Source organism: Phyllobates terribilis, unplaced genomic scaffold, assembly GCF_046119375.1.
Source record: "Phyllobates terribilis strain yellow unplaced genomic scaffold, ASM4611937v1 Scaffold_5__5_contigs__length_657084704, whole genome shotgun sequence".
NCBI classification, from domain to species: Eukaryota; Metazoa; Chordata; class Amphibia; order Anura; family Dendrobatidae; genus Phyllobates; species Phyllobates terribilis.
This window is the reverse complement of record NW_027362765.1, coordinates 522,017,068-522,089,156: the sequence shown is the minus strand read 5'-3', so window position 1 is coordinate 522,089,156 and position 72,089 is coordinate 522,017,068. Positions and strand designations below refer to the sequence as shown.

Genomic DNA, 72,089 nt, shown 5'->3' with positions numbered 1-72,089 from the left:
CGCTCTATTAGCTGCTACGCTCTATCAGTTGCTGCGCCTCTATCAGCTGCTGCGCTCTATTAGCTGCTACGCTCTATCAGTTGCTGCGCCTCTATCAGTTGCTGCACCTCTATTAGCTGCTGCGCTCTATCAGTTGCTGCGCTCTATCAGTTGCTGCGCCTCTATCAGTTGCTGCGCTCTATCAGTTGCTGCGCTCTATCAGCTGCTGCGCTCTATCAGTTGCTGCGCCTCTATCAGCTGCTGCGCTCTATCAGTTGCTGCGCTCTATCAGTTGCTGCGCCTCTATTAGCTGCTGCGCTCTATTAGCTGCTGCACTCTATCAGTTGCTGCGCCTCTATCAGCTGCTGAGCTCTATTAGCTGCTGCGCTCTATCAGTTGCTGCGCCTCTATCAGTTGCTGCACCTCTATCAGTTGCTGCGCCTCTATCAGCTGCTGCGCTCTATCAGTTGCTGCGCCTCTATCAGCTGCTGCGTTATATTAGCTGCTGCGCCTCTATCAGCTGCTGCGCTCTATCAGCTGCTGCGCTCTATCAGTTGCTGCGCCTCTATCAGCTGCTGCGCTCTATCAGTTGCTGCGCCTCTATCAGCTGCTGCGCTTTATCAGTTGCTGCGCCTCTATCAGCTGCTGCGCTCTATTAGCTGCTGCGCTCTATCAGCTGCTGCGCCTCTATCAGCTGCTGCGCCTCTATCAGATGCTGCGCTCTATCAGCTGCTGCGCTCTATCAGTTGCTGCGCCTCTATCAGCTGCTGCGCCTCTATCAGCTGCTGCGCTCTATCAGTTGCTGCTCCTCTATCAGTTGCTGCGCCTCTATCAGCTGCTGCGCTCTATTAGCTGCTGCGCTCTATTAGCTGCTGCGCTCTATCAGCTGCTGCGCCTCTATCAGCTGCTGCGCTCTATCAGTTGCTGCGCCTCTATCAGCTGCTGCGCTCTATCAGTTGCTGCGCCTCTATCAGCTGCTGCGCTCTATCAGTTGTTGCGCCTCTATCAGCTGCTGCGCTCTATCAGTTGCTGCGCCTCTATCAGCTGCTGCGCTCTATTAGCTGCTGCGCTCTATCAGCTGCTGCGCCTCTATCAGCTGCTGCGCTCTATCAGCTGCTGCGCTCTATCAGTTGCTGCGCCTCTATCAGCTGCTGCGCCTCTATCAGCTGCTGCGCTCTATCAGTTGCTGCGCCTCTATCAGTTGCTGCGCCTCTATCAGCTGCTGCGCTCTATCAGCTGCTGCGCTCTATCAGCTGCTGCGCCTCTATCAGTTGCTGTGCCTCTATCAGCTGCTGCGCTCTATCAGTTGCTGCGCCTCTATTAGCTGCTGCGCTCTATTAGCTGCTGCACTCTATCAGTTGCTGCGCCTCTATCAGCTGCTGAGCTCTATTAGCTGCTGCGCTCTATCAGTTGCTGCGCCTCTATCAGTTGCTGCACCTCTATCAGTTGCTGCGCCTCTATCAGCTGCTGCGCTCTATCAGTTGCTGCGCCTCTATCAGCTGCTGCGTTATATTAGCTGCTGCGCCTCTATCAGCTGCTGCGCTCTATCAGCTGCTGCGCTCTATCAGTTGCTGCGCCTCTATCAGCTGCTGCGCTCTATCAGTTGCTGCGCCTCTATCAGCTGCTGAGCTCTATTAGCTGCTGCGCTCTATCAGTTGCTGCGCTCTATCAGTTGCTGCGCCTCTATCAGCTGCTGCGCTCTATCAGTTGCTGCGCCTCTATCAGCTGCTGCGCTCTATCAGTTGCTGCGCCTCTATCAGCTGCTGCGCTCTATTAGCTGCTGCGCTCTATCAGCTGCTGCGCTCTATCAGTTGCCGCGCCTCTATCAGCTGCTGCGCTCTATCAGTTGCTGCACCTCTATCAGCTGCTGCGCTCTATCAGTTGCTGCACCTCTATCAGCTGCTGCGCTCTATCAGCTGCTGCGCTCTATCAGTTGCTGCACCTCTATCAGTTGCTGCGCCTCTATCAGCTGCTGCGCTCTATCAGTTGCTGCGCCTCTATCAGCTGCTGCGCTCTATCAGTTGCTGCGCCTCTATCAGCTGCTGCGCTTCTATCAGCTGCTGCGCTCTATCAGTTGCTGCGCCTCTATCAGCTGCTGCGCCTCTATCAGCTGCTGCGCTCTATCAGTTGCTGCGCCTCTATCAGCTGCTGCGCTCTATCAGTTGCTGCGCCTCTATCAGCTGCTGCGCTCTATTAGCTGCTGCGCTCTATCAGCTGCTGCGCCTCTATCAGCTGCTGCGCCTCTATCAGCTGCTGCGCTCTATCAGCTGCTGCGCTCTATCAGTTGCTGCGCCTCTATCAGCTGCTGCGCCTCTATCAGCTGCTGCGCTCTATCAGTTGCTGCTCCTCTATCAGTTGCTGCGCCTCTATCAGCTGCTGCGCTCTATCAGTTGTTGCGCCTCTATCAGCTGCTGCGCTCTATCAGTTGCTGCGCCTCTATCAGCTGCTGCGCTCTATCAGCTGCTGCGCTCTATCAGTTGCTGCGCCTCTATCAGCTGCTGCGCCTCTATCAGCTGCTGCGCTCTATCAGTTGCTGCGCCTCTATCAGCTGCTGCGCTCTATCAGCTGCTGCGCTCTATCAGCTGCTGCGCCTCTATCAGTTGCTGTGCCTCTATCAGTTGCTGCGCCTCTATCAGCTGCTGCGCCTCTATCAGTTGCTGTGCCTCTATCAGCTGCTGCGCTCTATTAGCTGCTACGCTTTATCAGTTGCTGCGCCTCTATCAGCTGCTGCGCTCTATTAGCTGCTACGCTCTATCAGTTGCTGCGCCTCTATCAGTTGCTGCACCTCTATTAGCTGCTGCGCTCTATCAGTTGCTGCGCTCTATCAGTTGCTGCGCCTCTATCAGTTGCTGCGCTCTATCAGTTGCTGCGCTCTATCAGCTGCTGCGCTCTATCAGTTGCTGCGCCTCTATCAGCTGCTGCGCTCTATCAGTTGCTGCGCTCTATCAGTTGCTGCGCCTCTATTAGCTGCTGCGCTCTATTAGCTGCTGCACTCTATCAGTTGCTGCGCCTCTATCAGCTGCTGAGCTCTATTAGCTGCTGCGCTCAATCAGTTGCTGCGCCTCTATCAGTTGCTGCACCTCTATCAGTTGCTGCGCCTCTATCAGCTGCTGCGCTCTATCAGTTGCTGCGCCTCTATCAGCTGCTGCGTTATATTAGCTGCTGCGCTCTATCAGTTGCTGCGCTCTATCAGTTGCTGCGCCTCTATCAGCTGCTGCGCTCTATCAGTTGCTGCGCCTCTATCAGCTGCTGCGCTCTATCAGTTGCTGCGCCTCTATCAGCTGCTGCGCTCTATTAGCTGCTGCGCTCTATCAGCTGCTGCGCTCTATCAGTTGCCGCGCCTCTATCAGCTGCTGCGCTCTATCAGTTGCTGCACCTCTATCAGCTGCTGCGCTCTATCAGTTGCTGCACCTCTATCAGCTGCTGCGCTCTATCAGCTGCTGCGCTTTATCAGTTGCTGTGCCTCTATCAGTTGCTGCGCCTCTATCAGCTGCTGCGCTCTATCAGTTGCTGCGCCTCTATCAGCTGCTGCGCTCTATCAGTTGCTGCGCCTCTATCAGCTGCTGCGCTCTATTAGCTGCTGCGCTCTATCAGCTGCTGCCCCTCTATCAGCTGCTGCGCTCTATTAGCTGCTGCGCTCTATCAGCTGCTGCGCCTCTATCAGCTGCTGCGCTCCATCAGTTGCTGCGCCTCTATCAGCTGCTGCGCCTCTATCAGCTGCTGCGCTCTATCAGTTGCTGCGCCTCTATCAGTTGCTGCGCCTCTATCAGCTGCTGCGCTCTATCAGCTGCTGCGCCTCTATCAGTTGCTGCGCCTCTATCAGCTGCTGCGCTCTATCAGTTGCTGCGCCTCTATCAGCTGCTGCGTTATATTAGCTGCTGCGCCTCTATCTGCTGCTGCGCTCTATCAGCTGCTGCGCTCTATCAGTTGCTGCGCCTCTATCAGCTGCTGCGCTCTATCAGTTGCTGCGCCTCTATCAGCTGCTGAGCTCTATTAGCTGCTGCGCTCTATCAGTTGCTGCGCTCTATCAGTTGCTGCGCCTCTATCAGCTGCTGCGCTCTATCAGTTGCTGCGCCTCTATCAGCTGCTGCGCTCTATCAGTTGCTGCGCCTCTATCAGCTGCTGCGCTCTATTAGCTGCTGCGCTCTATCAGTTGCTGCGCTCTATCAGTTGCCGCGCCTCTATCAGCTGCTGCGCTCTATCAGTTGCTGCACCTCTATCAGCTGCTGCGCTCTATCAGTTGCTGCACCTCTATCAGCTGCTGCGCTCTATCAGTTGCCGCGCCTCTATCAGCTGCTGCGCTCTATCAGTTGCTGCACCTCTATCAGCTGCTGCGCTCTATCAGTTGCTGCACCTCTATCAGCTGCTGCGCTCTATCAGCTGCTGCGCTCTATCAGTTGCTGCGCCTCTATCAGCTGCTGCGCTCTATCAGCTGCTGCGCCTCTATCAGTTGCTGCGCCTCTATCAGCTGCTGCGCTCTATCAGTTGCTGCGCCTCTATCAGCTGCTGCGCTCTATCAGTTGCTGCGCCTCTATCAGCTGCTGCGCTCTATTAGCTGCTGCGCTCTATCAGCTGCTGCGCCTCTATCAGCTGCTGCGCTCTATTAGCTGCTGCGCTCTATCAGCTGCTGCGCCTCTATCAGCTGCTGCGCTCTATCAGCTGCTGCGCTCTATCAGCTGCTGCGCCTCTATCAGTTGCTGCGCTCTATCAGCTGCTGCGCTCTATCAGCTGCTGCGCCTCTATCAGTTGCTGCGCCTCTATCAGCTGCTGCGCTCTATTAGCTGCTGCGCCTCTATCAGTTGCTGTGCCTCTATCAGTTGCTGCGCCTCTATCAGCTGCTGCGCTCTATCAGCTGCTGCGCCTCTATCAGTTGCTGTGCCTCTATCAGTTGCTGCGCCTCTATCAGCTGCTGCGCTCTATCAGCTGCTGCGCCTCTATCAGTTGCTGTGCCTCTATCAGCTGCTGCGCTCTATTAGCTGCTGCGCTCAGTGAGGATTTTGTGTTTTCTAAACTACTAATACACATTAACCAGGATGTATATTTTGTAGTAGCGTAAAACACAAAAGAAATATTTAATATAACTGGTAAAAAACATCTGTCTTTTTGTCAACAGATTCTGACAATTTTAATGGGATGCGCCAAAAATTGGACAGTCCACAGCCCTCTACCTTTCCGGACACGAGGATCTGGCACGTTGGATTTGTCTCCTCCAGCTTTCAGGCTCTTCTGTTTAGTTTGCTACAAGACTTTTACTGTGTTCTCTTTTGTTGGTTTCTTCCTGCAGTCATTTGTTGAATAGTGAAAATCTTATAGCATACATTAAAGTGGTATTCCCATCTCAAATATCCTATCGCAATACGTAGTAAGTGTAATAATAATAGCATTAGCAAATACCTCCAATTAGAAATGTAGTGTAGTTCTTCTAATTCGCTCTGTCCCTTACCCCGTGTGCAGGGCATTGCAGTAGCTTATGTATTCATGATTATGACCACTCATATAGTGACAGTTAGTTGCTCATGGTTGTAACCGTGGATACCTAAGCTACTGCAATGCCCTGCACATGGAGTGAGTGACATACCTAATCAGAAGAACTACACTACATTTCCAATACCCCTTTAATAATTTGATATTTGGAATATTATTTTTATAGCTACTTTTTAGGTGGATGGTTTTATGGCAGTTTAAATGCTGATTACACCATTAAATGCTGATTACACCAGAAAGCATTACACCATGACTATCACCTGAATGTTTTTAGCATTGGAATATGTATTAATGAGATAGTCAAAGAAATATTTTGAATATAACCTGATTAAAGGTACAAAAATATGGGGAATACAAAGAGTTAAAGAGAGTTGGCAATTATATTAAGCAAATGTCACAAGTAGAGAGCCAATGGATCTTTGAATTAGACACGCTGCCACCTAAGGGACTAAACAGCGAGATCGAACTGTTCGCATTTCAGTAATCAGCCTACTGTGCACAGTGATGTCCGCTATTAGCGCTATAAAAGGGCTAAACGTATAAACGTACCTATCGGGACCATCCCTGAGAAAGGAAACCCACATTTCCGAAACGCGTTTGGTCTGTCCTACAATCCATACTAGTAACGTGACGTCACACTACATTATGCTCCAACAGTGAGGACATTCACCGCTGCTAATTCATCAGCTCCCTCTGTGCATGAATCTGTGTACATACAATAGATCAATTGGCAACACTGTGCATGCCCATATAGACGGCTTAGGAGGGCTGATCCTACTGACACATTCCCTTCAATATGACAGTATGAGATAATCCATTTAATTAAAACTGAGTGCATAAAAAATCCTATATTAGGACCTCGCCACCATCGCTCAGCTAGAACGCTCCTTGGCTGGGTGGTTTGGGTGTGAACAGCAATGTCCAGTGCCCTTAATCTCCAGCCACAAACAGGTCTGTTACCATCCAAAGAAGAGGAAACATGCCCTGCAGTTAATGCTCCCGTGTAAGCCATGCCAAGCTCTGTTCATCCACTTTGTGTCTCCCAGTAATGAGACAGGACTGATAACAGGGAACAGTCACGGTTCACCGCTCTGTCTTGTTTAATTGGGCAGCCAAATTTTGGAACCCTATTTCAGCATTAATGTATTTATATGGCAGTCGGCATCAAACACTGACACTGGATGGTTCTACAGACAATAGTATACAGCCCGAAACATGATGAATATTGCAGTTTTATACTTCTCTGTAAGGAAATGTTGTCCGGAGTGGATCACCAGTGTTCACAGTATGTGCCCCTTACATTTGTAGGATGCCCATATATTCTGCATCTTACTATAGAGATGGGTTTGTACACGAAGGCTCACAATTTAGTTTACCTGCTCCACAAACTCATATAACGGATGGGATATACACTGCTCAAAAAAATAAAGGGAACACTTAAACAACAGAATATAACTCCAAGTAAATCAAACTTCTGTGACATCAACCTGTCCACTTAGGAAGCAACACTGATTGACAATCAATTGCACATGCTGTTGTGCAAATGGAATAGACAATAGATGGAAATTATTGGCAATTATCAAGACACCCTCAATAAAGGAGTGGTTCTGCAGGTGGGGACCACAGACCACATCTCAGTACCAATGCTTTCTGGCTGATGTTTTGGTCACTTTTGAATGTTGGTTGTGCTTTCACACTCGTGGTAGCATGAGACGGACTCTACAACCCACAGAAGTTGCTCAGGTAGTGCAGCTCATCCAGGGTGGCACATCAATGCGAGCTGTGGCAAGAAGGTTTGCTGTGTTGTCAGCGTAGTGTCCAGAGGCTGGAGGCGCTACCAGGAGACAGACCAGTACACCAGGAGACGCGGAGGGGGCCGTAGGAGGGCAACAACCCCACAGCAAGACAGCTACCACCGCCTTTGTGCAAGGAGGAACAGGAGGAGCACTGCCAGAGCCCTGCAAAATGACCTCCAGCAGGCCACAAATGTGCATGTGTCTGCTCAAACGGTTAGAAACCGACTCCGTGAGAGTGGTATGAGGGCCCGACAACCACAGATGGGGGTTGTGCTCACAGCCCAACACCGTGCAGGACGCTTGGCATTTGCCACAGAACACCAGGATTGGCAAAGTCGCCATTGGCGCCCTGTGCTCTTCACAGATGAAAGCAGGTTCACACTGAGCACATGTGACAGACGTGACAGAGTCCTGAGACGCCATGGAGAACGATCTGCTGCCTGCAACATCCTTCAGCATGACCGGTTTGGCAGTGGGTCAGTAATGGTGTGGGGTGACATTTCTTTGGAGGGCTACACATCCCAGAGGTAGCCTGACTGCCATTAGGTACCTTGTGAGACCATATGCTGGTGCGGTTGGCCCTGGGTTCCTCCTAATGCAGGACAATGCCAGACCTCATGTGGCTGGAGTGTGTCAGCAGTTCCTGCAAGATGAAGGCATTGAAGCTATGGACTGGCCCGCCCGTTCCCCAGACATGAATCCGATTGAGCACATCTGGGACATCATGTCTCGCTCCATCCACCAACGTCACATTGCACCACAGACTGTCCAGGAGTTGGCGGATGCTTTAGTCCAGGTCTGGGCGGAGATCCCACAGGAGACCATCCGCAACCTCATCAGGATCATGCCCAGGCATTGTAGGGAGGTCATACAAGCACGTGGAGGCCACACACAATACTGAGCCTCATTTTGACTTGTTTTAAGGACATTACATCAAAGTTGGATCAGCCTGTAGTGTTTTTCCACTTTAATTTTGGGGGTGACTCCAAATCCAGGCCTCCATTGGTTAATAAATTTGATTTCCATTGATGATTTTTGTGTGATTTTGTTGTCAGCACATTCAACTTTGTACAGAACAAAGTATTCAATGAGAATATTTCATTCATTCAGATCTAGGATGGGTTATTTGAGTGTTTCCTTTATTTTTTTGAGCAGTGTATTATGAGCGAAAGGAGTCTTACCAGGTGGTCAGCTATCCACGGGATCACTGGAGATCCCACAGATCCTGAGAAAGTGTCTGCTTGAATGGAGCACTGGTCAAGTATACACCACTACTCCATTCATTGTCTATGAGACAACCTCTTTGGGGCTCGCTCCCACTCCCACTTGTGATTAAATCGGACAAATGCAATCTGCTATAAAATCGGATTGGATTGGGTCCAATATTAATCTATGTTGGTGTGCTCATAGGTGGTTTTTTTTCAGCTCTGATTGGATTGAGATCAGACTAAAAAAAAACACAGTATGCTGCGATTGCATGCTGAATAGACTTATATGGGTGCATGTGAAACATTGCACTGCACTCGGATATCACCCGAGTGCAGTGCGATTCCCGCCGACGCCGGCAATGGAGGAGATCGAGAAATTAATTTCTCCATCTTCTCCACAGCTGTGCTGCGATCCTCTCATGTCAGTGCCTGTACTTGGTTTGAACAGTCATTCTCTGCTGACAGAGTCCCTTTAAGGGGAGTCGATTAGCACAAAATAACTGTTCAAACCAAGCACAGCACTGTGTCTTATTCCTTGATTGACAGCTCTGGCTTTAAAAGACCTAAAGATGGGGCGATATAGATGGAAAACAAGTAGGTTGACAGATGCTCTGAACTGATTGGCTAACTCAATAGACCCCCAGTGTGCAGCTCAACAGACAGGAGCATACACACAGAGCAGGGGATGGGTTTAATAAAAAATAATAGACTTTACAGCCTATGTTTTCCATTGAATCAGTACTCTGCGTTGTGTGTGCATCCAGACAGGAGTCTTCCACTGTTCAGAGGTCTATTAAGTGATCACTAAGGGGCTCAGGACCTGGACCCCCAAACAAGCTGCCAGCAATGAAAGTGCCTGCTAAACAGGGAAAAAAAACTGCAAAAAAGCCTAGTTACTCTTTAATCATTGTATAATGAATAGTTACAGTTTTCTAAACTTTTAAATTGCTGAAATCAGTGAATGAAAACTTGTCCTGATGACGCTGCTTGTTTCAAGAGATCGTCGATACGGTGAGGCAATGTTCACACTAAACAAACCTGCTATGTCTTTTATCTTCAGATAATTCACTAAAGCTAAAATTGTAATTTCTGCTGCGGATGTGCCAGCAGATCCGTGTCAATGGAGCTACTCTGCGACTGTGGATGGTAAAATCTGCAGCACATTCATTATGTCCTGTGTATTTTCTGGAGCACGTTGTACATCATCCACTTACATGACAGGCGGAAAGTCTGCGGATTCTATCAGGATTTGGGAACAGAATCCTAAACGTGTGAACATGGCCCAATGACGCATTAGTCGCACAGGTTAGATTTCTGACTCAATCTGTCCTTTAAGCAAAAGAGGTGCCGGACATCTATCTTTCTTCTCTACGACATTGTTTTAGTAAAATAAGTGAAGCCCCCCATACACATTATGTTGACGGTCCAAGGCCTCATTCAGACGTTATTTTTCTTGTACGCAAAATACATCAGTTCTTTGGACCCAATTCTCATCAGTGTTTGGGCAGTGTCAGTTTTTACTGATGGAAACATCCGCACCCCCCACCCCAAAACAAACAAACGGCAACGCTTCTCCCATCCGTCATTTTCACTGACCCATAGAATTCTATGGGTGATTGTGATCCGTGGCTCTGATCAAATATGGACATGTCTCAGCCCCATACACTATAATGGGAGCGTGTACTATCCGTGAAAACGCTGACAGAACACGTATGTGACTCACAGAAGCCAGAATGAAGCCTAACGTGTATGGTGCCCCCAACAAATTAATATGGGGGGGGGGGGGCATAAGGTGGAGTATTTCCAATTTCGGACTGTCAATCCTTTTATTCCTCGGGGAATAAGCTGCCACTGTCAGACGTCTGGCAGGAACTTACTCATGGAGAACATGGGCAGAGGGATATAGCTGCTGGCCGAACCATCCAACCACCATTGGTCAAACAGTATGGGGGCTTAAATAATAATAATCTTTATTTTTAGATGGCGCTAACATATATCATCATCACTGTCCCCATTGGGATTAAAGTGGGTGCCTTGAGAACCCAGCCTAAGGCAGTGCTTTCTATCTGAGGATTTGGAGGTCTGTGCTTCAAACCTGACGGACAAGTATTTAGGAGATCCCATTATTTATGCTCACACCAAACTGGTATAGGAAAGCTGCTAATATCTGGATGTAAACCTCAGAGTAGTAATCTTGCTTGTTTAGACCCAGGGCTTAGTACAGTGTAATCTATGTGCTCCGTCATTTGCACTTGACTTGCACTATTGTTTAGGCATCTGGCTGGAACATCTTCCATAAAGCAGCTCTGGGGACGCTCTAATGCCTGGCAGATGTCTGTGTACTCAGTAATTAGCTTTACACAAACTCTATCATGCTTGTGTCAGACCAAATCTACAGTATCAACTCCAGTCCCCTCTGGGAAAACTCCACATTTCAAGGGCAGGAAATACCTATTGATTAAATTAGGTTTTTGTGTTAAATTACAAACTTTTTTAAAAAAATACATGTTTTTTACTCATCATAATCTGTATTAAAAATAAAAAATAGAAATCTTCCAATTGTCACACTGGCCACTGAGGGGTTTTTTTTAGACTAACTTCCTTTTGTTTCAGGAAACAACACATGTACATAGTTATAATGATCAGATCACAACCATATGTTTTGTATTGGACAAAATGTACAATTGAGGGAGGAAGGTTGAACTTGATGGACCTAGGTCTTTATTCAACCTACGTTACTGTGTATTAAAGGGTCTAATGAACTTGTGCTAAGGTGATTGTGAACGAAGGGGGAGCAGGGTGAGCTGTGACATTGCCTAGTGTGATTGGTGGATCTTGTCTTGTCATTGTACAAGAGATGAGCAGGGTAAGCTAAGAAGATTGATATGTAGTTTTCTGAGAAAATATTAAAGAAATTCTACAACTTATTCATTGTACCAAGAAGGGAAAATTGAAAATAAAATTTGAATGATGTATTACTTACCTGATATGTCCGGTGCCTCCTGCTGGTCTATCCTGAGATACCATTCCTGACCAACTACATGACCACTGTTGCCAATCTGTCGTGAGCCGTGCACCTCTGTATCATAGGAGTGGGTGTAGAGATAGCCATAAGTTAACTGATTGACAAAGCAAGGTCCTCCTCTTGTGCACTATTTTGATTCCACTTTTCTTTTTGTAGTATATTTTATTATTCGGCATATAGGATAGATATTGCAGCCTTGATAATTGAACATGATTAGTTTGATCCGGTGGCTCACTGTGAGGTAGGCCTTCTATGTACCCATGTGATTCATCCGACCTCAGGGAAACCCCACATGGCATGTGGCTGCTTCTATTTTTGGGCCATCGGGCTCTCGGATGAAGTTATGAGTCCAGACAATGCATTCCTCATAATGATCAACAATTTACTATTCTGACATCTTGGCAATGTGCTCAGGATCTGATGAATGTAGGACATGCAGTGCGGACAGCTGTCAACTAACCAGAAATAGAGGTCAACTATGATGAGATATTTAAACGTGTCTTTACAGGACTACTCAAGAAACAATATAGTAAGTGCGAATTAAGCCTGGAAAAATCCTTTAGTGTGATGACCCTAAAGATCCCCTTTAATGACTTGATAGAGTTCATTACTGAACAGGCAGCAATTAAGACATTGGTGTTGCACTAAGGCCACCGTCACACATGCAGTATTTTACATCAGTATTTGTAAGCCAAAACCAGCAGTGGGTGATAAATACAGAAGTGGTGACGTGTTTCTATTATACGGTTCCTCTGACTGTTGCTCGCCTGTGTGAACGTGGCCCAAGAGGGAGCTAAGGAAGAATCGATGCTCTGACCATGAATCATTCACTTACAGCCTCAATTAGATAAGACAGGTGATTTTCTCAGTGATGGTATAGCCACTTGCGGACAGGTTGTCCTTTTGTTTTTACTACCTTATCCAGCAATGTAATTAATTTGTTGACCCCAACACTCCTGACAGGTTCACTTTATAGAAGTGTGAGAAGACCGAGTGACCGCTCATGGAAAGAGGTGCAGTATATTGGTCGTCTCTTTCTAGCAGCAGATAATTATAGCTACAGGTGATTTTTTTTCAATCCTCTTTCAAATGAAAGTTGGCTGATCGCCATAAGTTTAGGTTAAATGGGGCCAGCCACATAAATATATCCATGTAATTAATGCATGGCTGGGTCTGCCCGAGTGGGACCTGCTTCTAGTTAGTGGTTCTCCAATCTGGCTCATATAGGTTCCCCTCCTCTAAGACAGTGTTTCCCAAACCCCAGTCTTCACGGCCCCAAACATGTCATGTTTTCAGGATTTCCTTAGTATTGCACATGTGATGGAATTATTAAGGCATCAGAAACCGCCACAGGTTCTCTCACCTGTGAAATACTAAGGAAATCCTGATCTGTTGGGGGGCCGAGAGGACGGGGTTTGGGAAACCCTGATCTAAGATGTCCATATAGACATTGGACATCTTTGTGAGACAACTCCTATATAACTTTTCAGTTGCGACAAAACTGGTGCGACGTTAAATGCTGAATTACGTGTTCTTACCATCTAAGTAAGACCGCATTCACACATCACGGTGTGAGCACAGACCATGACTCAGGGGCAGGCCGCAGGTCTTCCAACCTGAACCTGACAGCTTCATTAGATACCCATGAGCCTGTCAAGTTTGGGTCAGAAGATCTGCAGCCAATCCATGAGTCATGGTCCGTATTTGGATTGTGACACTCAGATGTGGGAATGCGGCCTAAGCGTTCGGTTAGGGCTACACCGTGACATTTGTCACATGAAACTTAAACCGCAATGTTTGATTGCAATACCGCATCTATTGATTTCTGAGACACAGAATCATTTCCAACTGTGTTTGGATTTTCTATTGCTGATTGCAGATCACTGGCCATAGATTTCAATGCAAGTCACACATGACATCAACTTGGGTGCAACTTATCTGCTATTTGGCAAATCACAGCTCTAAAATGGTTGTACAACAGTAAGACGCACACAAGCTGCTCAGATGGTTTTGGTTGCATGACTTGTCTGAGAATTGATCTTGCCATGTAGCCATAATGACAGAGTCTGAAGGTGTCAGAAGCACTGTCACCTCATCATTTCCACACTTCAGGCTTTCTGCTATGTCATGATGGGTGACTGCAATCTTTTCAGGAGGATCAACAAAGTAAATCGCGCATTGGTGGAGTTATTGCTACTAGTGGAGGTGAACCCTTACCTGCCGACAAGGGAAACATGTTCTGTTTTACACAAATAGATGAGTTTAGTTACACATGTCACTTCATGATTGGATTTAACTATGCAGCTTTATTTCAGGTATATGTATTATTTGCCGAGTGTCATTCTGAAGGCTTGTACCGACTAGTGCACCAGTGGCCTGAAACCACACAAGATAACACCGCAAAGCTTTATGATGTTTTATTTAATACAATGTAAAGCTTTAAGAAAAAAAAAAAGTCTTGGTTGCCTGACATTTAAAAACTAAGTTTACATATTTTTAAAATTTTGACTTGTACAAAGATGGTTGAGGACTGTTAATATTAATCTTTAATAGAACTACACTATTTTGCATAATGATAGTTTATGATAGAGTCAAATGGTGGGGTGACCACGTGGTCGAAAGTCTGCCCAACCATAGAGGGCCGATGGCCGCACAATTGTGAAACAGATGGTGCAGCAATGAGCCATCCCAGCGGATGGAAATTCAGCAGCATGCACATTCTGGCCCTACCCTTAGGGCTCGCTCACACCAGCATATAAATGGGACGAGTGCAATCAGATTAAAAATCTGACTGCACTCGGCCCAATGTTATACTATGAGGCAGTGGAAATCTGCGATTGTTTTCTCATTCCGAATCGCAGCATGCATCAGAGAATCGGATCACACTCACCCATTCAAGTCTATAGGTGCGTGCAAAATATAGGACTGCACTCAGATGTCATCCCAGTGCAGTCAGATATATGCAGAGACAAACAATGTAGAAGATGAAGAGATTAATCTCTCCTTCTCACCTGTGATTTGATTCTCGCATGTGAGAGGATTGGATCACAATAAAATGATACTCAGCTCAGAGTTTGAGCAGCGTGTTATTAGCATCTCGCATTGGATGCTATACGCTAATGTGACCCCAGCCTTAGTGAAAAGACGGTATGAAAAAAACTATTAAAAAGGGAGTATTTCAGACAAATACAAATCAGGTGGAAAATGCTACATTAGTAGGGTTAATTACTAGGACCCAAATAATTGCCAGAATGGGAATCCCAGCTGTATGATTATGGCAAAGGGGAATTAGAATAGAGAAGTGGTCGATGCGCTCCATTCAAACTCAAGGGAAAGAATGAAAATCGCTGAGCCAAAAAACCAAAACAAAACACTAAAACACGCTGTTTTCTTAAAACATTGAAGGTTGAGTATTTTAAGCAGCTCAGGTTATGTTCACATTACAATCTTATTGATTCAGCCTGTGGGTCTATTTTTTTGCACTATGGATTAGTGCAGTACTGTAGACTATGCCACTTCATGTAAAAGAAAAACAAAAGAAAAACTTTTTTTTGACAATTTGAGCCCATTAGTGAAGCATTTTACTGTCCACTGTATGTGGTGTACACAGCAACCTTCCATCAGAGGTATACATCAGCAGATCCTCGGTCTACATCTCCAATGTCGTCTCTAAACGTGACAAGTGCCATACTGGACTGTGGTAATGGTCCATTACTGATGGCTAGAAGAACAGCGCATTGCAGACGGAGATATGACAAAGCTGCTCATACACTGAGATATCACATGAAATTTCCACTGTTTCGGTAACAAGCCATGTACATAATCCAGGATATGACGCAGCACTACTTGTTCTAGTGCATCAGAAAGTATTTCATGCAGTTTCCCAGAAGCAAACCTTGTAAGAAAGTACACCTTCAAATTGTCTCTAAATTTATTAAATATATTTCAGTCAGATGCAATTATTTTAAATATGAAAGACTCAGCTTTTGGCCAATGCCAACACAAGATTCACACAACGGTTTAAATAGAGGAGCAGAAACTGGCTAAACGGCTTCATCCAAAATCTGCAGAATTAATTCTCTTGAAAAGTACAACATATATACAGCTATAAATTAATTCTAAATAGATTTTCAGGTTTCATCTCTTTGTTCTAAAAGTCTTCAGATTGCGGGATGGTTAGTTGTGATAATTAGGCCACAGTCTTGGGGGGGAGGTGGAGGGGATCTCGCTAATTGGTGCACAGAAGGCGAGTTTCTTCCCAGCTGCTGCAGCGCTTAGCATATCCTAGAAGATAGGGTAAAGTCTATGGGCATCATAGTGAGGACTGGGGGAAGAAGCCGAGAGGAGGTTCAGTCCTTCTTCAATATCGACCAGTGCCGAGAAATGTCAAGAGGATTGTGCATTGACATTTCTAATCACATTGAAGTTGAAGAGTCGGTAACGCACTAGGAGACAATGCGCTGCAGGCCCCCCAGCAGGAAACGAGGCCACGTCTCTCCTGGAACAAGGTGTATTGCCAATGATTTCCAGCTACTTTGAATATCTGCAAAGAACAAACAAGCTAAATCAGGTTTCAAAAATGGTCCACAGCGCCCGCCCCACTTTCGAGAATTTACTTATGAAAATTGTGACAACATTGTTTCTCCGTGGTGTTTTTCAATTGTTTTTTCCATAGAACTTGGAAAAACACAATTTAAAGAGGTTGTCTGCACAAAAATAAAAAGTTCCACAGGAGCTTGGAGCTGTAAAATAAATAAACTAAGTGATATTCACCTACCAGCACCTACCCAGATCTAGCACAGGCCACTCCATGGTCTACTGACACAGGAAGAAGAAACATCATTATTCCACCATCAGGTCTGCTGCCACATGTGATTGGCTGCAGTGGTAAGATGCCTTGCTCAATGGGTCATCAGAAAAACAACCTCTTCCTGAGTCAGGGTAGACAAGTAGGAGAGTATCGCTAAAATTACATTTACAGGTGCATCTCACTAAATTGGAATATCAAAAAGTTTATTTATTTCAGTTCTTCAATGCAAAAAGTGAAACTCCTATATTATACAGAGTCATTACAAACAGAGTTATCTATTCCAAGTGTTTATTTCTGTTAATGATGATGATTATGGATTACAGCCAATGAAAACACAAAAGTCATTATCATCAATATTAACAGAAATAAACACTTGAAATACATCACTCTGTTTGTAATGACTCTATATAATATATGAGTTTCACTTTTTGTATTGAAGAACTGAAATAAATTAACTTTTTGATGATATTCTAATTTAGTGAGATGCACCTGTATGAAGTTCAGGTCTGGAGATCTGGCGGTTGGCCTGGGTCTTCAGATAAGAGAACGGTCTGGATTTCACAGATGTGTGTAATTGGCCTCTGTTTTGTTATTTTTTACCGCTCCAATCTCCTGGGGAACTCTTCCTTTCACCTAGACAACCCCTTTAATGTTTTCCAGGCAGTATAATACTATAGTTTAAGGCTTCGCTCACACTGGCATATAAATAAAATCGGTCCTATTCTCATCCAGGACAGTGGGACAATCTTTTTCTCACTTGTCATCCATATGCAATCCGTTTTTTTACCTTATCATTTACAGAACCATTTACAGTTTCCTATGCTACAGAATTGTAATGTATCCGTAAAATCTGGATGCTGTACTGATGGTCCGTATGGCATGTGATTTTTTTTTTCTCGCATTGTACCGATTTCGGAGTCAAATTGCAGGATGCTTTGATTTTTTTTCTCATGCTGAATACAGCTTAGAAAATATATGCAGATCTGCACTGCCTCACTGAATAATATTGATCCGAGTGCAATCCGATTTTTTACCGGATTGCACCCGTCCGATTTATACACAAGTGTGAGCAAACCCTAATAGGAGTAGATAAAGAAATATAAAGCTAATCAGGACCAGCTTGTCTTGACTGATGCTACAGCAGCATGATGTGGGAAATATCTCATCTGTCAATCAGGACAAGCAGGGAGGGTTTGGCTCCAAGACCACAGGACATTTTGGCGATCAGGGGTGCAGTATAGTCATCTATATCTCATTGATGATCTACAGGGCACTGTTGGGGTCCTAAAACTATTGCCAGGTTCCCCTAAAGTAGGATCCAGGATTGTGGTGTGGATCCTATGCCTAAATCCTGATAGAATCTGGCAACATTTTATTTTATACCATTCACATGGAGTAGAAAATCAGCGCAGAGTAATGAACAGACTACGGATTGCAAAATCCACAGTGTTTTCATTATTATGCAGATTCCACACCAGAAGGACGAGGATCTGCAACATTGAAGGACTGTACACATACTGATCCACTGCAGAAAGTCTGCTCTGTGTGTACCTGTGCTTACTCCATTGTGCTAAGCAAAGACTAGCCATGCATTGAGGCCTGGACTTCGGTCAGTCTGTTACAACTCGGGGTGCCCATCTTTTGTGCTCTCTGATACAGCTCAGCATCTCCAAAGTAACGAGCTCTGTATAGTAATCCTTCCTCTGAAAAGACATAAAAAAGAGATAGTGAATTAATCTACACATCGAGCAGCAATCATCATCATCATCTTCTATGAGAAGTTAGTGTGTCACCATTATGTTGGCCTTCTGTGCATTGGGACCCGTCATTTTCCAACAATATGGACTGTTCCCCCATTAGGAGGACTAATTTCCCAGTGACTGCAATCAATTCTTGCTCAAATTCATCAGCGCTTCCTCCAGGTCCTGATCTCTGTGACCTTACATGCACAGATGAGCAACAGTGGATGTGACAGGTCAAAACCCTGCCTTAAAGGGGTTGTCCAGGACTTTGATACTGATGGTCTATCCTTAGAAAAGGTGATAAATATAGCAGTGGAGGTCATTATCCTCATGCAATTGCTATTGGGTCAAGCAGCTGCTGAAAGAACACACAGCCCGGAGCCGGGCACCATGCTCAGGTAGTGCAGATCAGCCCCTATTGAAGTGAATGGGAGCGGAGCTGCAGTACCTGAGAACAGCCACTATGCAGTGTTGGATCTGTGCTGTCCTGGCTGTGTAACCTGTGTACATCCAGCCTCAGCTGTGGAATGACTTGTTTACAACTGATTGGCAGGGGTGCCAAGTATAAGACCCCCTAACACCTTTACAGGCAAGTCTGCTAGCTAATATCACTCCCAAATATGATAAATATGTCTCAACTGGACACTAAGAAAGGTAGATTGTATTTACCCAACTGTCCCATGATAAAATATGATAATAAGATTGAATGTAAAGAATATGATGTCAGTCTCTGACCTGTTAGATACGTGTGCTCGTATGAAAGTCTGTATTCTGTAACATCAGTAGCTTCGGTATGAAGGGTATCCTGACCGCACACAACAGTCCTGCTAGCCTACAGCCAATGTACCATTTTTACTTGTAATAGTCAGGACATCCCACCTGCGCTCTAGACTGGAGCACTAATGGTGACCTGCTGTACTACTATGGCTAAAAAATAAAAACCTTTTATGCTCCACTTTTCAGCATGTTAATTAGAACGCTTCCTTTCATTTGCAATGTTCCGCTTTCTAGTTATAGATCTAAAATGGTTGGGTACTAACACAGGCACATCTTTGTCCCCCATCCCAATTCCTTACCTAGGCTCTTCAGGTTATGACGGCTGCACTCATGTGATTTACCCGAGTGACCTGTTCCCCAGCTGCACCCACTACTGTGCAGGCGCTGAATGTACGCAGTGTGTGCAGAGACAGGCAGCAGGATCTCTGATGGACACATACATACTGCTCAGCACCAGCACAGAAAGGGGAAATCACTACATAATGCTGCTAAGCATTCACCATGCCCATACACATAGTATCAGTACTAGTAGCCAGAGAAGTGTCAGGTCACTTTTCCATTGACCTAGAAGTTTATGGAGGTGGATGAGACTAGTGGATATCAGTTAAAAGTAGCGCTGCTAATCACTGGAGGATCGTTCTGTCTACGGCTGCAGAACTCAGAAAGGTCAGTCAGCACATGTAGACACCAGATTGTCATAAAATCTACAGACCTCTCTCCCGGTGTCTATGAACAGATGTAGTCGGCCTTCAAGTTTCCACATCACAGTGAATGAAAGGTTGCCCGATCTCTAGGAGGCGGCCCCCCAGAGGCTGCCCGATCTCTAGGAGGCGACCCCCCAGAGGCTGCCCGATCTCTAGGAGGCGGCCCCCCAGAGGCTGCCCGATCTCTAGGAGGCGGCCCCCCAGAGGCTGCCCGATCTCTAGGAGGCGGCCCCCCAGAGGCTCCTGGCTTAGACGCATACGCTCATACTCTGGCATGGCAATGTTGTACTTACTCTGTTGCTTCTCCTTCCAGCAGTTATTCCTTAGATTGGCTATGAAGTCTTCTTCTACACTTCGTTCTACATTTCTTACATTATTGCCAGTATATTCCTCATCAAAGCTTTCTGACACAAAATATGGGACCTTAAGGTGCTCAGTGACTCTCCTGTGTATATGGCCCACAGACCTGCATAGAAAAGGAATAGCAACGGTCACTTTCAAGCGGCAAGTTAAAATGTTTTATTCATTTCTCCAATCTATATACAGATTCAGGCCTTCAGATTTGTGCTACATCAATGTATTTTAATACAATTTTTTCACACCACCAATAAGCAATATGATTCTGATACAATCACTTGTGTACATGAGACACTTATTTTAGGCTTTTACACAGTGCAATAAATCAAATTGCTCATAAGTATTTGATTTAAGAGTTGCAACATGTAAAAGGACAAGTATGGACAACTAAGTGCAGACTTAAAGGCAACCTCTCTTATTGATCAAGCAGTATGTTATACTGTCCCTTCTTACAAACCTCCTGCTTTATAGCTTATTTATTTAAATCCCTGCATGGTCTATGCTAAGGAGTCCAGTAGGCGGTCCTAATCCATAACTGCCATTAATGTATGCACAATCATACACATTAAAAGTAGTCACGTATATTTGTTAAAAGATGTTGAAACTATAAAAGATTGTGTTTTTATTTTAATTTATAGTAATGAGTTAAACCCTGTTCACACGGCATTTGGTGGATCCTAACTGAATTCCCAAAAAACAAGGCTTCAGGCAGAGCCCCTGAACACTCTGCAGAAAACACAGCGTGAACATAGCCTTAGTTTCTGTCCATACTTCAAGTACCACTCCAGAATTTTTTTTCACAGTCCTTTATCAGTAATGCAATAAAATACTTAACCTTCGCAGCCTTTGGCCATTTCCAGGGCTCCTTAAGTCCTCTCCCAAATCATGTGACTGGCTCTCACAGGGGAACACTTGTTCCTTTCTTAATGCAAGTCTACGAGGGGCTCGTTCTGAGTCTCATGAGATTCACAACTTCTGTCACATGAAGTAGGAGCGATGCGGAGCAGCGCTGAAAACGGCAGAAAACAGTGACTGCCACATATTTTAATGCACACTCTGAACATACATTACAGATACAGTAGATATAAAAAATGTCTATATACCCCCTGTTAAAATGCCAGGATTTTGTCATGTGGAAAAAAACAAACATACCAAAAAAGAATCATTTCAGAACTTTTTCCACCTTTTAATGTAAGCTGTATACAGACCATGGCTTTTGCTGTAAAACTTCAGGAAAAGCATACTAAACTTTACATGGGGTTAATCAGAATCACTGTAAATGATGGCAGCCTGTACTGACTACTATATAGCAGGAGAATAAATATAATTAGGGATGTGGTTGTATTCAGAATCAGCCAATTGCAAGAGGGCGTTCACAATTACGCGATCACATCATTTTAATTTTGTTTGTTTTTTATTTTATTCCTCAACATGATTTTAGTTTGTTTCTCAATGGATTTATACAGACAATCAGTGACATTAAAGGTGGAAAAAGTTCGAAAATTATTCTTCTTGGTATGGGTTTTTTAGGCTATGTTCCCACAGTGAGTTTTTGATGTTGCAGAATTTCTGCACCTATTAAAATTGGTTTACTTGTGTTTTTTACCGCTTTTTGTCTCTTGTTGGTGTGTCATGCATTAAATAAAGCTGCTTTGCATATTTTTGTTGCATCAAAGTATCAAAAAACAGTGTCAAAAATGCACCAAAATCTCAAGGGAATGTAACCTCACAAGAAGAAAACCTGGCATTTTAACAGGTGTGTAGACTATTTTTTATCCACTGTAGCTAACAGCTGGCAAAAACTATGCTGGAGTGGTACTTTATGTTAGCCACTTTCCTATGTAGTGAAATAAAGGTACGTCGCTGGATTCCTGGGCTGCAGATCGCTTCATGCGACCCCGATCCAGTTCAGTGCTCTCTGGCTGTGGACAATAGCTGCACAAATTTCTTTACCCTGCGGAATAACCAGGCCTGGTTTATGATTGGCTGGGCTGGCGAGACCTCACCTGTGCACCGCACGCCACACAAAGGACGGTACATCACGCCGTGGAACCCGGAAGCTCAGCAAATTTACTCCGCTCCTGTCCAGACCACAGCGCACCGACCTGGATCCTGGACCGGGGTCGTGTATAGCAATCCACTCTTCTCTACTTAGCCATAACTTGATATGTTGTTTTGGCATACCCAAAAGCTAGTCTATCTTAACAAGAGGAACCAAAATAGAAAATTTCTGCAGTCCTTAAAGCCAAAATCGGCTTGGTAATTAAAGCATTTGTACCAAGATAACAAGTTATCCCCCATTCTATTGATAAGCTGTCCCTTATCTAGGTACAAACCCTTAAATTGCAGGGTTATTTACAATGACTTCCAATGTGCAATTGACCTTCCAGTGATAATTCGGTAAGGTCTCGTGTGTGTACATAACCCTTGGGATCTCCTAATAAAAGCAAGCTTTCAGTCACATTTACTTGTATGCAGAACACAAGTTAGTTTCTTATATGCATCAACTAAAGGACCTATAAACACTTAGGTTTCGTTTCTTATACGGACAAGCATACATGTGTAGCATAATTCAGGTCACACGAAGATCCGGACTTCTGGTGCCTTGTAACCCTGCCCCAACTGTACATGGACCACTCATGTACACATCCCTTGGGTTGAAGTGCTGTGTAGCGCCCGGTTTCCAACAATGGTGGCACTGAGCCAGAAAAATATGCAATAAAGTCTTTCAGGAGGTCATTTAATAGGGTACAACTTATCACGACATCTCTGGTCCATACACCCCAGCAGGGCAGATATCTCATAAAGGGGTCCTCTACTTAATACCCCCAGCCATCAGCCCAATTATACAATATATTGGGGAAATATTGCCACCCCAGATGCTTTCCCTAGTAATAATAGCTAATCTCTTAGGGGTCCAGCAGGTAGACAGACCTCCACCATCAATGATCAATGAGGAGACTATTCGGCACATCACCATAAGTATGTAAATCACATATTCGGTGACATTACCGACCCACTTGTGCTGCGAGTACAAGAGAATTGTGATTGTACATACATAGCAAACGGTCACAATATGGCAGTCTACTACCACATAGTGACCGAAGACTTTTCCTTTTCAGCCCTGACACCCCTTTAAGCTTAGCGGTCAGAGCACTGTATACTTACGGTCTGTGGCTCAGGCTGTAAGGTGGATTGGACACCATCATTTGACTCAGGGCAGACACAATTATCAGGATCAGAATAGGCATCAACTGAACGAACATACCCAGACTTCCCTGGACAAAAATAAGGAAAAAATTATTTTAGTGCATAAAATACGGACAACATGTTCTGATCACATGGTGAAAACATTGTACACCAGGAGAAAAAAGCATCAATAGCCTCAGCATACGTCTGTCCTGGCAGAGAGCACAAGGCAGTATCTACATGTGTCGGAGTTCTCACAGGTACCTGCCATCACAGGGGAATTGCACTCAAAAACAAGTTTGGGGGGTAGAGGCCCTGCTGTGAGGAACTGCAATACTAAGGAGGAGCACTTCTGTGGCAGTAGTTGGATAATGATATGTAATCTGTGACCCAGGTTTAACCCATGCCAGTTTCAATCAGTGTGATGTCTGACTCAGTGGCGTAACTAGAGTCTGATGGGCCCCGATGCAAGATTTGGATCGGGCCCCCCTCCACCCGATCCTGAATATATATGCACCCTCCATCCAGGTATACAGTGGGTACGGAAAGTATTCAGATCCCTTTAAATTTTTCACTCTGTTTCATTGCAGCCATTTGGTAAATTCTAAAAAGTTCATTTTTTTCTCATTAAAGTACACTCTGCACCCCATCTTGACTGAAAAAAAACAGAAATGTAGAAATTTTTGCAAATTTATTAAAAAAGAAAAAACTGAAATATCACATGGTCATAAGTATTCAGACCCTTTGCTCAGACACTCATATTTAAGTCACATGCTGTCCATTTCCTAGTGATCCTCCTTGAGATGGTTCTACTCCTTCATTGGAGTCTGATTAAACTGATAGGACTTGATTTGGAAAGACACACAACTGTCTATATAAGACCCCACAGCTCACAGTGCATGTCAGATCAAATGAGAATCATGAGCTCAAAGGAACTGCCCAAGGAGCTCAGAGACAGAATTGTGGCAAGGCACAGATCTGGCCAAGGTTACAAAAGAATTTCTGCATTACTCAAGGTTCCTAAGAGCACAGTGGCCTCCATAATCCTTAAATGGAAGAAGTTTGGGACCACCAGAAGTCTTCCTAGACCTGGCCGTCCAGCCAAACTGAGCAATCGTGGGAGAAGAACCTTGGTGAGAGAGGTAAAGAAGAATCCCAAGATCACTGAGGACTTTTTGGTGATAATTCTAAGTGGTATGTGTGAAGAAAATCAGGCACTGCTCATCACCTGCCCAATACAATCCCAACAGTGAAACATGGTGGTGGCAGCATCATGCTATGGGGGTGTTTTTCAGCTGCAGGGACAGGACGGGCCTGGTCACTGCCTCTGTGCCCGTGGTCACATGCTTCTGGTCTGACTGCGAGAATTCTTACCAATCCTTATAATGAAAGGGTCCAGCACTGTTTTTTTTCCTGATGTGCCACCAGGGGAACCTCTGCAGGGAAATTTTACAAGGGAATCCCAGAGATGATGGGGGGGCCCTGCAGTGGGACCTTTACCTCAAAAAATGATTGCATACTCTAGCATTTATGTGATGAGAAAACTTCAACACAGAGTTCGCACACTGCATATTTGTAGTGGAATTTCAACAATGGAATCTGCACTGAAATTGACTGATTGTAAATGAATGCATTAATCTGAGATATTCTGAAGTTCGAAAGCTATCCCCTATCCTTAGCATAAGGGATAACTTCAGAATCACTGGGGCCCAACCGCTGTGACCCCCCCCCACCGATTTCAAGAACCAAGGCTCTGAAGAGTCCTGTGTGAATGGAGAGAAGGTCGAATATGTGCACTGCTGCTCCATTCATTCTTAAAGGAGTGCCAAAGACCAGTGGAGCGCAACAAACTCCAGCGGTCTCATTAAAGTGAATGGAGTGGTAGTGCACAGGATCGACCTCCGCTCCTAGAACATGGGTCTCCTCAAGGCCCAGATTCTTGGGATCACAGCGGTCGGGAAGTTATTCCCCATCCCATGAATAGGGGAGATCTTCAAACTTGAGAATATCCCTGATATCCCTGAATAACCACTGATCATTTAATTTAAAAACTAAAATCATATAGTCATGGAGAATGTCGAAGTAATTGCAATTTACTTTCCATTCTTACGAATTTATATTGGAAGAGACTGACTGATGTAATTACAGACTTTCGTGACCATCTGAGAGATATATACGCACACACAAGTGTGTATACTAGCTTTAAAGACACAGAAATCAGTCTTAGGGCTCCCTCTAGTGGCTAAGCCATTGACTTTTCAGCATCCCTAGACATTTTTGGTAGGGGTACAATTCCCCTACTGGAAAGCACTTACATCGCCTTGGCGGTGTTCTCGTCTATCTGGTCGCTGAGAATATGTGTAATGCATTCGGCCATTGCTGTATACATGAACATTACCTAAAAGTAAGAAAACAACAAAAACAAAAAAGTCAAGCTAAGTAATTCTCTCTATACAGGTAGTGTGGGTTTGCCCTTTTTACAGCTAAACATTTTCGCTCATTTATATAAAAAAACAAAAACAAAACACACTTACTAGAAGGAAATCCGCCACCAAAGAACATATTGAAGAGGTCTTCAGGGGAGATGTCAGCCTCAAAGCCTCTGTGGAAGTCGGAGTGGCCATGCCGTGATGCACTGACTTTCTCATCTCCAAACTGGTCGTACTGCTTTCTCTTATCGGCGTTGCTTAACACTGCATATGCATTCCCAATCGCTAAAAACAAGAGGAGTTAAAAAAAGGGAGAGTGTGAATGTAGAGAGACCGCAAACAGTATATTATATAGCACTGATGGGGTGCCATCCATGCAATGATCCACTGAGGACAGTATTGCTGGAAAGATTAGTGCTGCATGCATCAAACTGGAATTCGAAGGAACCAGAGATATCCGTCATACTACTCGTCCGTAGAGCGATGTGGCTTATGTTATAAATGGTAGTGTGAACACTACCTGATATTCCTAATAATGCCGAACGCAGCATTAGAAAATACGTTTGATCACTGGTAAAATCAGCTTTTACAACAGAGTTGTTTGTCACTTCATTATCAGCATGGTTTTCTTATCCGAGTTGTACCACACAATAAATGGCAGATAATGCTCCTACTTTACAGACGGTCAGATGATGACTGGCATCCTGCCCTGAACTCCATGAACCTGCAGTCACATAGCGGCCATGTGTGAGGTCTGCTCCGCAGTGACAGGAGGTTGCCGCTTTAGTGAATACAACCTGCTCCCTGGAGGGACATGCATCTCCTCATTTTCCTATACCGGTTATGAGCACTAGATTTTGTGATGGGACCCCGATCCATGGATCTAGTCTGATTGCCATATGTGGAGTCGGGGAGGAATTTTCCCCTAATATGGGGCAATTAGCATCCGCCTCATGGGGTTTTGCCTTCCTCTTCTATGTGTGACGGCAGAGCAGACTGAAGGCTTTACCCTACCTGTACATAACAAGCCCCCACTCCTCCCCACGGTCATCACAACACTAATGTCATGTGCATGTCTACAGCCATTTATTGTAGTGACCATCTTCATACACATCCTATATTTTGCCAGTGGCTCAGTGTAAACACACAAGTCAGATATCCACCATTTACCTCAGGATTACAACCTCTCACTACGTCAATGTGAGATAAGAGTAAACTCATCAAACACGGCGCTATCTCTGGGAATAATTCCACCTGTGCTCAAATGCAGGACAATGTGGCCTCATAGCCTCGTTTACTATTAATCCGGCCAAACCCCTCAGAAAACAGACAATGCACAACATTACGTGCTGGCTACTGGACTGTACAGCCTGGGCTCTACTTTACCATAAGGGACTGGGATATTTTTTTCTTCAGATGATGGGGAATAGGGATAGGGATACTGGTGGGAGTAAAGCCCCCATACACATTAGATAATTGTTCGGCTGGCAGCCATCGCCCGACTCCTCCATAACTAGGAGCACTCAGCTGAGCGAGCGCTCCTGTGTGCTCTATGAGAGGGCCGCTGCCTGACTCCTCTATACCTAGGAGCATATAGCTGAGCGAGCGCTCCTGTGTGCTCTATGAGAGGGCCGCTGCCTGACTCCTCTATACCTAGGAGTACTTAGCTGAGCGAGTGCTCCTGTGTGCTCTATGAGAGGGCCGCTGCCTGACTCCTCTATACCTAGGAGCACTTAGCTGAGCGAGCGCTCCTGTGTGCTCTATGAGAGGGCCGCTGCCTGACTACTCTATACCTAGGAGCACTTAGCTGAGCGAGCGCTCCTGTGTGCTCTATGAGAGGGCCGCTGCCTGACTCCTCTATACCTAGGAGCATATAGCTGAGCGAGCGCTCCTGTGTGCTCTATGAGAGGGCGGCTGCCTGACTCCTCTATGCCTAGGAGCACTTAGCTGAGCGAGCGCTCCTGTGTGCTCTATGAGAGGGCCGCTGCCTGACTCCTCTATACCTAGGAGCACTTAGCTGAGCGAGCGCTCCTGTGTGCTCTATGAGAGGGCCGCTGCCTGACTCCTCTATACCTAGGAGCATATAGCTGAGCGAGCGCTCCTGTGTGCTCTATGAGAGGGCGGCTGCCTGACTCCTCTATACCTAGGAGCACTTAGCTGAGCGAGCGCTCCTGTGTGCTCTATGAGAGGGCCGCTGCCTGACTCCTCTATACCTAGGAGCACTTAGCTGAGCGAGCTCTCCTGTGTGCTCTATGAGAGGGCCGCTGCCTGACTCCTCTATACCTAGGAGCACTTAGCTGAGCGAGCGCTCCTGTGTGCTCTATGAGAGGGCCGCTGCCTGACTCCTCTATACCTAGGAGTACTTAGCTGAGCGAGTGCTCCTGTGTGCTCTATGAGAGGGCCGCTGCCTGACTCCTCTATACCTAGGAGCACTTAGCTGAGCGAGCGCTCCTGTGTGCTCTATGAGAGGGCCGCTGCCTGACTCCTCTATACCTAGGAGCACTTAGCTGAGCGAGCGCTCCTGTGTGCTCTATGAGAGGGCCGCTGCCTGACTCCTCTATACCTAGGAGCACTTAGCTGAGCGAGCGCTCCTGTGTGCTCTATCAGAGGGCCGCTGCCTGACTCCTCTATACCTATTAGCACTTAGCTGAGCGAGCCGCTGCCTGACTCGTCTGTACCTAGGAGCACTTAGCTGAGCGAGTGCTCCTGTGTGCTCTATGAGAGGGCCGCTGCCTGACTCCTCTATACCTAGGAGCACTTAGCTGAGCGAGCGCTCCTGTGTGCTCTAAGAGAGGGCCGCTGCCTGACTCCTCTATACCCATTAGCACTTAGCTGAGCGAGCCGCTGCCTGACTCCTCTATACCTAGGAGCACTTAGCTGAGCGAGCGCTCCTGTGTGCTCTAAGAGAGGGCCGCTGCCTGACTCCTCTATACCTAGGAGCACTTAGCTGAGCGAGCGCTCCTGTGTGCTCTATGAGAGGGCCGCTGCCTGACTCCTCTATACCCATTAGCACTTAGCTGAGCGAGCCGCTGCCTGACTCCTCTATACCTAGGAGCACTTAGCTGAGCGAGCGCTCCTGTGTGCTCTAAGAGAGGGCCGCTGCCTGACTCCTCTATACCTAGGAGCACTTAGCTGAGTGAGCGCTCCTGTGTGCTCAATGAGAGGGCCGCTGCCTGACTCCTCTATACCTAGGAGCACTTAGCTGAGCGAGCGCTCCTGTGTGCTCTATGAGAGGGCCGCTGCCTGACTCCTCTATACCCATTAGCACTTAGCTGAGCGAGCCGCTGCCTGACTCCTCTATACCTAGGAGCACTTAGCTGAGCGAGCGCTCCTGTGTGCTCTAAGAGAGGGCCGCTGCCTGACTCCTCTATACCTAGGAGCACTTAGCTGAGTGAGCGCTCCTGTGTGCTCAATGAGAGGGCCGCTGCCTAACTCCTCTATACCTAGGAGCACTTAGCTGAGCGAGCGCTCCTGTGTGCTCTATGAGAGGGCCGCTGCCTGACTCCTCTATACCTAGGAGCACTTAGCTGAGCGAGCGCTCCTGTGTGCTCTATGAGAGGGCCGCTGCCTGACTCCTCTATACCTAGGAGCACTTAGCTGAGCGAGCGCTCCTGTGTGCTCTATGAGAGGGCCGCTGCCTGACTCCTCTATACCTAGGAGCACTTAGCTGAGTGAGCGCTCCTGTGTGCTCTATGAGAGGGCCGCTGCCTGACTCCTCTATACCTAGGAGCACTTAGCTGAGCGAGCGCTCCTGTGTGCTCTATCAGAGGGCCGCTGCCTGACTCCTCTATACCTATTAGCACTTAACTGAGCGAGCCGCTGCCTGACTCGTCTGTACCTAGGAGCACTTAGCTGAGCGAGTGCTCCTGTGTGCTCTATGAGAGGGCCGCTGCCTGACTCCTCTATACCTAGGAGCACTTAGCTGAGCGAGCGCTCCTGTGTGCTCTAAGAGAGGGCCGCTGCCTGACTCCTCTATACCCATTAGCACTTAGCTGAGCGAGCCGCTGCCTGACTCCTCTATACCTAGGAGCACTTAGCTGAGCGAGCGCTCCTGTGTGCTCTAAGAGAGGGCCGCTGCCTGACTCCTCTATACCTAGGAGCACTTAGCTGAGCGAGCGCTCCTGTGTGCTCTATGAGAGGGCCGCTGCCTGACTCCTCTATACCCATTAGCACTTAGCTGAGCGAGCCGCTGCCTGACTCCTCTATACCTAGGAGCACTTAGCTGAGCGAGCGCTCCTGTGTGCTCTAAGAGAGGGCCGCTGCCTGACTCCTCTATACCTAGGAGCACTTAGCTGAGTGAGCGCTCCTGTGTGCTCAATGAGAGGGCCGCTGCCTGACTCCTCTATACCTAGGAGCACTTAGCTGAGCGAGCGCTCCTGTGTGCTCTATGAGAGGGCCGCTGCCTGACTCCTCTATACCCATTAGCACTTAGCTGAGCGAGCCGCTGCCTGACTCCTCTATACCTAGGAGCACTTAGCTGAGCGAGCGCTCCTGTGTGCTCTAAGAGAGGGCCGCTGCCTGACTCCTCTATACCTAGGAGCACTTAGCTGAGTAAGCGCTCCTGTGTGCTCAATGAGAGGGCCGCTGCCTGACTCCTCTATACCTAGGAGCACTTAGCTGAGCGAGCGCTCCTGTGTGCTCTATGAGAGGGCCGCTGCCTGACTCCTCTATACCTAGGAGTACTTAGCTGAGCGAGCGATCCTGTGTGCTCTATGAGAGGGCGGCTGCCTGACTCCTCTATACCTAGGAGCACTTAGCTGAGCGAGCGCTCCTGTGTGCTCTATGAGAGGGCCGCTGCCTGACTCCTCTATACCCATTAGCACTTAGCTGAGCGAGCCGCTGCCTGACTCCTCTATACCTAGGAGCACTTAGCTGAGCGAGCGCTCCTGTGTGCTCTATGAGAGGGCGGCTGCCTGACTCCTCTATACCTAGGAGCACTTAGCTGAGCGAGCGCTCCTGTGTGCTCTATGAGAGGGCCGCTGCCTGACTCCTCTATACCCATTAGCACCTAGCTGAGCGAGCCGCTGCCTGACTCCTCTATACCTAGGAGCACTTAGCTGAGCGAGCGCTCCTGTGTGCTCTATGAGAGGGCCGCTGCCTGACTCCTCTATACCCATTAGCACTTAGCTGAGCGAGCCGCTGCCTGACTCCTCTATACCTAGGAGCACTTAGCTGAGCGAGCGCTCCTGTGTGCTCTAAGAGAGGGCCGCTGCCTGACTCCTCTATACCTAGGAGCACTTAGCTGAGCGAGCGCTCCTGTGTGCTCTATGAGAGGGCCGCTGCCTGACTCCTCTATACCCATTAGCACTTAGCTGAGCGAGCCGCTGCCTGACTCCTCTATACCTAGGAGCACTTAGCTGAGCGAGCGCTCCTGTGTGCTCTATGAGAGGGCCGCTGCCTGACTCCTCTATACCCATTAGCACTTAGCTGAGCGAGCCGCTGCCTGACTCCTCTATACCTAGGAGCACTTAGCTGAGTGAGCGCTCCTGTGTGCTCTATGAGAGGGCCGCTGCCTGACTCCTCTATACCTAGGAGTACTTAGCTGAGCGAGTGCTCCTGTGTGCTCTATGAGAGGGCCGCTGCCTGACTCCTCTATACCTAGGAGCACTTAGCTGAGCGAGCGCTCCTGTGTGCTCTATGAGAGGGCCGCTGCCTGACTCCTCTATACCTAGGAGCACTTAGCTGAGCGAGCGCTCCTGTGTGCTCTATGAGAGGGCCGCTGCCTGACTCCTCTATACCTAGGAGCACTTAGCTGAGCGAGCGCTCCTGTGTGCTCTATCAGAGGGCCGCTGCCTGACTCCTCTATACCTATTAGCACTTAGCTGAGCGAGCCGCTGCCTGACTCGTCTGTACCAAGGAGCACTTAGCTGAGCGAGTGCTCCTGTGTGCTCTATGAGAGGGCCGCTGCCTGACTCCTCTATACCTAGGAGCACTTAGCTGAGCGAGCGCTCCTGTGTGCTCTAAGAGAGGGCCGCTGCCTGACTCCTCTAAACCCATTAGCACTTAGCTGAGCGAGCCGCTGCCTGACTCCTCTATACCTAGGAGCACTTAGCTGAGCGAGCGCTACTGTGTGCTCTAAGAGAGGGCCGCTGCCTGACTCCTCTATACCTAGGAGCACTTAGCTGAGCGAGCGCTCCTGTGTGCTCTATGAGAGGGCCGCTGCCTGACTCCTCTATACCCATTAGCACTTAGCTGAGCGAGCCGCTGCCTGACTCCTCTATACCTAGGAGCACTTAGCTGAGCGAGCGCTCCTGTGTGCTCTAAGAGAGGGCCGCTGCCTGACTCCTCTATACCTAGGAGCACTTAGCTGAGTGAGCGCTCCTGTGTGCTCAATGAGAGGGCCGCTGCCTGACTCCTCTATACCCATTAGCACTTAGCTGAGCGAGCCGCTGCCTGACTCCTCTATACCTAGGAGCACTTAGCTGAGCGAGCGCTCCTGTGTGCTCTAAGAGAGGGCCGCTGCCTGACTCCTCTATACCTAGGAGCACTTAGCTGAGTGAGCGCTCCTGTGTGCTCAATGAGAGGGCCGCTGCCTGACTCCTCTATACCTAGGAGCACTTAGCTGAGCGAGCGCTCCTGTGTGCTCTATGAGAGGGCCGCTGCCTGACTCCTCTATACCTAGGAGCACTTAGCTGAGCGAGCGCTCCTGTGTGCTCTATGAGAGGGCCGCTGCCTGACTCCTCTATACCTAGGAGCACTTAGCTGAGCGAGCGCTCCTGTGTGCTCTATGAGAGGGCCGCTGCCTGACTCCTCTATACCTAGGAGCACTTAGCTGAGCGAGCGCTCCTGTGTGCTCTATCAGAGGGCCGCTGCCTGACTCCTCTATACCTATTAGCACTTAGCTGAGCGAGCCGCTGCCTGACTCGTCTATACCTAGGAGCACTTAGCTGAGCGAGCGCTCCTGTGTGCTCTAAGAGAGGGCCGCTGCCTGACTCCTCTATACCCATTAGCACTTAGCTGAGCGAGCCGCTGCCTGACTCCTCTATACCTAGGAGCACTTAGCTGAGCGAGCGCTCCTGTGTGCTCTAAGAGAGGGCCGCTGCCTGACTCCTCTATACCTAGGAGCACTTAGCTGAGCGAGCGCTCCTGTGTGCTCTATGAGAGGGCCGCTGCCTGACTCCTCTATACCCATTAGCACTTAGCTGAGCGAGCCGCTGCCTGACTCCTCTATACCTAGGAGCACTTAGCTGAGCGAGCGCTCCTGTGTGCTCTATGAGAGGGCCGCTGCCTGACTCCTCTATACCCATTAGCACTTAGCTGAGCGAGCCGCTGCCTGACTCCTCTATACCTAGGAGCACTTAGCTGAGCGAGCGCTCCTGTGTGCTCTAAGAGAGGGCCGCTGCCTGACTCCTCTATACCTAGGAGCACTTAGCTGAGTGAGCGCTCCTGTGTGCTCAATGAGAGGGCCGCTGCCTGACTCCTCTATACCTAGGAGCACTTAGCTGAGCGAGCGCTCCTGTGTGCTCTATGAGAGGGCCGCTGCCTGACTCCTCTATACCTAGGAGTACTTAGCTGAGCGAGCGATCCTGTGTGCTCTATGAGAGGGCGGCTGCCTGACTCCTCTATACCTAGGAGCACTTAGCTGAGCGAGCGCTCCTGTGTGCTCTATGAGAGGGCCGCTGCCTGACTCCTCTATACCCATTAGCACTTAGCTGAGCGAGCCGCTGCCTGACTCCTCTATACCTAGGAGCACTTAGCTGAGCGAGCGCTCCTGTGTGCTCTATGAGAGGGCGGCTGCCTGACTCCTCTATACCTAGGAGCACTTAGCTGAGCGAGCGCTCCTGTGTGCTCTATGAGAGGGCCGCTGCCTGACTCCTCTATACCCATTAGCACTTAGCTGAGCGAGCCGCTGCCTGACTCCTCTATACCTAGGAGCACTTAGCTGAGCGAGCGCTCCTGTGTGCTCTATGAGAGGGCCGCTGCCTGACTCCTCTATACCCATTAGCACTTAGCTGAGCGAGCCGCTGCCTGACTCCTCTATACCTAGGAGCACTTAGCTGAGCGAGCGCTCCTGTGTGCTCAATGAGAGGGCCGCTGCCTGACTCCTCTATACCTAGGAGCACTTAGCTGAGCGAGCGCTCCTGTGTGCTCTATGAGAGGGCCGCTGCCTGACTCCTCTATACCCATTAGCACTTAGCTGAGCGAGCCGCTGCCTGACTCCTCTATACCTAGGAGCACTTAGCTGAGCGAGCGCTCCTGTGTGCTCTATGAGAGGGCGGCTGCCTGACTCCTCTATACCTAGGGGCACTTAGCTGAGCAAGCGCTCCTGTGTGCTCTATGAGAGGGCCGCTGCCTGACTCCTCTATACCCATTAGCACTTAGCTGAGCGAGCCGCTGCCTGACTCCTCTATACCTAGGAGCACTTAGCTGAGCGAGCCGCTGCCTGACTCCTCTATACCTAGGAGCACTTAGCTGAGCGAGCGCTCCTGTGTGCTCTATGAGAGGACGGCTGCCTGACTCCTCTATACCTAGGAGCACTTAGCTGAGCGAGCGCTCCTGTGTGCTCTATGAGAGGGCGGCTGCCTGACTCCTCTATACCTAGGAGCACTTAGCTGAGCGAGCGCTCCTGTGTGCTCTATGAGAGGGCGGCTGCCTGACTCCTCTATACCTAGGAGCACTTAGCTGAGCGAGCGCTCCTGTGTGCTCTATGAGAGGGCGGCTGCCTGACTCCTCTATACCTAGGAGCACTTAGCTGAGCGAGCGCTCCTGTGTGCTCTAAGAGAGGGCCGCTGCCTGACTCCTCTGACTGCAGCTTACTTCCCAGAGAACAAAACGATGGGCTGCTGGCCGCTATACACAGACTGCGGACCAGCCCTCCAGGTTAGGCTCAATTTAGTCTAATGTGTATGAGGACCTTATAAGTAGTCTGCTATCATTTGTGTCACCAGGTGGCTGGTTGTTTGCAGATATTGTTGAGGAAGGGGGAGGGGTCATAAGTGTATTGCAGTTTCCATTTTTCACCATATCTTAAGTCGCGCCATTATTAATATTTTTTTGCTCTAGCCATATTTTAAGGTGTTTCCACCTCTGGTAACCCCTGTTCAGTCAGGTGAAAATGGGAAGTACATAGCAAAAATGGAGGAAACCCATAAGATGGTTTGGTCATGATTTCATACTGCACAGTATATTGCGCTCACATTTTTGGGGAGGTTACTGTTACATATGTGCAGATGTTCAGGATTTGCAGCGGAAAATTCACATACATACACTGCGCAATTGTGGTGAAGTCAAAGAGAAACAGAAGAACAGCGCTGGACACCGGAGAGAGCGGCGGTAGGTGACCATCAATACACTCACACTACATTACACGCATATATACACATTTAAAAGGGGTTTTCCCACAAACAAAAGTTAATTTTAATCAATAGATCTTGGAATAATAATAAGTTCCACAATTGGATGTGTTTAAATAAAATGTTCCTGTGCCGAGATTAAAAAGATTATCTCAGCACAGGAACATTTTATTTAAGCACGTGCAATTGTGGAAGTCATTACTATTCCAAGATCTATTGATTAAAATTAACTTTTGTTCGTGGGAAAACCCCTTTAATGAAAGAAAATATAGATGGGAGCGCTTCTTTAAAGTACCTTTGGCTTATAAAAGGGGTCTGGAGTGGGGTATACACCTTCATGACATATATACCCTAATAGGGAATTAGACAGGGAAGTCCTCTAACCTCTTCCTGGTATATAATACTACATTAGCCAACATCTAATATTACTCTGAAAGCAACAGTTTGACTACTTAAACACAGTGGGTTTTTTAAACAATTTTCCTCCATAACAGGCTCTTAGAATAAATGGAAACCATTTCTTTATACTGTAAGCCGCCTCTGATTAACAGTAAATGAGATTTGGTGGCAGAATATTCTACAGCAGAAATGGACGTGTGGCTTTAGGTCTGCAGCGGGGCAATCCATGCGGCCATATATTCATTATAAGTGGTGACCCTGCAGCAAGTCTCGGTACCTCCACCCCAGCTGTGCAGTCAGAAGGAGAAGCTTTCACAGACCGGCAGGCTGGTTGCCTACACAATGACTGCTTGATCAATAGGGGTCTCATCTCTAGGACCCCTGTCACTAAGCAGAGTCATTTATCACAAGGTGCTGTTTATGCACTGGTGATGTGGCCACTAGGTGTTCTTTCAGCCGGGCAATCCTATAACATGAGCGTAGTGAATTCTTCTGTACCACAAGCCGAGTGCTCACTAATCAGATTTACACTGGACGTTATCTGTCGATGATAAATACAAAGGGTTTATCCTATATAGGAGAACTTCAGCTCATGGGTTGTCTGAGCAGACCTGGGGATACTGCTGGTGACAATGGCTACATGATGAGATACACCGGTCAGCCATAACATTAAACCCACTAACATCAAGGGGATAAAAATCATTACAATGACAAAACGGGAATAAATTAGAGGGCAAATTAAAAGGTACATTTTTATAATTTGATGTGTTAGGATCTCAGCGACAAGGGCCAAATTGTGCTGATCACTAGGCATCTCTAAAATTGCCAGTCTTGTGGGGTATTCCCAGACCCCTGGGGTTAGTACCTTCCAGAAATGGTCTAAAGAAGGACAGTGAAGCACAGAACTGGTGGTAATAAACGAGTATTAAGAAAACATGAATGTCTGAAGGTTAGAAATCTTATGTACATTTCACCCATTTCAGCTCAATGTCTAGGAAAAGAGAGGGCTCAGGTTACGGTAGGAAACAAAATGCCTATGGTATCTGTATATCCAGTACCGTACCTTTAAATGCTTCGGTTGCGCCAGGAGCATGGTTCTTATCCGGATGGAACTTTAATGCTAGCTTTCGGTATGCCTTCTTCAGGTCATCTTCAGATGCTTCTCTCGTTACACCAAGAATTTCATAGTAATCTTTGCATTGCTTTATTCTGTAAGTAATCAATATATTAGACAATGGAAATTATTAATTTTCCAGGCAATATACTCACATACCCGACTGTTCTGGATGCCCTTAGAAGATTTTTAATATGCATTACAAATTAAAGCTTTGCAATTTTTAAAGTCCTATGATTGAAGTCAGCCACCTCGCGCCTTACCAGCAATGTTCTCTCTGCTTGTTTGTCAATCTATTCCTTATTTGGAGAGTTTCATTCACGGTAATATAATGTATTCCACTTGTTTGCATCATTACATAAAGCACAATGTTTTCATGCAGCATTTGTTATTTTGTCTGCTCTGGATTTTATTGTTCCACGCTTTCTATTCTACTAAGTGAAGGCCAGTCATAGCTGTAGAAACCAGCCACACAATGTACCGAGGAAGCACAAAAGATCAAAGAGATCGACAAACCTCAAACCACAAAATGTTCCTTGTGAAATGCAGCCCCAACCGCAGTATCCTCCACCTACACAATGTTCTGTACTCAGGTGTACATCATGGCACGCACAAGTGTGCAGTACACCAGTGATATGTACCAGCCTCCATGACCTGTGGCCAATGCACAATGGCAGCTGCCCCTGCGCCTCCAGGTTTCTGGCTATAGGGATTATATGCTCCAGACATAATAGGTTTACTACAGCAGAGCTGGAAGAAATTCAGCTCCCGGATTAGGTGGTAAATCAGTCCTGAGCAGGTCCTCTCACCTACACAATGAGCATTCTGCAGTCTAATACTTCCATCTACTGATCTGGTTCACAGGAGAAAGTACAGCACCTGTCATATATTGGCAGCTCTTCCCTCTTTGGTTGCAGACACAAGTAGCTAGATCTGCTGCATGTACCCGATGGCCACTAGAGGGCACATTTCAGCAACATGAGGGAGGCAAGTTCTACTGTGGTGGAGGATGGACTACATCTAGTACCACTAGTAGGGAAATAGAGTACTCTGAACTCATGACTGGTCAATGGGTCACCAATACACTGAGCATAACATTATAGGGGTTGTCCACTATTCGAACAACCCCTTCTGAATCCCTATGTTTCCCCCTTGTAAAATAATATCATTTATACTCGCTTCCAGTTCCTGCGTTGTTCCAGCGGTGTCAGCACTAGTTCTCCCGGGATTCACCTGACATTATGTCACACAAGCCCTGCGGCCAATCAGCGCTGATTTCACGCTTCTCACCTTTGGACAAATAAAGACATCCAGAGGAATTGAGAACTTCTTCTGGAAGTATGTAATATATCCGGTGGAGGGGAGAGTGAAGCCAGAGCTGATTGGCCCCAGGGACTGTGTGACATTATGTCACACAAATCCCAGGAGAACTAATGCTGACACCACTGGAACAGCGCAGGCACTGGAGGGGAGTATAAATTATATTTTACAAGGGGGAAACATAGGGATTCAGAAGTAGTGGACGACCTTTTTAAGATGTAATCATCGCTATTAAAGATTTTGTTTTAGAATTAAATCCTGGAGAGGATTCCTAGCCATTACTAGGGATAGCGGGGACCCTGCTGCTGCCATCACTGGTGAAAAAGTGGAGAGGGCATGCTTCTGGTATTAGGACTTTTCCATTTTGAAGCTTATATGTGCTTTAGATGGGGAAATTTATTTGAAATGTGCTGCTATCAGTGTCATTGCCGGCTCCCAGGATCTGGTATATTTCCAAAAAACTAGGCTGGAGTTTGAGTTTTTTTGAATGGCTTTAAAAATTAAGTATGACTTTTTTGTACCCACAGGACTTGGAAAAATGCCAAGCAGGGATTCTCACTAATTACTAGAATGAAGGGTCTGCCCTTTTAAATCAATGGGGCTTTAAGTAGGGAGAAAAAGCTGGAAGGCAGTAATCCTTTCACTACAGTCACGTGTCTCTGGCGATCTGGGAATCTGGACAATATTATGTACTGAAAATTAAGGCTGAAATACAGGATTACTGATCTGTCAGTTACCTCTTAACGGCGTCGAGCTGATCTTGCGTGTAACTTTTGCCAGATTCCCCACCGGCCTCTCCGTTTGCAGATGGGCTAGGTTCGGCTACATTTTTCCGGTGTCGAGGATTCGGAGCCTGTGTGCCATTAGACTGGCTGCTTTTGTTGATGGCTTCCACGAGCTCTGCAGAAGACACAACAATTGCAAAAAGTGAAGCAAAAGTAACCCGTTCACAAAGACCATTATTGCCTGATCTCTCGAGACCACCAGTCCTCAAACCATCTCTGCACATATGAAGCCTGATGGAGAATGCCATCATTGTAGGTCTTTCTGAATTTACACAGATCAACTCAATATGTAAATCAGAGGCATAATGTGGTACAATAGAGGTCAGATTCACCCCTATGGCAGCCCGATGAGGATTAGCTGGCTCCTTGACCAGGGATAACCAAGCCTGTGTAAAAGGGCTCTAGTGATTCAAATAAAAAAATACCTTTACACTGAAACGGACAAATCACCTTTAAGGGGACCAGTTGACACAAGTTATCACCTATCCACAACAATACAGAAAAATGCAGGATCCGGGCGATGCTGATAATAACCATCCAAAGAGTACATAATGTAGTCAAGGTTCCTTTATTTGTAAGACATTCTGCCGTCGCATTTTGATATTGTATTGGTAGAATATTTGGTCTGATGAAGATACCAATTCAGTATCGGAAGGCATAGCCTGAATATCTTACCAATAAAAGCACCTTGATACATCTTCTACTCTTGGATGGCCATTATCAGTATTGCACGGGTCCTACAATTTACTATATCGTTGTGTCTCCTTCACTGTTGGTTGTCCGCCATCGATGACCGAGCAAAATTCTACAAGCTTTTACCATGGTTGTGCGTGTAATTGCACAACCCCAGGAGGTGAGTGCATCCCCCACTAATCTACCAACATCTCCACCTTATAATGGGTTTATTGTGCTAGGAGGCGCTGTATCTCTTATCTTTGGCAGCAACTGTCACGCCAGGTGTGGGAAAGACTTAGTGCAACACAGAGGGAAGAGCGAAAGGGAGGAGTGGAGACCTCCTAGTCTGGTCTAGTGTCACTCTGTCTCAACTACCGTTCCTATATAGGCTGTTCACCAATCGCCGAACGCGTGCCTCGCCCTGACTTTCCCTGGCATATGGATATGGCTAGGAAAGGGAGGAGATGAGCACTAGTCGATTTCCACTAAAGACTAAAGGGGGGGGGGGATTGCTTAGATTTAGACGACTCCAGACAAATGCGCACATGGCCTCAAGCTCCAGAGAGGACGAAGTACTGCTCTTGCTAAAGCCTCACAAGTAATAATGAATATCGCCGGCACCTCCCTCTCAGGCACACCAGGTATATATACACTCAGGCCAGGGAGCTAATTAGCCAGAGGGAAGTAGCCGCTGGATTCTAGAGACGGCCAGCCTCTAAGAAGATGTCTGTAATGCCAAACGTAGAGATCTCCTGCAACCAACTGCAGGGCGACAGTCACTTCTGAAACATCCGTGACACTATCCACAGGATAAGTGATAACTTGCTGATGGGTGGGTGTCCGACAGCTGGGATCCGCAGTGAATGGGAGAAAGGGAAACTTTCATCCCCTTTAGAATAGAGGAGCGGTGTGCAAGATCGAACGGTGTCCCATTTATTTTTTATGGAACCTGTAAGCGCTGCACTCGGTATTCTGACAGCCCCATAGAGAACGAATGGAGCGGTGGTAATCGGACCTGCCGATCAGTGTAGGTCTCAGCAGTCAGACCCACACTGATCAGCATAACATCATCCACTCTACAGATGGGTGATAATTTGATTGAACCAGACAACTGCTTTAAGCACATGTACATAATATACACAAGAAATCCAGCAAAAATCTAAAAATCCACTCATGGAATCAGATAATGCCAAACACAGCAAAATACATTACTATTAGAAAACTAGCTAAGAAAGTGGTCATCAGTCTTATATACTGGATTAACCATTAACATGCACGTTCAGCTTGATCAAAGGTACACGTTATTAATATAGAGCGAGGCGTGGGTGGGAGCTGCTCATCCCCATCTACAACAAACTAGACTTGTCCACAAAAAAAAAAAAATCACTCATCCATTGTCGAGAAAACTGGGAGATATTATCCATCCAAATTAGATTGGAGGCAGTTAGAGAACGTTAAAGGGGCTATTGGGGCCGGCACTGATTACTAGAACAAAATGGCAGCAGGGTTAACTTTGATCATTTATTTTAATGTACCATATCACTATAAATATATTATATATCTATATCTTGCAATCTTTGCAGTGGCCACTAGGCTGAATGTTAGACTTGTACTTTTCAGCTGCCACATGGACATAAGCAGCAGACTGACTTTGACCTTATTCATTTGTATAGAGGTACTCACTGCTTATGCTCTGATGTGGGACAAGTTCATTGTGAAGGAAAAAGGAGGAGGTGAGCTGTGACATCACCTACTATAAATGGTGGATACTGCATTATATAGGTTATATGTAGTTGTTCGGTTTCATTTGAATGTTGTCTGTGAAGATAATGAGACTTCTGAAAAGTGACTTGTACAGAACAGGAAGTGGGAGTCAAATATTAGGTTTAGTGGCCAATGTGAAAATTGACAGACTTCCGATTATTTTTGTATTAGCAATACGGAGGAACTAAAATCTCAACTTTTATATAAAGAAAAACCCCACGAAAAAACAAAAAACACATTTACAATAAAACCCCAACTTAAAATGACAAGTGATTTTCTGATGAATCTTCTCTTTATATAAGACATGTTATGTACTCCAGGCTAAGCCAAGCAATTATCTCTTATTGGAAAGAATATAATTAGTACAGAATCTTTGTTGTTCTGTCCAACTAGGCAGCTCATTACTGTCCCTACAGTTGGCGGCATTTATTGTACATACACTATCTAGTTCTTTCCAACAGATTTTTGCTAAATTGTAGTGTGTGTATTTACTATTTTAATTTTAGCATTTGGATTTTTACTTTATCCATAAAAAAAAACAAAACAAAACAAGACCGCGTAGATAGATACTTGCCACCCGCTGTGTGTTATAGAACTGGTGAAACGCATTGCATTTATCAGAAGGCCTGAAATGCCTCAGTGAATTAGAATTGAACACAAGGATTTGCAGGATCCTGGTCTGGTGTCCACGTTGGTACTCAGTGGCTGCCGGAGCAGGGCCCTACAAACTTCCTCGAACAATGCTAGAAGGCTGGCATCCTGGACATAACTTTTGATCCCACTGCATCAAGATACCACAGCGTGATGCACGTCATGATGTCCTGGGGGCTTAGAAATCAGAAGCGGCGCCCCAGAAGCCGACATTTGACTTCAGACTGAGGATCTTCCAGCTGCCATTGAGTATCAACTCGGGACGTCGGACCGGCGCCCTGTGAATCTCTTTGCTCAACTCCAGTTAAAATGTGCAAGGTCTCATTTTTCCTTTACTTTGGTCCAGAAAACAGCGGTTCTTTCCCTGGGGTATTGTCTGTCATCTGGATTATTAAATCAGGGACCACTGGACCAGGTTCTACAATTTTGTCTTCCGAAGGCCAGATTCACACTTTCGGGCTTCTTCTGACCCAAACTCAAGTCTCATATATGCCTTTGAGGCTGTTGAATTCACATCAGGAGCCGCAAGTGTGAATGCGATGTAATGCCGTTCCTCTCCTTCCATCCGTTACTTTGGATGCCCCATTGCGGAGGGTGTATCATGCTGCAGGTCCCGCAGGGCATTACATTAGTGATAGTAAATATGCGGTGATGCCACTTACCCTGGCCTGGCCTGAACACATCATTAAATGCAGATGCATAAAGTATTTGTCTGGATTATATTTTAAAGACCTACATCAGAAACCTTAATCCATGACGGTTTTTGCACTGGCACTAGCGGTCACAATAGGATGACGCTTGTCAGCCCTCCTGTATGACCGACTGTGACAGAATCCGCACTCATCTCCGAAACATAATAGGTTCAGGGATTGATGGATCTACCTACAAAGGTCCAGGTAAATCAAACTTGAGGATTTCTATGTCAACTGGCTACCATTCATATCCGCTGCTGTAAAGCAGATGGACCTGGTGACTTTCACAGTGTTGGATGGCAAAACAAAGGTCACACAGTTGTAGACCCAAAACACAATGCGTAAAAGAGAATCTGTCACCAGGTTTTTGCTGCCCCATCTGAGAGCAGCATGATGTAGGGGCAGAGACCCTGATTCCAGTGATGTATCACTTACTGGGCTGGTTCCTGCAGTTTTAACATTGGTCTTAGTGCAATCTGATTTTTTATCGGATTGCGCTCGTTCGATTTAGAAGTTAAAGGGAGCGAGCCCTTATACTGTATAAATCAGATCAATCTGGAACTTGGAAAATGCTTCAGTACATCAGTAGATGTTCCTATATGTGCATGAAAGGCATAAAAATAACAGCAACCAGACTACACTAGCAGGACAATAAATGCAGAAACACAAACATAGCGGCCAATTGGGACTCAATTACACGACTTGTTAGTTACTTTGATGTTATAGCTCTGCATAATTTGCTGTGCTGGTTGTCAAAATAAAAATAAAAAAACATGTTCAATACACATGGTATATGTACTTATATCAATACAGAGCTATATACCGTAATATACACCACTGTACATGTAGCCTTACTTTGTCTGTAACCCATTGTAATGCAGCGGCTTGCGGCATTACTGTATTGGTCCAGGGTGGTTTTGGCCGACCATGTACCTCCCCAGGTGACTGGTCACATGACTGTGACATCGCACAGGTCCTGTGCATACAGAAGGTCTGATCACATGACTGACATCAGCACAGGCCCTGTGTGTGCACTAGAGGATATATGAACCCTGGTAGATTTGAGACAGGGTGTGTAAGGCGTGAGGCCTGTTCCCGTGTGGGACACAGTTAGCCTGGAGAGGCCTAGTGAGGCCTAGAGAGGCATGGTGAAGCCTGAAAGGCAGAGGCTGGATCCGTATGTGTAAGGGATTCCAGTAGCCTTGGAGGGCCAGAGGCTTGGAAGGCAAGAGTCCTGGGAGGCAGAGGCTGGATGTTAGGTGAGACAACATACCAGTAGCCTTTGAAGGAACGAGGGCTGGAGACCCCCATCTGGAAAGCCGTAAAGCCACAGTGGTGGCAGAACAAAACTGACTGAAGCAGCTAAAACCCGGCAAAGGTAAAATGCTGCATTATATGGACATTGCTATAAGTGACTATAAGGCTGTAACTGGAGCCAAGTGGGCCTGTCTGGCACTTGAAAGGCTCCTGGACATTATATGTGTATGTCGGCGAGCCACTGAGTTGGACTCTGTGATAAGCAGTAGTGAAATATAATAAACTGCTGGATTGTGAAATACTGAAAAACATGGCTGGTGTGCTTTAATTGACCCGAGTGTCCCCCAGCATGATGACTAGCGCTGCCTTACACCATTTACCCCCGAGGGTTGTTTGCACGTTAATGACCAGGAGAATTTTTACAATTCTGACCACTGTCACTTTATGAGGTAATAACTCTGAAACGCGTCAACGGATCCCACGGATTCTGACATTGTTTTTTCGTGACATATTGTACTTCATGATAGTAGTAACAGCTCTTCGATATCACTTACGTTTATTTGTGAAAAAATAGGAGATTTGGCGAAAATTTTGCAATTTTCAAGCTTTGAATTTTCATGCCCTTAAATCCTACATGTCTACTTTACATCAGCACAATTTTGGAACCAGTTTTTTTTTTTTTTGTTAGGAAGTTATAAGGGTTAAAAGTTGACAGGCAGGGTTCGGAAGGGAAGGAGCGCCATTTGACTTTTTGAATGTAAAAGTTGCTTGAATAATTAGCGGACGCCATGTTGTGTTTGAAGAGCCCCTAATGTGCCTAAACAGTGTAAATCCCCCCACAAGTGACACCATTTTGGAAACTAGACCCCTCAAGGAACTTATCTAGATGTGTGGTGAGCACCTTGAACCCCCAGGTGCTTCACAGAAGTTTATAACATGGAACCGTGAAAATAAAAAACAAACAAAAAATAAAATTTTTCCACAAAAATAATGTTTTAGCCCCAAGTTTTTTTTTTTTCACAACGGTAAGAGGAGAAAACTGACCCCAAAAACTTTTGCAATTTCTCCTGACTACGCCAATACCCCATATGTGGGGAAAGTACAGTGTTTGGGCGCCCGGCAAGGTTCAGAAGGAAGGAGCACTGTGACTTTTTGAGCACAAAATTGGCTGGAATTGAGAGCGGACGCCATGCTGCGTTTGGAGAGTGGAAACCCCCCACAAGTGACCCCATTTTGGAAACTAGACCCCTCAAGGATTTTATCAAGGGGTATAGTGAACATTTTGAACCTAGAGGTAAGACACAGAAATTGAAACATTGGGTCATCATATTGAATTAGTTGTCATTGATCTTGAGCGCAAGTGCTCGCTACTTGAGTTTGCATCGGGTACTCAGGTATGCACAATGTATCGCGGGTGCCCGAGTGACATGCTCGAGTCCCCGCCCTGCATGTTTCACGGTTGTTAAGACACACAAAAAACAACATGGCAGGCAATCCCCGCAAGTTTTTTTTGGCCACAAAGCATATGGGGCGGAGACTCGAGCAGGTCACTCGCGCACCCCCGATACTCAGCGCATACCTGGCCACCCGATGCAAACTCAAGTAGCGAGCACTTGCGCTCAACACTAGTCGCCATATCGTCATCATTTTTTTTTCTTTACTTTAATATATATATATATATTATATATATTTATATATTATATATATATATATATATATATATATATATATATATATATATATATATATATATATATATATTATATATATTATATATATATATATATATATATATATATATATATATTATATATATATTATATATATATATATATATATATATATATATATATCTCTATCTATATCACAACCCCAACCCTAACCGACTTTATTCTTTGGGTCGGTGCGATTACAGATTCATATCGGGTTTTCATGATTGACAGCTGTCACACATTAAAAGACGCTTTTTTTTTTTGCATCGTCATATTTTGAGAGCTATAATTTTTCCAGATTTCGGCTGACAGTCATGTGATGGCTTGTTTTTTGAGGGACAAGTTGACATTTTTATTGGTACCATTTTCAGGCATGTGACATTTTTTGATTGCTTTCTATTCCGATTTTTGGGAGATTAAATAAATAAACAAAAACCAACAATTCAGGAATTCTTTATTTTTTTATGCTGTTCAGCGTGTGGTAAAATTGATAAGGCAGCTTTATTCTTCGGGTCAGTATGTTTACAGCGGTATCACATTTATATAGTTTTTTTTAATGTTTTGGCGCTTTTACACAAACTATTTTATAGAAAAAAAACAATTTTTTTACATCTAATTCTGAGAGCTATAACTTTTTTATTTTTCGGGTGATTGAGCTGTATGGCAGCTTGTTTTTTGTGGGACAAGATGACGTTTTCAGCGGTACCATTTTATTTACATTAATCTTTTTGATCGGGTTTTATTCCATTTTTTGTTTGGCGGTATGATGATAAAGCATCAACTTTGATCGCAGCATTTCGGGGGTTAATGTGCCGGGAGCGATCACATTCTGCGTAACAGTACGTCCCTGGCCCAACCGGCCCAGGGCACAAGGATGTACTATTACCACAAATGTAAAGAAAGAGGTTAAAGGTGTTGTCCACCTTTAGGGACAATTTATTTTTCTTACTTAAATGCATGGAATTCGGGCTAAAAATCATTTTTGCAATTGGGTTTCATTAAACTTTTTGCCGCTGTATTATACTTTCTATTGCTGGCTGCACAATGAAGCAACATCGATGGCTATATTTTTATTGTACTAGATGGTGGCCCGATTCTAACGCATCGGGTATTCTAGAATATGTATGCGGCCGACCGGGCGCAATCAGCAGAACGTTGTTTAAATTTGGCACCAAAATCGCTGATTGGTCGCGGCCGGCAACCGCGACTAATCAGCAAAACGGTATTTAAATTTGCCGGCAATATCGGTGATTGGTCACGGGTGGCGGCCGCGACCAATCAGCGAACTGTGTTAGTGAGGACCGTAGAGCTTGTTTAAATTTGGCAATAAAAATCGACCAATCAGCAGAGCGTTGTTTAAATTTGGCAGCAACCTCGCTGATTGGTCTCGGCAGGCCGGGGGCCGGGACCAATGAGCAAAGCGGTGTTTAAATTTGGCGCCTATCTCGCTGATTGGTCACGGTCGGCCACCGCGACCAATCAGCGTCGCATTAGTGTGGGCCAGGGAGCGGCGCTGCTTGTGCGGCTCCGTATTAGCGAGGACCGGGGAGCGGCGATGCCTGTGCGGCTCCTTCTGCTGCGAGAAGCCGGGAGATGAGCGCCTGCTCGCAGCAGAAGCATCCCGACCGGCGGCGCCGCTCCGCGGTCTTCCGTTCACACTTGCTGTTGGGAGATCAGCGGGCCAAGCCGCTGATCTTCCGACGTTGGCCGCATGGAGGTCAGCGGCGCCGGTCGGGGTAGTTGTGCTGCTAGCGCCGCTCACCTCCCCGCTGCATCGCCGCTGACCTCCGTCCGCCAGATGAGCCGCTAACGGCCACCATCTTTTTTCAGAAATCCCGAGACGCTGATTGGCCGCTGCCGAACCAATGAGCGACGCGGGATTTCCAAGACAGACAGACGGGATAAGACGATTATATATATAGATGAGGTTGTTGGGGACATGATATTGTGGCACTTACTATTATATAGATATGACCAATTCTTCTCCTGCTCTTGTTGCTGCAGCTTTCCTCACAGACAACACAGCTCTCCAGTCCATACAATGGCTGCTGATGGAGGAACATGTGACCAGACCTGTCCAATTAAAAACCTCACAATAGAAAACTACTTTTATATTGGACAAGGCTGATGGACAGGTCTGGTCACGTTCCTCCAGCAGCAGCCATTGTATGGACAGGAGAGCTGTGTCGTCTGTGAGGACATCTGCAGTAACAAGAGCAGGAGGACCTGTCATGCCTGTATAATAGCAAGTGCCACAACATGTCCCCAACACATCTCACAAGATATGGCCAACCATGTTACCTCATTCTGCAGCCAGCAATAGTGTAATACAGCAACTATAGGAGGAAAACAGTGCGATTGCATGAGTTAGAAAAATAATTGAGGCGGCAACTCTGGGCAAAACTTACATGTTTTGTTTTACGCCTCGTCAGGGCCTAGTGTGGTACTTGTCAGGGAGGTAGACATAATGGTATTGGTTTTGCCTGAGGTGTTTCCACAGACACTACAAAGAAACCTCGGCCACCCAACCAAAATTGATAATTGCCTTGGCCAAAAGAAACAAATGGTGGACCTGAAAATTGGCCACATGAAATTTGGCTTGGATAAAGGGATGGTCTTCTGGAGAGGTTTCGGTTTATGGCAGTGATGCACAAGCACCAGTGTGGGAGTGATTTTCCAGCCCTTTACACCTAAAACAACAAACCTGTGTAGAGAACATTAGGCACCTTCCTGCATCTCGTCATATTCTCTTATCAGTAGGGTGGATGTTATGCAATGAGCCAATCCACTTGTACATATTAATTCTGTGACTCCAGATGCCACATTCGGCTTATTGTGCGACCAACAGAAATGGCCAGCGCTGACAAACAGTTAACGTATTACTTCACTAAGAAGAAATACATGAAACATCCCAGAAGGAATGCCTGATGGTCCCCAAGGAGATGCTCTGATGTAGTCTACCTGGCTCAACATCTAATGGCCCAAACTCATTCTGCCACTCACCAGGATACATAAAATCGATCAGAGAACATAGTGGGCCTCAGCGGTCTATGCCCATAAGACCAGGCTTTAGAAAGAGATTTAGTCCATGCTGTACGTCCGAGATTGAGAAAATACTTCAAATTCAAGGGACCCCTCATTTAGGGAGGTTTCGGATGACACCGATGTGATCTAACGCTATAAGTAAAGTAGAAGAGCAGCCTTCTCCTGTCAAAGCTCCTGGTAGGATCTGTTCACACTGCTGTGACAGCAGCTATGATGGATCTGGTTTCTAATGTATCCATCTGACAAGTAATGCTGTACCACATTAAAGCTCATGGGCCCGAATACGAAATTTCCAACAAGGCCCCAAACTATCTCGGGTCTTTAAAAGTACTGGTCTTCTCATATGAACCAATGAGAACTTCAGGGGCCCCTCTAGGCTCCAGGACCAACTGCAGCTCCTGCACCCACTTGAGGGAGGGCTGCTGTAACGTGTAGGCCAGGGTTCACACGTTCTAGTTGTAAGGCATTGCAATAGTCAGAACAGGGCCAACAGAGGAGATGTATGGGTTTCTGGGATCTGATACAAGCTTAATGTGAAAGCACGGCTTTACTGTCTGCAGAGAGGGTCATTGCTGGCTCCTAGAAATGACTGGTTAGCCATAGGCACGCAGTAACTGTTAGTATCCCCCATAATATACAGTCCTCAGGTCTTGGCCATGTAACCAGGTCTCTCCATGAACCATGGAACCTACAGAAGTAAGACTCATCATAGGGGTGGTGTATTGTGAAGGATTTGTGCACTGAAATGTTATTTTTCCATTTGCTTCATAAACACAACTTCTTACTTTGTAGAAAGAGGCCAGATCTCTCCTACAATATGTATTTGGAAGAGAAAACACTGGAAAAAACAATTATTGGACTGTTTTTGAAGCCGGTGCCATCACGTCCCTGCAGGAGCCGGCAGCAGAATTCAAGCAGTTTCCTGCAGAGGTTGATATAGACTGCAGCGACGCAGCAAGACGGACGGCAGATAGTACTGTGCGTTTCCCTTCAGTATAATGCATGTTAAATTAAAGTTACAATTACAGAGATGAGCTTTGGCTTTGAAAGAAAAAAAAAAAAAAAAGCATACAGATGTGAGATCCAGTCCTGAACAAGCTGCATGTGGGTCAGCAAAAATGTGCACTGTGACATAAGCAGCCATTCCACAGCTTAGCGCCACTTAGTCAGCTGATTTAGGAATGACGCCTATAATCCCTTACTGGGCAAATGTGCGAGTTAATTATCCAAGGCCCGGGCTGCCAGACAATGTGACCAAAATTCTCCATGACACAGAAACCAAGATCAATTATTAACTGTAAAAACAGTATTACATGTCATATAGACGTAAATCCCACACAATATATGAAAGGTACTCAGCAAATACAGCTTAGAGTGCATAAACTAACAAGGAGTAATACTGACCAATCCCCTGCCAACACTTCACCAATTTCCATTCTTCCATGTAGACATGTGACCACTGCAGCCAATCACTAGTAGCGTGTCAATGCTACTGACGTCACTGCTGCAGCAGTCACACGTTACCAGTCAGTTTCCTGGTACATTGGGCCTCTTCCACAAGTCTGTAGGCCTCAGAGATCAAAGCCCAAGTGTCCACAAACTGATTGATCTGGTGATTACCATAATGAGAAGTGTGGTGTACACTGTGCAGAAACTTCCCCGCATGCACAGCAGTGCTGCGTCTCCGTTCTATGATTGCAGGGAGACCCCTATTCCATAGCTCTGGTGTAGGTGGGTATGACATTATTTATGCACTGAAAAGCACAGCGAGCTAAGCTTGGCCAAGATGTGTGTGTATGGAGGAACAGCTAATGACCAGATAAGCGTTCTGCTGACATCTTCGGCCACCTTTAGATCTTGAGGTTTGCAATAGCAGCTACACTGTCATCTTCTGGTACCTCTGTATATAATTATCATAGTCATGCCGGGGGAACCCATCTTTGAATTGTCTTCATATGTTTTTATATGCGAATAGACAAGTGCTGGGCAAATCCCAAGAGAAATGTAATCAAGGTGCCTAAAACTTTGCTGCCTGCGCCTATTGATATCTGCGATCTATTAATATCCATCTCACTGACACCCATGCTTGTGGAGACATGGACTATTTCCAGGCAGTGCCAGCAGAGAGCAGGCAGCAAACTCTTCTCTGAATGAAGGACTGCCTGTGATCGGTGCACACGTTACAGTGCTGGCCAAAAGTATTGGCACCCCTGCAATTCTGTCAGATAATACTCAGTTTCTTCCTGAAAATGATTGCAATCACAAATTCTTTGGTATTATTATCTTCATTTAATTTGTCTTCAATGAAAAAAACACAAAAAGAATTGTCCTAAAGCCAAATTGGATATAATTCCACACCAAACCTAAAAAAGGGGGTGGACAAAAGTATTGGCACTGTCTGAAAAATCATGTGATGCTTCTCTAATTCGTGTAATTAACAGCACCTGTAACTTACCTGTGGCACCTAACAGGTGTTGGCAATAACTAAATCACACTTGCAGCCAGTTAACCTGGATTAAAGTTGACTCAACCTTTGTCCTGTGTCCTTGTGTGTACCACATTGAGCATGGAGAAAAGAAAGAAGACCAAAGAACTGTCTGAGGACTTGAGAAACCAAATTGTGAGGAAGCATGAGCAATCTCAAGGCTACAAGTCCATCTCCAAAGACCTGAATGTTCCTGTGTCTTCCGTGCGCAGTGTCATCAAGAAGTTTAAAGCCCATGGCACTGTGGCTAACCTCCCTACATGTGGACGGAATAGAAAAATTGACGAGAGATTTCAACGGAAGATTGTGCGGATGGTGGATAAAGAACCTCGACTAACATCCAAACAAGTTCAAGCTGCCCTGCAGTCCGAGGGTACAACAGTGTCAACCCGCACTATCCATCGGCGTCTGAATGAAAAGGGACTGTATGGTAGGATACCCAGGAAGACCCCACTTCTTACCCCGAGACATAAAAAAGCCAGGCTGGAGTTTGCCAAAACTTACCTGAGAAAGCCTAAAACGTTTTGGAAGAATGTTCTCTGGTCAGATGAGACAAAAGTAGAGCTTTTTGGGAAAAAGCATCAACATAGAGTGTACAGGAAAAAAAAAGGCATTCAAAGAAAAGAACACGGTCCCTACAGTCAAACATGGCGGAGGTTCCCTGATGTTTTGGGGTTGCTTTGCTGCCTCTGGCACTGGACTGCTTCACCGTGTGCATGGCATTATGAAGTCTGAAGACTACCAACAAATTTTGCAGCATAATGTAGGGCCCAGTGTGAGAAAGCTTGGTCTCCCTCAGAGGTCATGGGTCTTCCAGCAGGACAATGACCCAAAACACGCTTCCAAAAGCACTATAAAATGGTTTGAGAGAAAGCACTGGAGACTTCTAAGGTGGCCAGCAATGAGTCCAGACCTGAATCCCAAAGAACACCTGTGGAGAGATCTCAAAACGGCAGTTTGGAGAAGGCACCCTTCAAATATCAGGGACCTGGAGCAGTTTGCCAAAGAAGAATGGTCTACAATTCCAGCAGAGCATTGTAAGAAACTCATTGATGGTTACCGGAAGCGGTTGTTCGCAGTTATTTTGGCTAAAGGTTGTGCAAGCAAGTATTAGGCTGAGGGTGCCAATACTTTTGTCCGGCCCTTTTTTGGAGTTTTGTGTGAAATGATCAATGATTTGATTTTTGCTTCATTCTCTTTTGTGTTTTTTCCTTGCAAGCAAATTAAATGAAGAGAATAATACCAAAGAATTTGTGATTGCAATCATTTTCAAGAAGAAACTGAGTATTATCTGACAGAATTGCAGGGGTGCCAATACTTTTGGCCAGCACTGTACATGGAGAAGTTAGTTGGCTGGAAGTACTTATTTGCAGAGCTGGCCGTCTACTTGTAGTGGCCGCTGTGGGGTACTACACGTCCGCCTCCTATTCAAATCAATAGGAGGTGGATGTGTAGTATCCTGCGGCAGCCACTACAAATAGACGGCCAGCTCCACAAGCAAGTACTACCAGCCGGCAGCCGCCGATAACAGCTGGTCGGCGGGGGGGGCTGGGTGTCGGAACCCGGGCCGATCAGACATTCATGATCTATCCTAAGGATTGATCCGGCCGTATATTTCATTAGGCACAGCACTAAGCCCTCTATCTGGCACATACCTTTCCCCTGGGGACTACTGCATATTCCTCTCACACTCTGTGTGTGTGGCCTACCTGTTTCACGCAAAGAGACTTCTTTTTGGCTCCTCATGGACATACATATGTGAGAATATTCAGATACAATAGAACTCCAGTTCATATATCCGTTTGGATTTTTCTGGGACCCAAGTTGCGGGTTCCTTTATTGGTCTACATTTATGGCCTTGTCCAAATACCCTCTGATTTGAGATCCTTGTCCCTGATGAAAATCACTCTTTGATTGAAACGATCGTCGGATTTTTTTGAGGAACTGTCTAAATAAAAATAATTTTTATTTGCATACTACCCTCTGGTCTTCTTTTTGTGTGCCGGGATTACATTTCTATATACTATCCTAAGGATAGGCCATCAATGTAAAAGTAGTGGACAACCTCTTTAAAGGGAACCAGTGATGGTAGAGTATATCCGATCTGCAGGCAGGATGTTATAGATCAGGAGGAGATAATCAGATAACATTTTTGTGAGAAAAGTTTAATGAAACTTTTTTTTTTTTTATTATTGAACTACCTGGTGTTTGTATGTATAAAAGTCCAGTGAGCGGTCCTACTCAGTGATTGACAGTCTTACCTATATGTATGTGCCTGCAGAGATAGCTGTCAATCACTAGTAGGACCGCCTAACTGAATCCCAAGGAATTTCAATGAATAAAATACAAGTTATACTGGATCTTTTCCAACAAACTCTACAGTCATGGCCAAAAGTGCTGGTACCCTTGAAATTGTTCCAGAAAATGAAGTATTTCTTCCAGAAAAGTAATGCAATTACACATGTTTATTTCCTTTAAGTGTACTGGAACAACACAAAAAAAAGACAAAAAACAAAATTGGACATAAATTCATGAAAAAAAACACCAAAATGGGTCAGAAAGTTGTTGGCACTTTTTCAAAATTGTGGGGAAACAACTTTGTTTCAAGCATGTGATGCTCATTCAAACTCACCTGTGGCAAGTAACAGGTTTGGGCTATATGAAACTCACACCTGAAACCAGATAAAAAGGGGAGAAGTTTACTCAATCTTTGCATGGTGTCTGTGTGTGCCACACTAAGGCCACAGCCCCACTATCAGTATTTGGTCAGTATTTTTTCTCAGGAGTGGGAGCCAAAACCAGGTGAGGAACAATCAGAGAAAATATGTAATAGAAGCAAGTCACCAATTCTGCATTTATCACCCACTCCTGGTTTTGGCTCCCACTCCTGAGAAAAAATACTGACCGAATACGGATAGTGGGGCCGTGGCCTAAGCATGGAGAACAGAAAGAGGAGAAGAGAACTGTCTGAGGACTTGAAAACAAAAATTGTTAAAAAATATCCACAATCTCAAGGTTCCAAGTCCATCTCCAGAGATCTTGATGCTCCTTTGCCCACGGTGTGCAACATAATCAAGAAGTTTACAACCCATGGTACTGTAGCTAATCTCCCTAAACATAGACAGCAGAGAAAAATTGATGAAAAGTTGAAACACAGTAGTCCGGATGGTGCATAAGCAGCACCAATCAAGATTCAAAGAAAATCAAGCTGTCTTGCAGGCTCAAGGTGCATCAGTGTCAGTAAACCAAACTAGAAAAAAAGACTCCTAAAATATAATTTTTAATAATCAAATTAAAATAAACATATACGCTTAAAAAGACAAAATCACTCTTAAAAAAGTATTTCTAGGTGTGCACCCTTCTAAATATATTGTTCCACAAGAAGAGTAATCTTAATCAATCAGCTATATAGAGACAGATAGGGGATATCAGGGAATTATCAGGGTGCACATTATATCCTAAGGGAATCCCTGCCTGTCAGCAGAGGTTGGCACCCTTATATGAAATGGCTCCATAGGGCTATAAGGGACAGCCACTGTGACACCCCTAATTTAAAGTGCAAGAGATAGAAAGGCTGTGTGCCCACGTAGCGTTTTTCAAGCGTTTATGCTGCGGAATTTCCGCAGCGGAAACGCTTGTAAAACGCTAGGTAATCCGCACCCCATGGTCCCCAAGGGGATTCCGCATGTTCTATGCACATGCTGCGGATTTTTCCGCAGCGTTTATGCTACGTACAAAAATCCGCAGCATGTCATTTAATTTTGCGGAAGTGCAGCGGAACTCCCGCCATTGACTTGCATTGAGACGCACAGAAACCGCGACTGTACAATTTTACAAGCGGCTTCTATGCGTCTCTATGTACGGATGGTACCCAGTTCTGGAGGAGAGGAGACTCTCATCCAGACCTGGGTACCATTGTACCTGTAAAAAAAGTATAAAATAACAAATAAAGTTTATATTCACCTGTCCGGCGGATTCTCTCTGAATGCCGGCATCGCTTGAGGACCTGCGGTGACGTCACAGTCATGTGACCGCAGGCCCTTCACCGCTCTGTCTCGCGATGTGCCGGCAACACGGAAGAAGCCAGGACGACCGCTGCAGCACACACCGGGGCCTCAGAGGTAAGTATAGCTTTATTTGTTTTAATTTTTACGGTTCACACTGTATAAATCCATGCTGTTTGCATGGATTTATACAGTGTGACCTAGTTGTCAAGCACTTTCCAAGTGATGCTATCGCCTGGAAAGTGCTTGTCAATCTGCATGCGGAAACGCATGTGAACCCGCATGTGGATCCGCATGTATTCTGCAGGAAAAACGCATGCACAATCTGCATGCGTTTTTTTCTGCCAGGGAGATGCAGAAATGCTGCAGAAATTTTCTGCTTCATTTCTGCATCGTGGGCACATAGCCAAAGACTTAAAAATACAAATTAAATCACTTAATCTCTTGTAATAAAAGACAAATATCAACCCTGGCACACGCCTCAAACAAGTCTTCTCCAGAGGTATTCCAGGTGCGCTGAACGGCTGTGGAGAAAATCAAATCTGCCCGAAGATTTCCTCCATTATAAATTTATGCTGAAAACATATAACTCTGCCCTTCACCTAAACAACTCTTTGACACGTTTCATTCTCTCCTCAATCAAACAACACAGGCCCCGACCACCGACCTCAGCGCTGACGATCTGGCCAATTATTTCAAAGAAAAAATTGACCATATCCGACAGGAAATTTTCTCCCAATCCCCAAATGTTATGCATGCTCTCCCCCGCCACATTGTATCTTGCTCACTTTCTGACTTCGAACCAGTCACGAAAGATGAAGTGATCAGGCTCCTTGCATCTTCTCGCCCTACCACCTGCACCAATGACCCTATTCCCTCACATCTCCTTCAGTCCCTTGCTCCAGCTGTCACCACTCACCTAACTAAAATTTTCAACCTTTCCCTCTCATCTGGTATCTTTCCCTCTTCTTTTAAACACGCCAGCATACAACCATTACTTAAAAAACCATCCCTTGTGTAAGGCAGCGCTAGTCATCATAATGGGGGATACTCGCTGCACCGGGTAAATTAAGCACACGTGCAATGTCCTTCCGGTATTTTCTCAATACAGCAGTTTATTATGTTATCATAAACCGCTGTTCACACACATAATGTCCATCTTAGTTTGTCACCGGCATGTTTACACACTTAACATCCGGGAGTCTCTCAAATAGCAGACAGGCCCAATTGGCCCAGGTCACAGCCTTCAGCAAGGTAATAAATTATCAATGTCCATAACACAGTCCATGTAACAAAGTGTATTACCTTTGCCGGGTTTAGTTGCTGCAGTCCCTTTAATCCGCCACCACTGTGGCTTTGTGGCTTCCCAGGTAGGGGTCTCTAGCCGTCGTCCAGTCTAAGGCTACTGGAATGTTTCACTCACACACATCCAGTCTGCGCCTTTCCGGACTCTTCACCAAGCCTCTGACTTCCAAGGCCACTAGCATCCACTCACAGGATCCAGTCTCAGCCTTTCAGGCTGCCAGGCTTCACTCAGCCTCACTAGGCAGAACGGTGTCCCACACACATGGGGAACAGGCCTCATGTCTCTCACACCGAACACACCTGTCTCCAATTACCGGGGTTTATATATCCTGTGCACACATACACCCATACTGACAGGACCTTGCTGATGTCACAGTCATGTGATCAGTCAGCTGTGTGTATAGGTCCTGTGTGCTGTCCCAGTCATGTGTACAGACCTTTATTGTGCATACAGGACCTGTGTGATGTCACAGTCATGTGACCAGTCAGTTAAAGGGGAAGGTACATGGTCAGGTAAAACACATCCTGGACCATTTACTGTAATGCTAGCAAGCTGCTGCATTACACTTGACAAGAACTGCACGGCCAACTACAGACCTGTTTCCAATCTTCCCTTTATCTCTAAACTCCTGGAACGCCTGGTCCACTCCCGTCTCATTCGCTATCTCTCAGACAACTCTCTTCTTGACCCTTTACAATCTGGTTTCCGCTCTTTACATTCTACTGAAACTGCCCTCACTAAAGTCTCTAATGATCTACTAACAGCTAAATCTAATGGTCACTACTCCCTGCTGATTCTCCTGGATCTCTCTGCAGCATTCGACCCTGTGGATCACCAGCTCCTCCTCACTATGCTCCGCACTATTGGCCTCAAGGACACTGTTCTCTCCTGGTTCTCCTCCTATCTCTCTGACCGCTCCTTCTCCGTGTCTTTTGCCGGCTCCTCCTCCTCCCTACTTCCCCTTACTGTCGGGGTTCCTCAAGGATCAGTCCTAGGCCCCCTTCTTTTCTCCTTATACATCGCTCCTATTGGACAAACAATCAGTAGATTCGGTTTTCAGTACCATTTCTATGCTGATGACACCCAATTATACACCTCTGCTCCGGACATCACCCCTGCATTACTACAAAAGACCAGTGATTGTCTTTCTGCTGTCTCTAACACTATGGCCTCCCTCTACCTAAAACTGAATCTGTCAAAAACTGAACTACTCATCTTTCCTCCCTCCACTAACCTACCTGTGCCCGATATTGCCATTTCCGTTTGTGGCTCAACCATTACTCCCCAGCAACAAGCCCGCTGTCTTGGGGTCATTTTTGATTCAGATCTTTCCTTCACTCCTCACATCAAATCACTCGCTCGTTCAGGTCATCTACACCTCAAAAACATCTCAAGAATCAGGACTTTTTTCACCTTTGACTCGGCAAAAACTCTTACTGTCGCTCTTATTCATTCTCGTCTTGACTATTGCAACTCTCTACTTATCGGGCTCCCTCTTACTAAACTCTCCCCTCTCCAATCCGTCCTTAACGCAGCAGCCAGGATCATATTCCTCGCCAACCGCTACACCGATGCCTCTTCCCTGTGCCAGTCATTGCATTGGTTGCCCATCCAATATAGAGTTCAATTTAAACTTATCACGCTTACCCACAAAGCGCTCCATGCTTCAGTACCCCCCTACATTTCCTCCCTTGTCTCAGTCTACCACCCTACACGTGCCCTCCGTTCTGCAAATGACTTAAAACTAAAATCCTCCATAATCCGAACTTCTCACTCCCGTCTCCAAGATTTCTCGCGTGCTGCGCCAATTCTTTGGAATGCACTACCCAGGACAGTTCGATTAATTCCCAATACCCACAGCTTCAAGCGAACCCTAAAAACACATTTCTTTAGACTGGCGTATCGCCTAAACACACTCTGTCCGTCCCAGTTTTCCCCCATATTAAAATCTTCTTCAACTTCAGGTTCATACCAACCACGCACATAATAGCCTCTGTCAGGACTGTACACATACTGGCTGGCGACCAGTCCAAGTATTATTATTTATCCTATTTAGTATATCAAGGCTGCATTAAACAATATATGTACTTTTTACCTTTTGTGTCTCCCCCATTTCCTTATAGACTGTAAGCTTGTGAGCAGGGCCCTCCTTTCGATATGAGATATGCTTATTCTGTATTGTCTGTATATGCCTCCCCTAAAATTTGTAAAGTGCTGCGGAATATGTTGGCGCTATAAAAATAAAAACTATTATTATTATTATCCAACATAAAGGGATATAGCTATATTATACCAATATAGTATTATTATATCAAATAAATAAAGGCAAAGAGTTGTATTGTACTTAGCTTATCACCAACTTCATACTATGTATCCCAAAAATCCCTTGGATTGCATCAGTGTCAGCGCGACGTATCCATCAACATTTCAATAAAACGCTATGGCAGGAGACCCAGTGGGACCCCACTTCTGACACAGACATAAAAAAGACAGACTGCAGTTTGCCAAAATGTACTCAAGCCAAAATCCTTCTAGGACAGAGTCTTGTGGACAGATCAGACCAAGATTTTTGGTAAAGCACATCATTCTACTGTTTACCGACAACGGAATGAGGCCTACAAAGAAAAGAACACCATACTTACAGACAAGTATAGTGCAGGTTTAAAGATGTTTTGGGGTTGTTTTGCTGCCTCTGGCACTGGGTGCCTTGACTGTGTGGAAGGCATCATGAAATCTGAAGATTACCAACAGATTTTGGGGCGCAATGTAGTGCCCAGTGTCAAAAAGCTGGGTTTGAGTCCTAGCAGGAGAATGACCCCAAACATACTTCAAGATGCACCCAGAAATGGATGGAAACAAAGCGCTGAAGAGTTATGAAGTGGCCAGAAATGTCTTGATCTAAATCCCATTGAATAGCTGTGGAGAGATCTTAAAATTGCTGTTGGGAGAAGGCACCCCTCAAATATGAGAGACCTGGAGCAGTTTGCAAAAGAAGAGTGGTCCAGAATTCCAGTTGACAGTTGTAAGAAGCTTATTGATGGTTATGGGAAGGGTTTAATTGCAGTTATTTATTCCAAAGGGTGAGCAACCAAATATTAAGTTAAGGGTGCCAATAATTATCTTATTTTTCGGACTATAAGACACACCAGACCATAAGACACACCTAGGTTTTAGAGAAGGAAAATAGAAAAAAAAATGTAAGCAAAATATGTGGTCATGATGCAGTTATGGGTGAGGGGGCTGCTGCTGACACTGGTATTGGGGTAATGTCCCCCAATTCTGTTAATATCCTCCATCCTAGTATATATGGCCCTTCCTTCCTGTTATACATGGCACGCCTCTTCCTGGCCTGTATGGTCCCCCTCATCCCGCCTCTTCCTGGCCTGTATGGTCCCCCTCATCCCTCCTCTTCCTGGCCTGTATGGTCCCCCTCATCCCTCCTCTTCCTGGCTTGTATGGTCCCCCTCATCCCTCCTCTTCCTGGCTTGTATGGTCCCCCTCATCCCGGTATGTATGGCACCCTTCATCCCTCATCCTGGTATGTATGGTCCCCCTCATCCTTCTTCCTGGTATGCTTGGCAACCCCCATCCCATGCTGCACAGAAAAAAATAAAACACTAGTTCTACTCACCTTTCTTCCCTGTGTTCCAACACTGTGTCCTCCTCTGCAGCCAGCAGTGATCTCAGTGTGAGCCATGCATGGTCACTGCAATGCGCCCTCACCAGGGCTGTGGAGTCGGAGTCAGTATAAAATGGATAGACTCCGACAATATATAATAAATTGGGTGCAGTAGATCAATGCAGTTTGTGGGGAATATTTTAAAAAAGACGCAAAAGACGCTTCACGTTTCTTAAAATGGATGCCTGCACACGTCACAGAGTGAACTATTTTGCCATCAATGTTCGATATGTTTGTGACAACAAAGAAATTGTTACCAAGACACGGCAATAAAAGATACTAAAGCTCATCACAGCTGCCAGATTCTCCAGGCCTTAGTGGAAAAAGTTCTGCAAGATTAAGAACTCAAAAAATAACAGGTTCTTGCTATTGTAACGGACAATGCTTCAAATGTGATAAGTACAATTAAACTGATGAATGAGAGTAATGAACAACAGCTAGAAGAAAATTTAGGATTCAGTATGTTTGAGATGGAAGGCAACAGTACTGTTCAAGTAATTGAGGAACAAACAGATATTACAACAGAAGAACAGCAAAATTATACTTTAGAAATAGATTCATCACATGCGCTGTGTTGTGCACACGCTTCAGCTGGCAATAAGAGATAGTCTGCAAGAGGGACATGCTGGAAATCTGATCGGAAAAGTGAGGAAATTGGTTATTGCCGCCAGAACCCCTAAAATTGATTTCATCTTGAAGAGACATGATGGGAAAGGGGCAATTGTCGATCAAGCCACTCGGTGGGGCAGCACTTATTTAATGATTGAGCGATTGCTTGAACTAAAACCGTTTCTTATAGATATGGCGAACCCTCAGGTAACCCTAAATGAAGGTCAATGGACACAGGTGGCTGAATTGAAGGAATTGCTTAATCACACATTTACTGTGAATAAACATTACAAGCTGAGGATTTAAGTCCTGGCATTTTCATAAGGGAGTGGAAGAACTTGCTATTTTGCCTGTCCCAAAGAGGAGGTTTAATCGCAGATGGCATTTCTGCTTCAATGAAACTGAGAGAGACACAGCTATTAGAAAATAAAATTTTTCTGGCAGCTGTTTATGTGGACCCAAGTCATCGTATACTGCTTGATGATCAACAGCTTACTAAAGGAAAAGAAGCTCTGACTGAGGTAGCAGTTAGGACGAGTGGCCTACAGGAAGACTGCCAGGCACAAGAGGACTTGGGTCCTGACAGTGCTACTGCTGCCATATCTTCATCCTCATCAGATGAGTTTGACTTTGACAAGTATTTGGATGACATGGAGCAGGCAAAGCGTTGCCGCAAGGAAAAAGATTTCACCCCGTCTCCTATAGCAAGCAGATTGACCATTCAGCAAAATGTTTCACTTGCTGTCAAAGAAATAGAAAAATTCAACCGTTCATCAAAATTGACTGTGAATGAGGCAATTCCTTTATACCCGAAAATTGTTAGAGAGGTTGCCCATGTGGTTACGGCTTTGCCTCCAACCCAAGTTAGTGTAGAGAGGTTGTTCTCTAGCCTTAAAATTATTAGGTCAGATTTGAGGTCATCTATGAAGGAGGATCTAATGGAGGCGATACTATTTCTTAGACCAAATTCATAGACTGCACAAATGTTATTTTGTATGTTTTTGTTGAAAACAGTTTTTTGCCACTTACATAGTTTATGACATAGTGTATGTGTATTATATATATATATATATATATATATATATATATATATATATATACACATACATACACACCTCATTTAAAGATTTTTCTGTATTTTCATGACTATGAAAATTGTACATTCAGACTGAAGGCATCAAAACTATGAATTAACACATGTGGAATTATATACTTAACAAAAAAGTGTGAAACAACTGAAAATATGTCTTATATTCTAGGTTCTTCAAAGTAGCCACCTTTTGCTTTGATGACTGCTTTGCACACTCCTGGCATTCTCTTGATGAGCTTCCACATGAGTTAATTCAGTTTTGATGCCTTCAGTGTGAATGTACAATTTTCAGTCATGAAAATACTGAAAAAACTTTAAATGAGAAGGTGTCCAAATTTTTGGTCTGTACTAATTATATATATATATGGATCGCGATTCCACCCGGGGCTGTTGCGGGCACATGTCAGCTGTAAGAATCAGCTGACATGTGCCCGGTTCAGTGAGGGCTCAGCGCAGGAGCCCGCGCTGAACAGGGGGTATGCAAATGTGCGTACTAATACGGCAAGGGTTGTTAAGGGGTTAATAGCAGGCACAGAGTGGGCTGCAGCAGGCTGCTCCTCCCTCCTGTGCCAGCTCCACCGCCACTGCCGCTCCCACCACAGCCACAGCCAATATATACAGTATAGTCCATATACATTCAGACTATAAGACGCACCCCCCACTGTCCTCCATAATTTAAGGAAAAAAAATGTGTCTTATAGTCTGAAAAATACGGTATGTCCGGATCACTTTGGGGTATTGTGTGAAATTATGTCCAATTTACCTTTTTTTCTTTCTTTCTTGTTATTGTTCCAATATGCACAAAGGAATAAACATGTGTATAACAAAACATGTGTAATTGCAATACTTGTCTGGGAGAAATACTTCATTTTCTGGAACAATTTCAAAGGTGCCAACACTTTCACCCTTGATTGTATACATCATTCTGCTCAGTTTCTCCTTCTCTACACCATATTGTCCACAGATCAGACTGTTATACATTCCCTTTTTATATATGCTATCAAAGGGGTTGTCTAGTCTAAAACTATAAGTCTGCAGTCACTCTAGTCCTCACATTGCACGCACCGCGAGCAGTCTCTGGTGCCGAGAACGGCGGTCATGTGACCGCAAGTACCAGATTTGCATACTCCGCCTCCATTCCGTCTAGAACAGGGATGTCAAACTCAAATACACAGAGGGACAAAATTAAAAGCTGGGACAAAGTCGCAGGCCAACCATGATATTTATTGAAAAAAGAAATGTCTACAATTGAAGTAGTTTTTCCTTACCATCAAATATAATGATGAACTTTTCAATATAGAAGCAAACGTAAAGGGGTCGTCACACAAACAAAGTGCATTTTAAATTAATAGTTCTTATATTCCATTATTTTATTATAATATGTTATGTAAGAGCAGTAAAAAGCATATGGCCCCATGGCTTAATTTAAATCTGTAATAACAAAGATTAAAAAAAAAAAAAAAACTTGAACAATACAGATAATAAAGTAAGATGCCAAGAAGTGTGCCCCCTAACACAGTATAATACCCCCACACGCATGGTATAATGACCCTACTGTACCCCCTTAAATCACAGAGAATGACAAAGAATAGTGACCCCCATCACAGTATGATTCTCCAACTATAATCCCTACACAGCCCAAGGGGCCCCACATGGCGCGCCACACAGCCCAAGGGGCCCCACATGGCGCGCCACACAGCCCAAGGGGCCCCACATGGCGCGCCACACAGCCCAAGGGGCCCCACATGGCGCGCCACACAGCCCAAGGGGCCCCACATGGCGCGCCACACAGCCCAAGGGGCCCCACATGGCGCGCCACACAGCCCAAGGGGCCCCACATGGCGCGCCATTCGCAAACCCGGGGAGAACATACAAACTCCTTGCAGATGTCCTTGGTGGGATTAGAACCCAGGACCCCAGCGCTGCAAAGCAAGGCTATGTTCACACACACATTGTGTTTTGCTGTGTAGTTTGCTGCAGATTTTTATGCAAATTTTCAGCTGCGTCTAGCAGTACCAGCAAAGTCTATGAGAAACCAGAATTCTCTGTTCACGTTTCATTTTTTTTATGCTGCGCATTTTCAGCCTTGCTTGTGTTTTTTGAAAATAGAGCATGTCACATTTTTCAGCGTTTTTTCACCCATAGGAAGTAATGGGGGGTGAAAAATACACTGAAAAAAAGCATTAAAAAAAGCACCTGCATTTTTTTCAGTGTTTTTGATGGCAAAATAGAATGGGATGCTCTTTTTTTTCACAGAACTTTATGTACATGCCTAAATAGAGACAGCCGGACAGTGAAAAAAGCGCTGCAAAAAAGCATAAAAAAAAAACCCACAGGAAAACCTGCATTTTTGACACAGCTGTTTTTCTGCCAGAGAAAAGTTGTCAGCAGATTTAGCTGCAGAAAAAAGAAAAAAAAAAAAACACAACGTGTGTGAACATAGCCCAACAGTGCTAACCACCGAGTCAACATGCTGCATTAGAGATTTCACAAGCGGCTGACCCGTTCACATTGTTGTGTGTCGCCTCTCTCTTCTGTTAATCTGACAACCCAGTACACAGCCACTATTTTCTCAGCATCTCATGGTTCATTTGAAAACTTTCTCGCCCGGATTGCATCAGCATGTAATGCCCAATGGTCAGGATAGGCTTGACCAGCGAGACGCTGTACAGCCTTTTATGCGGAATATAGGTATGGTTTTCATTGGCTGCAGTGGTCACAAGTGGTAGACTGCACGCCATCGCTGCATAGTAAACAGTGACCAGTGGGGAGGGCCGAGGGTGGAGGAGTCAACCAGTGAGTATAGGTTGTGAAGGATTCATTAGTATTTTGTAACACTTCACTCTCTTGGATATGTTTGTCAGACAACTCTTCTACCATGCGGATCCCGGCCAATGCAAGCACACATGGTGAAAGAGGAGCTAGGCAGGATCACGGTCTACAGCCAGCTTCAGACTATTCGTGGGTCCAGCCAAACTGTTAGGTCCTTCCACCAACATACTAATTGTTGTCAGAGGAACAGACTAATGATTCATAGAGCTCCATAAGAAGACGGTGAAGGCCAAGTGACATGAACATGCAGGATGTGGATTCTCTAATTAGCAGACGGAAGAATAATTACCAAAATGTAGAGACAAAAACAATTGATCAGAAGTAAATAAGGCAGCACAACGGCTCCATGATAGCATGATGTAACGACAAGCAATTTCTCCATACAAGCAGAAGTAAGCAATGAAAGACTTCACATGGAAATGTAGAAAGAAAGGATCAGCCTGAGTAATGTCTGGTGCGGTACGGAAACCACTGCAGCTGAGGGACCATACAGAAGATGGGTATACATCACCAGCAGCACAGGCAAGGGCAATGTGCCATCCCACAATGTACGGCAGGGCAACATCAATCCCATGTGCCAGGATGCCTAAAGATGGTGACCAAGTCTAGTATTTACATAGAGGCAAATCGTAAAACAGTGGTCATAGCAATAGTCTACGTGCTCATCGTAAATTGCCGATAACATGATACTGTATGAGGACAGAGATCGTATTAGTGACCATTCTGTCCCCAATCTCATACTTTGCACTGAGAGACAACACACCGAAATACCTCTAAATTGAGATTCTGGTTTGGCTTTTATCATGTGGCCAGGCTCGTTAAAGGGTTGATATAGACTTATAGGATTGCTACTTCCATTAGGTGGCGCTAGAGTTCTAGTCCTGTTCCTCTCTGCAGATTTGCATTCTGTCCACCATCAAATATTTCTACAAGCAAACCAGACATGATTTGTGAGATTTAAAAAGGTTTCTCTGTAGTGATGGGCAGTCCGGCTCTTTTTGGTGATCTGGCTCACTTGGCTCCGCTCACCAAAAAGAGCAGGCTCTTTTGGATCCTAAATGGATCCTTATTAAAACACACATTTAAGATGAAATTAACCCATGGTAAAAACGCCACCAACTATTTAAATCAAGGAGTGGGTGGGGTTTGGTGCAGGTAGGCGTGGTTATGGCCTCTGAATGCCATCATTATACCCCTAGTGAGAGCCATTCAGACACTTTAGTGGCTCTCACTGGGGTGACCGCTTCCATCATTCCCAGTAGGGAGTCGGCTCTTAGGGCCCCGTCACACTAAGCGATGCAGCAGCGATCCGACAACGATACGACCTGTCAGGGATCGTTGCTGCATCGCTAATACATCGCTGGTGAGCTGTCAAACAGGCAGGCTCACCAGCGATCAGGGGAGCAGCGATATCGTGGAAAGAATCGTTCCGCGATGTCCTGCTCCCGTTACCAGCCTGCTGAAGCAGGAGCAGGCTGGTAACTATGGTAAGCATCGGGTTACTATATGCGCTTGTGCCCCTAGTAACCCGCTGTTTACCATGGATACCACTCTGCTACGGTGCGCGGGAGCCTCCGCGCACCGTAGCAGAGTGGTATCCATGGTAAACAGCGGGTTACTAAGTGCGCGCGTGCCCCTAGTAACCCGATGTTTACCATAGTTACCAGCCAGATCGTTGGTCCCGCTGGTCACACACAGCGATGTGTGCTGGCCAGCGGGAGGCCAACGACCAAAAAATGGTCCAGGACACTTTGCAACGATCAGCGACCTCACAGCAGGGGCCTGATCGTTGCAAAGTGTCACACACAGCGACATCGCTGGTGAGGTCGCTGGTGAGTCACCAAAACCGTGACACAGCAGCGATATCGCTATGTGAGACGGGACCATTAGTCTTGGATCATTCATGAATGACTGGTTCAGGGATAGAAGTTCCCCTTCTGCCGATCAACTGGATCCCAGGGGTCAGACCACCAGCAATCAATAAGTTATCAGCTATCCCTAATGGGATACTCCAGTAAAAACAAGTTAACACTAAATTAGCATGTACTTACTAAATGTGATTTGCAGAGTGATGGTGAGTGGGTGCACTATAAGGCTACATTCCCACAATGAGTAGTGAGTCTTTGATGCTGTAGATTCTCTGCAGCATTTTTTGCATCAATTAGCTAAATTAGGTGACATGTTTATTTAATTGAATTTGGCTGCATTTTTTATGTACGTTTTGTCTCTTTGGTGTCATGTTTTAAATAAATCCACTTTGTTTTTGATACTTCCTGTTATTTGGCTTTGACAAAACTTCATTGCTATAGACATGTAAGTTTACATACACGTACAGTGTTCCCGCTGCGTTTTTTTTTTTTTTTAAACCTGCAGATTTTCCACATCTAATGCCATTCTATGGGGAAAATCCGCACATACTGTATAACTCAGAGTACCCAAAAGAGGAGATGACATGTTACAGATTTCTAAAATGCATCACATGTCAGCTTACACTGCATAAAAAAAAACAACACAGTGGGTAGGAGATTTCTATAAATCCCCTCCACTTTACTGGAATTGCAATAATAATCTTTATTTGGCTATATGCACACGATGCAGAAATGTTCCGGATTTTTTCCTGAGCATTTCTGCATGTCCCTGGCAGAAAAAAACGCATGCGGATTGTACATGCGTTTTTCCTGCCAGAGACATGCGGATGTGAAGCGTTCTTCACTTGCATTTCCGCATGCGGGTTGACAAGCGCTTTCCAAGCGATTTTAGCATCACTTGGAAAGTGCTTGACAACTTGGTCACACTATATAAATCCATGCAACCGGCATGGATTTATATAGTGTGACCAAAAGAATGGTAAAAAATAAATATTATACTTACCTTTTGACGGCCCCCGGAGTCTTTATCCGATGCATCTCAGCTTGCAGGCAGCTCGCGGTACACTAAAGGACCTGCTGACGTCAGCGGTCGCGTGACCCATCACATGACTAAATAACGTCATGGCAGGTCCTTCAGTCCACCGCGATCTGCCAGCAAGCCAAGACAAAGACACCGGGGGCCATCAGAAGGTAAATATAATGTGTATTTTTTATTTTATTCTATTTTTTTTTTTTACAGGTTCTATGGTACCTGTGTCCGGAGGAGAGTCTCCTCTTCTCCAAACCCGGGTACCATCCGCACATTGAAACGCATGGAATGCGCATCTACATATGAGATGATGCGTAATCCATGCGTTCTAATGCAAGTCAATGGCGGCGAAAACGCAGCGCTTCCACAAAATAATTGGTAGTGCTGCATATTTTTCCGCAATGATAATCCGCAGCGGAAATTTCCGCAACATGTGCACAGCATATGCGGATTATCATTGGGGAACATGGCAGACCTTCTACCAAGTGTTTTTTAAGCGTTTCTGCAGCGGAATTGCCGCAACGGAAACGCTTAAAAAACGCATCGTTGGCACACAGCCTTAGTGCCAACATATTCTGCAGCGCTTTACAATTCATATAAACAATAATAAGTAAAACAGTTAGTTAAAGATAAAACAATAATTAAAGCAAAATAATGACGACCCTGCTCATAAGAGCTTACAATCTACAATAAGATGTTGGGTGTTTTTATTTTTGCACAGTGGAAATCTGCAGCGTCAAAAACTCATCGTGGGAACTTAATCTAAATAACTGTATGCAATAAGACAGCAAGAATCCCAAGATCCAAAGCCAATACAACTGGTAGAACATTTCTATTGGTCAAAGAGTATCTTTTTAGAAACATTATAATGATACATGTTAAATTCTGGCCCGTGGGCCAAATGTGGCCCGCAGGGTGATTAGATTTGGCCCGCAACACCAGAACAGCCAGCCCTGTGTGGGGCCCATTATTCTGCACGGAGGACTGTGTGGGGCCCATTATTCTGCACGGAGGACTGTGTGGGGCCCATTATTCTGCACGGAGGACTGTGTGGGGCCCATTATTCTGCACGGAGGACTGTGTGGGGCCCATTATTCTGCACGGAGGACTGTGTGGGGCCCATTATTCTGCACGGAGGACTGTGTGGGGCCCATTATACTGAATACTGGTTGGCACACGACTTTGTTCAAGTTTTTCATTTTGGCCCTCTGTGTGTTTGAGTTGGACATCCCTGGCTTAGATTGATAAACTCAGGCACGTCTGGTTGGAGGGATGCACAATGCAATTGCTTTTCATGATCGTGAATGATAAGAAAATACAACTCTTTCTATAGATTCAAGAACCACCCCTCGCCCTTCTAAGGATCAATGGTAGCTGATTAAAGCTATCCTATTGTATGTATACACACTGCAAAACTGGGGAGTGGCCCAATTTATCCTGCAGTTATGCATTACCTCCAGTCTGCCTCCACACTATCTAACAAACAGAGTAGGGGCACAAATTCAAGTACTGAGGTGCAAAAAACATTGCCATTATTAATATTCATGTTTTTATTTTTAAGAGCCCAAAGAAAAACATACAAGACTACCTGACTATACTATTGGCATTTTTATACCTGTTGTGGTCACACACTTTGAAGAGTCAAATTGGAGGACAGAGCTACGCTTTACAGTTAATTGGTGTACAATGTTAGAGTCAATTATCCACTGGTGATCTGTTTCACTTCTGCACCTAAAGTGAGTGGTGCCAATGACATAACCCACACACCTACTGAATCGCAGGCGTGAGTGCCAGGTATTGTGCACGTGTCCTATTCTATTGAACGGGTATAAGTGGGTCGAGATGTCATCAGTGCCGCTCACTTCTGATGCAGATATGAACATTGATAAATAACCCCCGTTGAGTCTTCTTGCTCATGGTGAAAAAGAGTGATTATTAATTACACATCAGTAGAGGCATCATTTCACTATAAACTTACTGATCTATGGGGGCTGTGCCTGCCTGATCCCACACGATTATTCTCCCTGCACTGTGGAAGCCTGGAGCACCACTGAGCAGGAAAAATACCCCTGCAACCCATCTCTCCATTCTCCGCAGCAAAAGGTGTACAAAGAGATTGGACAAGTACTCAATAAAAGGAATACGCAACAATAAAATCCTTGAAGTGTGGAATTCAACAAACTCATCCCTTGCTTTTTCCACTCATAAGTGGACACACCTAGCCTGTGCGTACGTTTTGGGTACAATTATTAGGCAAAAAAATTAAAAGGTCTGAAAATATTGGTGCAAACCAACGCTGGTGAATTTTAAGACTACCTCCTCCAGTGGTTTTAATGTTATACAGACTTAAAACCACCGGAGGAGATGTGCTAAGAGTATACGGAATAAAATATTCCCCACTTCTGAAGATGTAACTGCTTATTCTATGGTCTTGGTGCAGACAGTTGTACAGGGCTATTCCCATGTCTTCCTTCATGGCAGATGCCCATAGAAATGAGTAGTCACTCCAGCATGGCCGCCTCTTTGATAGAGATGCACGATTTGGTTCCCAGCAATGGGGCGCGCACTGGTCAGACATTTCTGAGAATGCCCTTTCACCCCTTCCTCCTGTAGTTATACAGTGTAGGCGCTGATCGGTGATCGGCCGCAGCGTTACCTATGAGGCCACCTATATACAGGAGCCGCCTTTTCCTGTTTCCTCCATTGGGGCGCAGACCACGGACACCTACTGCAGTGTCTTGGTGCAATCTTGCAATGCTTTATTAGCCATCTATCTAGTGCTCTCTCTGTTAGCAGCTGTTTATAGGGGAAAGTGTACAAAACTGACCCCAGCTGTCCCCATACATTGACTATGGGCAATGACTGTATTCTGGGGGTCCACAGCCCCTCAATGACAGAATGGACATGCAGTAGGCCGTACACATGACGGGTGTATGGGGGCCAGGGAGGACACAGGCCAGGAACTATGCCGAGGTTGTAACAGCTCAGTAGCTCTCAGCCGTGGGGGATTGTGGGGGATGTAGTCCGCTCGTTAGACATGTCTCAGCACTACAGCCATCATGACTGAGGTAGAGCGCAGTACAAGCGGCCAGCTCCAGGCCTCAGACACGTCCTGTACACGGGCAGACGCCAGCAGAACACGGGGGCAGCTATAGGTATCTGCCGTGCCGAGTAATACCCGCTGATGACACTACAACTCCCAGCATGCAGCGGCCAGCAGCAATGTTTCCGCAGGGTAGTTTCTCCTTCTACCACAGACGCGCTTACAAGACCTCACGCACTGTGGACCAGCACCTCGTCACAGGAGGCCACTGCCTGACACATGCCCATAACACTGGCCCGCTCTGCGGCAGAGCAGCGCTCTCATTTCTACCACAATCTACACCCAAAAGTCATCAACAAACTACAATTCCTAGAAGCCTTTGCGCGTCCTACGTCGCAGGCGCATGCGCACCCAGGAGATGTGACGCAACATCTTTCCCAAACCCAGCTCTTCCCCCACCCGTCGATTCTCCTGTTTCCCGCTACCGCTCCTTACCCCGCGCTCGGTCGGTGGGAAATAGCTTCTGAGCCTTCTCCAGGAACCGGAGCGCCTTTTCATTGTTCTGTTGTTTGATGGCGTCTACCGCGATGCTTATACAGCGCTCCGCCTCGTCCCGGTTTGATTCCATTGCGGAATCACTGTTAATGGGAACTGGTGGGCGGCGCTCCTCAAGCGCGTCATCAGGAGTCAGGCGCCGGGTGATGACGTCGACATCCTTTGAGCCCTGTACACAGGCGAGCAGCCAGCAGCTGCATATGTCATCTTATTATCCCGCGTCCTGTTACTGATGTCATCAGCATGAAGAAAGTTTTTTTTTCACTATTCATTTTTTATACTTATTCCAGTTAAGAAACGAGAATACTTGGCAGTCAAGAACAGTCACCTAAGACCCCTAATAATCACCACATCAGTTATACAAGCCAAGAGTACAAAGACCCCTAACTATTTACATAAGTAATACATGCAACTGAGCCAACGCTACAAAGAATACACAGACCCCCAAATAATGAATTCATAAGTAATACATGCCACCGAGCCAAGAATACACAGACCCCCAAATAATGACCTCATAAGTAATACATGCCACCAAGCCAAGAATACACAGACCCCCAAATAATGACCTCATAAGTAATACATGCCACCGAGTCAAGAATACACAGACCCCCAAATAATCACATAAGTAATACATGCCACCGAGCCAAGAAAACACAGACCCCCAAATAATGACCTCATAAGTAATACATGCCACGAGCCAAGAATACACAGACCCCAAAATAATGACCTCATAAGTAATACATGCCACCAAGCCAAGAATACACAGACCCCCAAATAATGACCTCATAAGTAATACATGCCACCGAGTCAAGAATACACAGACCCCCAAATAATCACCACATAAGTAATACATGCCACCGAGTCAAGAATACAGACCCCCAAATAATGACCTCATAAGTAATGCCACCGAACCAAGAATACAGACCCCCAAATAATGACCTCATAAGTAATACATGCCACCGAGCCAAGAATACAAAGACCCTCAAATAATCACCACATAAGTAATACATGCCACCGAGTCAAGAATACACAGACCCCCAAATAATCACCACATAAGTAATACATGCCACCGAGTCAAGAATACAGACCCCCAAATAATCACCACATAAGTAATACATGCCACCGAATCAAGAATACAAAGACCCCCAAATATTCACCACATAAATAACACATGCCAACGAGCCAATAATACACAGACCCCAAAAATAAATAGATTCCCAAAATAACTACTGTCGGGGTCGTAACGACAATCCACTCGTCCTCTAGTCACTCCAAATTAAGGCTATGAGCATGGGTCAATTATTCAAAGAATGAGTCAGACAACGAGCTGGTTCAAACTCAGAGCACGCTCAGAAGGCTATTGGCAAGCCACGATCTCAGC

At 45.7% G+C, this 72,089-nt stretch overlaps 1 protein-coding gene across 1 annotated transcript; it reads right to left on the bottom strand.

Annotated features, from left to right (window-relative positions):
• Positions 1 to 15,409: 15,409 nt before the first annotated feature.
• On the bottom strand, positions 15,410 to 70,865 carry DNAJB12 (DnaJ heat shock protein family (Hsp40) member B12). Its single transcript, XM_073685716.1, has 9 exons — positions 70,649 to 70,865; positions 38,364 to 38,526; positions 36,256 to 36,401; positions 25,606 to 25,785; positions 25,387 to 25,469; positions 23,051 to 23,160; positions 19,819 to 19,991; positions 17,854 to 18,005; positions 15,410 to 16,035 (listed from the first exon to the last, which is right to left on the bottom strand). The coding sequence occupies exons 1-8, from the start codon at positions 70,779 to 70,781 to the stop codon at positions 17,884 to 17,886; spliced, it is 1,110 nt and encodes a 369-aa protein (XP_073541817.1). The 5' UTR covers positions 70,782 to 70,865; the 3' UTR covers positions 15,410 to 16,035; positions 17,854 to 17,883.
• Positions 70,866 to 72,089: the final 1,224 nt, after the last annotated feature.

Excerpts from the sequence above, each read along its gene's own strand:
- DNAJB12 (XM_073685716.1), bottom strand. The coding sequence starts at position 70,781 with ATGGAATCAAACCGGGACGAGGCGGAGCGCTGTATAAGCATCGCGGTA. Across the intron at positions 36,402-38,363 it reads CAGCTCGACGCCGTTAAGAG|AATAAAGCAATGCAAAGATT; the intron begins GTAACTGACAGA and ends GATTACTTACAG. Across the intron at positions 19,992-23,050 it reads TACAGCCTGAGCCACAGACC|GTCTGTGGGCCATATACACA; the intron begins GTAAGTATACAG and ends TTTTCTATGCAG.